Source organism: Equus asinus, chromosome 11 (genome assembly GCF_041296235.1).
Source record: "Equus asinus isolate D_3611 breed Donkey chromosome 11, EquAss-T2T_v2, whole genome shotgun sequence".
In the NCBI taxonomy this organism is placed as follows: Eukaryota; Metazoa; Chordata; class Mammalia; order Perissodactyla; family Equidae; genus Equus; species Equus asinus.
Window position 1 is genome coordinate 4,732,883 of NC_091800.1, and position 72,089 is coordinate 4,804,971.

The following is a 72,089-nucleotide window of genomic DNA, read 5'->3' on the forward strand; positions in this document are numbered from 1 at the left end:
TTTAAAACATTTAAAAATATTGTACGGCTAGTTACTTCCTTATTTTTCTTGTCAATTTCAAACATTTTTTGTCAATTTAATTTTCTATATTAACTTTAGCATCAGTGTTTCTAATAAAAAGACGTTGGTATTTTTGTCGTGATCAAGTTAAGTTTTTAGATTAATTTAGGAGCGACTGCATATTTATGAAATTGAGTTTTTCTAAGAACATTGTATGCCTTTCCATTTGTTCAAGTATTTTTTGCATCTCTAGAGAGCTTTAAACATATTTCATCATAAAGATCTTGCACATTTTTGTTAATTTTTTTTTTGAGGAAGATTAGCCCTGAGCTAACATCCGAGCCCATCTTCCTCTACTTTATATGTGGGATGCCTGTCACAGAGTGGCTTGACAAGCGGTGCATAGGTCTGCACCTGGGATCCGAACAGGCGAAACTCTGGGCCGTCAAAGCAGAATGTGCAAACTTAACCACTGTGCCACCTGGCCGGCCCTACGTTTTTGTTAATTTTATTCCTAGGAATCTTATCTTTCTTTTCTCTTTTTCTGTATTATAACTGGGGTCTTCATTCCTTCATTACGTCTTTTAACTGGTTGTTCATATATGTATATAAGCTATTTATTTCTATATATTTATTTTATGGAAACATGCTATTTATAAAAATTTAGAAGTATATGTCTATTTTAAGAGAGAGCAGTGTTGCACAATGGGGGTCTGAGGTCTGTGAACTTGGCTCCACCATTTATTAACACTGTGGCAATAGGCACGTCACTTAATCTTTATAAGCCAGTTTCCTCAATGTATAAAAGGGAATAATAATAGTATCTATCTTATAAGGTAATTTTGAGGATTAAACAGATAAAGCATAAAAGCACTTAGTAGAGTGTCTGGAACACAGTAAGCAGTTAATTGATGTTGGCTACCTCTGTCTGTCCTCTGACCATTGAAGCTTAAATCTGGTCCATGGAGGTCAGAGTGGGAACAGACTTCAGGCTTCCCAACCACTGCCCTTCACCCCGCACACCTCACAGTTCCCAAACAAAAGCCCTGGACTGAAGGGTTGTAGAGTGGGGTCGGGGGAATGCAAGAAATGGAGATGGAAGGTTAGAGGCCCAGTTACACCTTATTGTTGTAGGAGAGGAATGAAAAAATTCTGTGGTGATGTTCGCTTGGGGGTTCCAAGGACGTGGAAGGAGGAGACACATGTTAACGAGCAAAGTAGTGGAGGCGAACAGAGCACATTTTTCAAACGGTCACCTTAAGTTTGTAGGGACTTGGGACCTTGCAGGCCATTTTTACAGGCACGTAGCACATGCCCATCTTCAGCACAGCTCCCTGGGGTCCGTGAGGGACGGATGGAAATCACAGGGAGCAGGTGGGGTTGGGAGAGCTGGGTGCAGATGTGCGGACCCCTCTCCTAGTGCTCATTGCTCTTCATCTCTCTCTTTACTTCCCTTGTCATTTATTCCTCCCCGGGTCTAAGTACTAAATTGTCAGCAGAAAAGAGAGCTGATAAACTGGAAGAGGGGAAAACAAGGGGGATTAAAATATTTTAAGAGCTATCCTAAGAGAGCACTGGGGTTGAGATCAATAATAATATTTGCTGAATACCCTCTGGGCAGAAATCCACGGGGAACCGTCAGAGGAAGAGCATAATAACAGCTACCAAGTCTTAAGTGTCTGTTGCTTGCTGCCTGCTTTATGTGCATTTTTCTCTTTATTCCTAACAACAGTCTTCCAAGGCAGGTGTTATTATGCCAATTAGACCAAGTGTCTCTAGAAAGCAAGGCCTCAGTCCTCTTGGAGCTCCACGTCTAGGTACTAATTGAAGATGACTTGTAAAACATAAGTACAGGCCTGCACACAGAGCTCACGACCATGGTAGACCTGAGAGGGCATCGTGAAGAAGTCAGCCATGGCCAGTGGGGTGGGCTCCAAAGAAATGTAATGTGACCAGTGAAAGGAAGGACATTGTTTTCTTTACTGTAACAGGAAAACACGACCAAACAGAAGCAGGGGGAGAAAGCTGCTGGGCAAGTTAAAGAGACAAGGAAGCAGCAAAGCTTCCTGCAGCTAGAGCTAGGGATGCAGATGAAATGTGAACTAAGCCAAAGGCAGTGGGAAAGAGAAGCCACAGGAGGATGCTTCTGACTGGGAAAGTCTTTAATCAGCTACTCAGCCCTCCCTCCCATTGCTGCATCGCTTTTTAAAGTGACGGTCGTGAGGCTGCAGGATTCAAAAGAGGAAATGGTCTTTTCTCATTGGCTGACAGTCTAAATTCAGACCGAAAGAATGTGGTTGGAGACAGCTGGTGGAAATTGTCCCAGTCCTGTCTTCAGGGGAAATGTCCACGTGCTTCTCGTCTCTCTCCTTGTCGTCTCCCTTTCTCCATCTCTCTCTGTGCCTGTCTCTTGTTTCGTCTTCCCGTCTCTCTTTCTTCATCAGGTTTTATGAAAAAAGTAACCAAGCCGGCGCATTGTACCCAAGTGGTCCAGGAACGCCCCTGCTGAACCCAGCGCTGCTGACACCCTCAGTGATGAATGCGAGCTTCTCGGGTGGTTTACGAGAAGTGACACTTCCTCCCCAGCTTCTTGAATCTACCAGTGAGCAGTTAACATTAAAGCCCACCGTCGAGGTGACGGCTGTAAATACCGCGGGGCAGGGCTCCGGGGCTTCACAAGCACGTAAGCAAGACGCACGGAGTCAGCCCCCGACACCCAATGACCTGGGACTGCGGCAAATGGGTGTGGGAATGGAAAGCAGGGAAGCTCACCTCGCCCCTCTCCTTCCTCCTTGCCGGGCTCGGAGCTCGCCTTCCACCCCGGGGGGCAGGGTGAGGTCGCTCCAGGTCGCCGGCACCTCCGGCGCCCAAGAAATCTGCAAATTCATTGCTCCCTCTCATCTTCCGGCGAAACCCTCCCTTCCTGAGTAGGGCCAGCCCAGCCCTTCACCTCCAGCCTTCAGCCGACTACTAAGGTGGATCCGACTTCTCCCCCATAGAAAGGCTCTGATCTCCTTTCCCACCGCAGGGGTCCAGTCTTTGCTTTCGACTTGGCTTCTCCCTCGCATGTCCCGCAGTCTGGAGCTCTGCTCAAGTCTCGGCAACTTTCACCATCTTGACCCAAGAGTCGGGCCATTTCTAAGACAATGTGAACAAAGACGAGCGGAGGGGAGCGGGGCCCGCGGGCGGGCTGCAGAGCGAGTGTGTGTGTGTGTGTGTGTGTGTATGTGTGTGGGGGACGCTGAGCTCAGCGCCCGCCCCCGCGGGGGACCGGGGCACAGGCCGGCAGCCCCTCGCGCTGAGCGCGCCGCCGCCGGGCTCTCGGGCGGGCCTGGCCCGGCAGGGCCCCTCGCGGCCCCGGGCGGCGGATTTCTTTGTCCCGGCCTCCGGCTGGGCGCGAAGGCCGCCGGCTGCGAGCAGAAACCCGAGCCTGAGCTCTGGAGGTCAGGCTTCCACGTGCGGCCCGTGGGCAGAGCGGGAAGCAGCGGCCGCGGTCCCCTGGCGCCCCCCACGCGCCTCGCGCCCGGCTCTCCCGGCTCAGCCGCGGGCTTCGGCCTGGACGGGGGCACTGGAACTCGCCTTTCGCTCCTCCGAACAGAAACTGGGCCGGGGCTGGCACTGTTCGCCCTAAATCGCATAGTTTGGGGGAAAGAGGGCGCCCACTGGAGCGCTCTCCTCCACCCGACTCTCCGGAGACGCGCGCGCGCGTCGAACTCGGGGACCCAGGCGCTTCTCTGGCGCCCCTGCCGACTACACCGCGGCCGCCCCGACCCCGGCGCCGGGCGGGCCCTGAACACAGCGCCGACCCCAAGATGCCCAGCAGAAAGCCCCGAGCAAAACCGAAACGGTGGCCACATCTGCCTCTCTCGCTCTCTCTGTGTGTGTGTATGTGTGTGTGAGAGAGAGAGCGAGCGAGAGGGGGAGAGAGAGACAGGGAGGCTGGCTTCACATCCACCCGTCTTACCTGCAATACAGCTTGCACTTGTGTTTCGCAGAAGAATGAACGAGAAACTGCCATGTCCGTTCAAGCTCAGTAAATCAAACCCCCTTCCCTCCAGCTCTCTCAACTAAGTTTTATTTCCTAGCGCAATGCAACATGACAGAGTCCATGTGAAAACTAGTTTCCCAGTTTCAGTCTGAACCTCCATCAGTGTATCGAGCAAGGTTTTAGGTTACCAGCTTCAATTCCTCAGGGGAACCTGGCGTGTCAGGAGACTCAGGCTTTCCGCCTCCTGCTTCTCCCGGTACATCTTTCTTTGTAAAGCAGGGCTCCTGCGTCGTCCCCAGGAGGTCCCGCGCTCTGGCACGCCGCGCGGGGCCTGCCGCAGAGCGGCGCGGCCGGTAGGGCGGGCGCTAGGACCGCGGGGCGGCCGGGCGGCCGCGGCGCTACCTTAAACCCAGCCCAATGCCGCTGCCTGCGCCACTCTGCGCGCCGGCGGGGGCTGCGCAGGAGGAGCGCTCGCGGCCACGGCGCTCGGCGGCCGCGCGGCGACACCTGTTCGCGGCAGCCAGGGCGGCACGCGAGCTCCGGACGCCGCTCTCCTCGCTCGCCGCCCGATCTAAGCCAATGGACATCTGCCGGGCCTCTGGAGAATTCTGGATACTAGCTTTGGACGCCTAAAGTTTTTTTCTTCTTTTTGTTTTTAAATTAATATTATTATTATTTTTGGAGGGGGGACCGGGAGGGGAGATTGGTCGCCGCCGCCAACGTGAGATTTTTTTTTTTTTCCCCTTGAAGGATTCATGCTGATGTCTGCAGAGTCGGTTAGAGTAAAAACAGCGCATGCCTTCCTGGAGTCAGGATCCGTAAATTCTGACGTAGCCCGTGCATCTTAAAAATCCCTATAATAACGCCTAGGCATTTAAGTTGCTATGGTCATTCTGATCTCAAACCAAATGGAGGAGCTACGATTTTTTTTTCCTTACTACGGTCGGATGGGATGAAGACCTTCCTGCCTGTTAAGAGCTGGGGATCTATCTATTGAGATACATAGATATGTTTATCAATATGTCAGTGTGTGAGTATAAAGTGGTGGTTTCTTAGACTATCGGTGGTTTGACCTTGAACCTGTGCCAGTGAAACAGCAGATTACTTTTATTTATGCATTTAATGGATTGAAGAAAAGAACCTTTTTTTCTCTCTCTGCCTCTGCAGTAAGGGAGGGGAGTTGGATATACCTCGCCTAATATCTCCTGGGTTGACACCATCATTATTGTTTATTCCTGTGCTCCGAAAGCCGAGTCTTCTGATGGCTCCCTTAGGTGAAGTTGGGAACTATTTCGGTGTACAGGATGCGGTACCGTTTGGGAATGTGCCCGTGTTGCCGGTGGACAGCCCGGTTTTGTTAAGTGACCACCTGGGTCAGTCCGAAGCAGGGGGGCTTCCCAGGGGACCCGCGGTCACGGACTTGGATCATTTAAAGGGGATTCTCAGGCGGCGGCAGCTATACTGCAGGACTGGATTTCACTTAGAAATCTTCCCCAACGGTACTATCCAGGGAACCAGGAAAGACCACAGCCGATTCGGTAGGTATACCATTAACCCTTTAGTGTCCGTGCGATGACATGTTCGGATTCTAACTACCAAGAAGGCGGTGGCCGGGCGGGGGTGCGGGAGGCGATCTCTCCCTCTATCTCTCTCTGTCTTGCCAGCTCAAAAAAAAAAAAGGAAAAAAAGAAAAAAAAAAAGCCTCCGGAATTGCAGATCTGCCGTTGGCACTGATGCAAGTCTACACTGAAAGGCCTTTTTTTTTTTTTAAAGGAGGGCATAATTTATAAATATAACGCAAGTTCCTAGTTCTTATGCATCAGATACTCGGGAAGATCTGGTTTAGGAAGTTTCTTTTGAATGGACTGTTTCCACGAGTTTAAAGCTTTAATCGTTAACTACTGAGCACTTAAAAATGCATTTTCCTGATGGCAGTGATTATCGTCTTGTGCCTAACTGAAGTTTTTGCCCCTTCCCTCTTTCCTCTAGTAAGTTTACTGCTTGAATTGTAAATTCAGCGTATCGTTTTTTCCTGCCGTGAGGGTCTAAAAGCCCGGTGGGCGAAGGTCGCTGGTTTGTTCGGTTGGGAGGAGGACTGAAAAAAGTCAGGTTTGAGTCTCTGTCAGCAGCAGGGGCAGAGACGCTGGGGGGAAAATGACTTGGGAAGGGGCAGAAGGCTTCCCAGGAGTTTGTCCTTGCAGCTATGAAGTTATCACCTATGCTCTGTAATCTCCATAGTGTACAGCCCTGTGTGGGTTTCCTGGGTGGCTCTCTTGGGTGAGTGTGTGCACGCGTGCAAAAGCTGCGAGCTAATTTTAAAGGGCATTCCGAGGATTTCATTTCCCGAGGAGGGTATTTGTGACTCAGCATTGAGCGTTGCAGACCCGAGGGCTGGCGACTGTCCATTTTAATGCCCGCTACCCTGAGCCCAACGGCACTAAGTCCGCGAGCACCGTCCCGATGGGGAGACTCGGGTTTCTTCCTTACTTGCAAAAAAAAAAAAAAAAAAAAAAAAATTGCCAGTTTGGGCGACCAGACTGTTGGAAGGAGTTAACTTCTGAGTGAACCCACCTGACAACACTTAAACTGGGTCGTAAAAAACAAAGTCCTGTGGTGATTTTTCTTCCTCATGCTTTAATGCCAGATGTTGACCACAATCTAAACTATCTGTTTAGATTCGTGGGGCCGTAGATGATGCCAGAAGGTGAGGGAGATTCAGGCCTGAGATGGGGATGGTCCCCGATACACGAGGCCTTGCACCTACCAGTGTAAATATTTCTGGCTGTCTCCCTTCTCTGCTAAAAAAAAAAAAAGGAAATAGCTGCTGCTCTTTGCTTTGCAATTATTCAGTTGAAACATAACTCCCCCTCGAGGAGTCATCGCAGCTCTGGTTGTGCAAAGCGAAGAAGAAACTTTGCTGGAAGTGCTGCCTCTCTGGCTGCTTTCAGGCTGCTACGGTGCCTGGCGTTCAGGTCCAGAACCGCCGGCGGCGGGGCCGAGCCGTCCTCCCGCGCTCGCCGCCGGCAGGTGCCCGCTCGGCTGCCCGGGCCCCGAGGCGCGCTCGGCGGCCGCCCGGCCGGCTCCGCGCGGTCCTAAACGCGCTCGGTTTCCGGCTCCCTTTCCACCCGGCACGGATGCGCCCTTGGTGCTGCGGAGACTACTTGTGTCCCGAGGCGACGGGCAGGGGCTGACACTTTCTGGCCGTGTTTAGGGAATCAGATTTTTCTTGCCTAGTTTAGTCCCTTCTCTTTCTCTTTGTGTGCGAATGTGGGTCCAGCGGGGCTGAGAGCCGCCGCCCGGGGCAGTGCGGTCGTTTGCGGTGTGGGAACCGCTGGAGGCGCGCGCCGCTGCGGGAGAGTTCGTGGCAGGGATTGAGGACGGCTGGAGGTCGGACCGCTGACTTCCCCCGTCCCACCTCGGGCCCTTCTTCCCCTTTCTGAAGCAAGAGTCGGGTCTTGGAGAGTCGCTGGGCTCAGCGGTGCCCGGGAGGTGGGTCGGGGGCCCCCGGCCGGGCAAGGCCTGAGCCGCAGGGGAAGGGGTGGGGGACAAAGGGCCGCGGCGGTGGGCGGAGGGGGCGGCGTGTGCTATTGTTAACCGCTTTCCCGGAGCGAAGCTCGCGGCCCGCGGGCCCGCTTTCCTGCGCCCCGGCTTCGGCCCGGCCTCTCGGCCCGGGGGAGCCCGGCAGGGGCGCAGCGCCGCAGGGCCAGGGCCAGGGCCAGCTTCATTGTGTGAATTAGCCGAGCCCTGTCTTCGAGAGAGCACCTCAGAATCCCCGGTGTATCACTAGTGGACCCCGGCGTAGAGAGATATGGGATGTTCCAGTTGGGGCTCCTCCACGCCCGCCCCCATGGGCTTTTTTTTTTCTTTTTTGATGCAGTCACCTTTAGGATAGGACGTTTGCTACATGCAGTCGAGTCATTAGAAATCCCGTAACTCTGCCACCAAGTAGAGCGAGGATGCAAGGATGGGATGGTGGGGACCATCAGGATTGGGAGAACCCGAGAGGCGCGTTCTGGGATCAGCGGACAAGGACTGCTGGTACAGCGGCTGAATAGAGACCATAAGACAAAAAAACCCTATAGACTTCGTCACCCCCCCTCCCCCCAATCCTGGAGCTTGGAGAAAGGTGTCGCCAAGGAAGTGACATCTCTACTCCTTAGACTCGCCTGGCACTGTTGGCTGGGTTGGTGGGCAATGTTGGGTGGGAGGAGAGGGGAGCGGAAGCCCGGGTCCAGGTTGGGAGTAGGGGGCGCCGAGCCTCGAGCTCCAGGGTCTGCCAGGAGCCGGCCGCGGGGGAAGGGCGCGCCTGCGGCTCCGCTGTGTCACTCACCCTCGTTTGGATGGAGCTGAGTGGGTGGCTGTGCGCAGTGGGGGTGGGGAAGGAGGGTGAGGCAGGAGGGTTATTTAAGTCTTTCATCCGGTTGCAGTGAGAAGCGGCCCCCGGGGTGACAGCAGTGCCGCGGTCTCCCGCTGCTACCGCTGCGGCAGGTCCCAATATTAGCAACCCCTGCAGCGCGATGCGTGTGCCGGGAGCCTCCTACCCTCGCTTTCCCTGCCCCGCCCGGCAGGAGGCCTGAGCGGTGGCGCTAGGACCCGGCGGCGCGCGGGGAGGGCCGAGGGCGGGGCGGGCGCGGGGCCGGGTCTGCGGCGGCGCGTCCCACCTGGGGCCCCGCCCCGCGCCCGCCCGCTGCCGGCGGCCGCCCCTCCTGCCCCGGCCGCCCCTCCTGCCCCGGCCCACCTCCCGGGGCTTCGCCTTCACCCGCTGTTTCCCTTCCGATTCTTTAGAAAACAGTAGCTTCGGGGGGGAGGGGTGCGTTTCCACCTTGATTAAAACTGAAGGTACCTTTTCTACCTGAAATGAAACGGCGGAAGGAAACGTGCTGGAAAAATGATGTTTGCTAGCCCCATGTAACCGCAGGTGACTGCGGCTGCTGGCGAGCTTGGCGGTGACCCAGCAGCGGCAGTGCAGGGGACATGGGGGCAGGGGAATCTTACTGTTGTCCCAGCAGGAGATGCGGCGGTGACAACTTAGGTGGGACCTTGAGGGAGCCCTTTGTTTTCCTTTGAGGGTGGTGGTGTGGAGATGGGGTTGAGCATGGAGAAAAGGAGCTAGGGGTTGTGTTACTTGGTAATGGGCCGGAGGAACGAGATGCTTCGTTTTCGTATATGTATTTTTCTCTTTAAAGCACTTGCTAGACAGGGCAAAGTGAGCAGAACCTCAACTGAGGAAATGGCAATGTAGAATAATAAAGAAGTGAGCATTGAGCCCTGTCTGCTCTTTCACTTGGCACAGGGAAGCCTGAGCGGGTTGACCCCTGGACTTCTTGGAAAGAGGGTCCCTTCTCCTGCTGTGCCCTTTAGCTTGGAGTGGTGGCTCTGAAAGGCGGGGGTCCTCAGGACCCCAGATGACCACCCAAACTGGGGCTGCTGGTTCAAAGGGGTCAGGGGTCAGGTGGAAGTTGTACTAGAGGGGAGAAACATGATAGTATTTCTTTTTAAAGGTTAAAAAAATCTTATATCTAGGGTTTTGCAATTTAAAAAATTCTGTTCTGTGTATCTGGCTGTTCACTATCTCACTACGGCAAAGACTACCTATTTAAGGAGCTGTTTTCAGGATTGGTTCAGGTTCTTGAAAAATTGGTGGCGTTATAAAATTCCCATTCAGTCAGTCGTTTCCTAAGTGAACTCTGAGATTTGCTGGAGTTGCTACAGACTGGGCCTGACTTGGCCGCAGGCTCTGTGATGATTGATTTGGCAGCCCTGGTGTGGGATTTTCGGGGTGACCAGGGGTGTTAGTCTATTTTCGAAAGCCTCCTGTCGTGCCTCTCTCCACCGTCTGCACACATTCTTGTCCTCTGAAGAATGCAGCTCTGTTGAGTGTTGGGGGCTTTTAGGCTAGAGGGTAGTTTAACGTGGGCCAGAGTGGAGCAGCTTCTGCCCAGCCTCCCATTTCCCATGACTGGCCTTGTGGCCTTGGAGGTGAGGCCCAATTCAGAGGGGTTCTTGGGAGCTGGGCCAGCTTTGGGTTTGGCTCATTTGACAGAGTTTTGGGGCTGACCACTAATACCTGGTAAGTCTGGAACAGGGAGGAAGGTCTGGTGTGGTCATTTTCTTGAAGTAGTCCTGGGAACTGACCTTGCCTCTTGCGGACCAGGGACAACATCGGAGCCCATTGGACCCCATCGGACCGCCTTGCAGCTCAGTGAGCACACCCTCATTTGGAACTGCTGGCTCCATGAGAGGGAACAGCCAAATGCCACTCATCAGTGACCTGTGTTTCCCATGTCACTTCATCACTCGTTACTGTGGCCCTCTGAGTTGAAGATGTCTAAGTTGTGTCTGCATAAGAGGAAAAACAGGCCACTATGATACACATGTGAAGGCGACAGTTTTAATTTTAGGCGCAGTCTCACCATTCCTTCCCACCCTCCCTTCTTTACTCCCTCCCTCCTTCCTTTCTTCTTGCTTCTCTTCCTTGCTCTTTCTTTCCCGTCCTCTCCTATTGACCATTAAACATTTAAATATGTCTGCACAGAAGTATTCTTCTGGGCTAGTATTGGTCCAGCGCCCCTCTGTGCTGCCCTACTCATGTAAACAGACATGTGGGGAGTGGGCCGCACTCAAATGAGTACAGTGGGAAGCACTTGCTTGGTGGCAGCTCAGGCCCAGAGAGAGGTTAGTTGACCTGTTGGGGTTATAGAGTTTGTTGTGGACACGGTGGTACCAGGAATGATAAGGATTCCAATGTGGACGGGGTGGGATCTTGTTGCCAGGTTGCCAGGTCTTTCTGACCTTACAGCACTGGCGCTCTGTATCTGGGGGAAAGGCTGTGACTCAGACGTTCTGGTGTTCTGCTTGCCCTCAGATCACTGAGGTGGCCCCGGAAAAAGCTGGGCTGTTTTTTTGAGGTCTCTACTTTGCAAGGACCTGCAGAGAGATGGATGGTGGTCTGAGGTGATGAAATCTTTTCCACTGGGCTCACTATAGAGGTAGTTCCTTCGCATGTGGAGAGTCCCCTCGGAGACTTGTCTCAGGTATTCTTTCTTTCAAGAAACTTCCCCTGACTCCCGTCCCCAAGCCTGAGTGAGCAGCCCATCGGTGGGCTGACCATACTCTCAACATTTCCCTCTCACCGCATTCACCACATTGTTATTACATTTATCTGTTTATATGTCCTTCCTCCCGCTAAATGGTAAGCTCTTTGAGGGTATAGGGTCTAGGCTATATCTTATTCATCTTTATATACTCAACAAATGGCATGGTGCTTGGCTTTATAATAGTCATTTAATAAGTTTGTTGATTGAATAAGTCAATGCCTATGAATTACTTCTATCTTGTTGATGCCAGAAAAAGAAACAAGATGGATACCTTAATACTTTCATTTCCAGAATATATAATAATAATGTCAGAACTTAAGTCCTTTAATAGAAAAAGCTATGTGTTCTGTGTACACGAACTATTTGGGTAAACAGTCTGCATACCCACCGTCCTGTGTTCTGCGTGACAAGAAAGGCCAATCCCAGTAGCTGACGTGTTCACTTCTTCTGCTTCTTCCAGTCCTGCCCACTGGGTCTGTGTGATTCCAATTGAGTAGCACCTTCTAGGCGCTGGTGAGGGAATAACTATATGAAAATGGTACAGAAATCACGGGTACATGAAAAAAAGGTCAACCCAGCAATAAGATGTACCTAATTGATAAGGGTGTCGGCTCTGGAGTCTGATTACTTGGGGCAAATTCTTTAACATCCTTACACTTTGATTTCCCCTTTTGTAGACTGGAGATTAAAATGCTTAGGGTTGTTCTGAGGATTGAATGAGAGAAGGCCTCTCATTTGGCACAGATGAAATGCTCACGTATTCTAGCTATTATGATTGTTGTTGTTGTTATTATTTTTGATGTTCTGCAGACCAGGCATTCAGAGATCACATATTCCCTGTTTTCTGTTGGGCTTGATGGGCAACGTTGGCTAATATTCATTATTAGTTCTCAGAGCTATCTCATGTTTTGAGAGAACAGAAGGGTCATCAAACAGCCTCCAAGAAGATGCAAGTATCTTTTAGTTTTATGATTAAAGCTTTCCCCACTGTCTTGGTATATTAAATTAGTCAGACCTCAAAGGGGCAGAATATTTCCGTTCATTTTACAATGAAAATTGGACATTATGAATTCCTTACACTAATTTCAGGATAACTATGACCTATATTGTGGTATGTTTTCAGGTAGCTAAGAAGAGATTCACGTGTATGTGACTCCTAATAGTAGTGAAATGCCACAATTTTAATCATAAGAGTTAGAAATAGCACAATGAGGGGGTAGCCCGGTGGCACAGTGGTTAAGTTCACATGTTTTGCTTTGTAACTGGCCTGGGGTTCGCTGGTTCGGATCCTGGGTCCAGACATGGCACTGCTTGGCAAGCCATGCTGTGGTAGGTGTCCCACATATAAAGTAGAGGAAGATGGGCACGGATGTGAGCTCAGGGTCAGTCTTCCTCAGCAAAAAGAGGAGGATTGGCAGCAGATGTTAGCTCAGGGCTAATCTTCCTCAAAAAAAAAAAAAAAAGAAATAGCACAATGAAATAAAATGATTGCATCAATAAGGCAGTGCATCTCATGTGAAATGAATGTCATGCAAGTGTTGCCTTATTTATCTTTCCATTTGCTTTGTGAGTAGGGAAGGCTAGTAATAAACTAGCTTATTTTAAATGTATCTTCCATTATTGAGTCACGGATTAGCAGATCCAAAACGTAATTTGTAATTTCTCTTTATATTTTTTTCATACACTATTTCACATTCTGTTAAAATAAGTAGTTTTGCAGGTCCAGATAGATATTCTGTAAACTGTAAGTATGAGATATTTGTTGTGTTTTGTGCTTATAGGAGAATTAGGAATACTCCTTTGTAAGGAATCTCTCTTTTTCACGTCGCCTTGGAACCGTTTGCTTTCTTCGATTTATGTAGTTCATGTCTTCTTTTGATTGCAGCACAGTCTATTTTGTGAGAGTTGCAAAATTAATTGTTTAAAAATCCACGTAAGTGCTTTTTCATTAGTCACATGGGACTGCCTATAGCACAGTGTTATCCGTAGTTTTTTCTAAACTCTTAAGGGTAAGTACATTTTTCAATATTTGAAGATATTTTTAAAACAAGAACTCAATATTTGGTATGCGTTAATGCAAGGTCTACACAAAGTGTAGCATTTTATAACAAAATTGAGAAAATGGCTAAGCACAGTAATATTAGCATTGTCCCGAATACACTGTGGGATAATCATGTTAAAACAACAACATAGTGAGAGAAATTGAAGCTGCTGTTGTGGGGCCATAAAATTCGGGATTTATGCCCAGCTTAGGTGTTGTTATTCTTGGTGAGTAAGAAAGGGGAAAGAAGGAAATAAAAGAAGATCATTACATTGATTTGATTTCGAACTATAGTATTCCTGGCCTATTTTAAATCAAGAGCATTTTTGGAACCAGCATTTTTTCCCCCAGAATATTATGTCATCTTAATTGCTTAGCTATCTCTTTGAGGCTTAGATAAGTACAGCAAAAATCAATACTTTGTTTCAGCAGAAATATCTGGGATATGTAGGCTGGTTTAGTTTTCCAGATGAGGCTCAATAAAGTGATGCAATAGAGAGCGGGATAATTTTCTGTATAAACCAATAAAGTCTTTGGTTAGCACCTTATACTCTCGTTTTGAGGGAATTAAGGCCATTCTCTGAATAGCATTTTTTTCCCTATTTATGCCCATGCACAAATACTTAATTTCACATTTATAAAGTGGAAATAAGTGTTTTTTTCCATAAACTATACTCTTTTAGGTTAATTAGGATATGTACATTGGTTTATCTATCATATCACTTCTTAGCATATCTATGTAAATACTAGCAATTTTATTTTTAAAATGTACTTGTTATGTGTCATGTTGATAAGTATTTTTGCATAATTATTATAAGATAGAATTTAGTTGAAAAATCGGTTGTTTTAGGCCGTGGTTTTAAGAGAAGACACTTGCTTAGTGAGTGTGAGATTGTGCAAGTTGGGAGCTGGGCTCAGTGTCCTCTCAAAATGCCTGGGGATGCTGAGACTCTAAAGAGGTGCTCTGTGCTCTGACTTGTCTCCCGCCTTCTGCCGTTTGTCTCATAGGCATTCTGGAATTTATCAGTATAGCAGTGGGCCTGGTCAGCATTCGAGGCGTGGACAGCGGACTCTACCTCGGGATGAATGAGAAGGGGGAGCTATATGGATCAGTAAGTACCGTGAGAGACGTTGCCCATCTTTATGTCTCACATTGGATTCGAACTGCATTTTCTCTAGATTATGAATAGCTAGAAGTGAAACTGAGTCTGTTTGCAAGGAGAGTGTAAGTTTTTCCTTTTTGAGGAAAACCATTTTGTTTTTATTAATAGATATCAGCCCTGGATCTTCACCAGACCAAAGTTTCTAAGACAATGCTTTATTTGTATACCAAACCATTTTCATTATCAAGTAAATAAAAAATTCACAAGTGTGAAAAATCCCATCTTCTTGTATTGAATGGGAGTGATTTTCGAAATGAATTGAAATTATCTTCTCCCAAGTTTTGCCAAGCATTGTAATTAAAACTAGAAATAGACCATGCAGTGAGTGTGAACCCTTTTTCTGAGCTGCATACAATTTTCATTATGTGGAGAGAGAAGAGAGATGGAAATTGTCAGATATTCTTGTATGTGAATAAGAATATAAAAATATTATAATTATTTGCAAGTATCATGGGTTTCTTTTTTCCTGTCTCACTTCCCGTCTCCACTGGGTTGTGTGTCCCTTGGGGGAGGCAGTGAAGAAAAATTTGCTGTAGCTTCCCAGCTGCCAGGCACTGCTGTTGGTGCTCGGGACGGCAGTGAATGAGGCGAAGGCCCTGCTCTGGCTTGAGAAGAGGGGACTGACTTTACATCTTTGTATCTCTTTACGTCTGCTAGCGTGGTTTCTAAACCATGGTGTGTGGTACACAGTAGGAACACTTTTGCTAAACGTATGAGTATGAAAAATAGATTATTAGTTACTCTACACTAAGTTGAATTTTTAGTAAAAAACTTGTAGTGAAATCAGTCTTAGTTTTTCATTGCCATTGTTGGTAGTCAAATGAGAATTTAATCCACGTTATCTGGAATATGAGAACTTTGATTAGACTCTACAAAAAGTTGGACGTTAAAGGAAGCTCAGAATGGAAAAAGTTCTGGAGTCCTGTCGACAGAAATGAAAGGTATTTTCATATAGAATCAGGAGAAATTGTTTCTAGTTATACTCCTTTCCTATCCATATACTAGTAAATACATATGTGTGTGCACACCCACACATGTGCAATGGTTGGAAGTAGTATCACACTTTTACTCAAAAACTCCAAATGACAATAAATTATGGCCTGTGTAATTTGAATATAGCACATACCACTTTTAATGACACACGGATGATTTTTCTGCCTTGGTTAAATTTGAATCTGGATGGGTTGATTTTGTTAGCTATTTAATTCTTTTTTTAAAAAGTGCTTCCTTGAGAGAAATTATTTTAAAATATGTTTTTAAACATAAGACTGAGTTTAGCCTTTTAAACATACTTCTTGGTTTAGGTAAAGTTATTTACTTTCTAAATTATCTTTGTCAACACTTTTAAGTGCAAAGATACAAGATGTAAGGAAGCTTTAAAATTTTTAAAGTATAAAGTGATGTTCTTTTGTCACTCCAATTTTTTTTTCACTTTCAGGTGTATAATGTGGATTTAATTAAGTCGGTCACAGTTGAACTCAATAAAATGCTTTTTGTGTGTAGGACACAATCTGACCTTTAGTGGGAGAGACTATAGTTTATCACAATGGTCTCTAAACTGTTTTTTATCACGTACCATCACACCAAAAATTTTTGTTTTGAGTGTGGATCTCAGTAATGCCTATTAAATTATTTTAAAATTGTATATATAGAATATAGTTCATACATGTTATTTTATTTTATAGAACATGTATTAAGGTACAAATTTTTAAAGGATGTGATGAATGAGTAAATACAAGCAGAGGCCATGGTGCTTGTGCCCCTCAGTGGACCACCGTGCACGACCCTCCGGAGCGCCTTCCTGGTACAGAGAGGACCGGTCTTTCAGATGAAATCGCGGCCTGACAGCCCCCTGTGGTTTATTGGTTGACAGGAGAGCAGATGGAATTGGTGTTCAGCAAAGTGGCCTCTGCGTTTGTTGTCCCGGCTGAGCCTGGTCTCTCCGTCTGGGTTCTTTCAGGGGCTTCCTTCCTCATCTCTGCTCGCATCTTGCTGCCCTCCTTCTGTGTACCCCCACGTACAGCACAGGCTGGGAGCAGGGTGAGGGCTTGAGGAGGTCCCTGAATGTACACCCAGTGAAGACCAGCAACAGGACTGCCTGAAATGGCAGCCGGGGGCAGAAAGTTGGAGAACCCTGTCCTGTTACATTTTCTGTGAATCCCAACTGCCTGTGTAGGGCTTTCGAGCACGCAGAGTGTAGCTAGGAGTGTGCTTGCCGCCTCCACTGCCAGGGCCACGCACTGGCGCAGCTGGCTGGCAGTCCCCGTCCCGGAGTCCCAGCGAGGCAAGGGGGAAAAGGCGAGAAAAGGCAAAAATGACTCTTCCTTCTATGCTTGAGAGCTGCACGCCTTCTCGTGTGTATCCTCAGGCTTGGAAACCACTTGGAGGAAAGTCTGGCCAGGATCACTTCTCTATATTGCGATTTCCTTTGTGGAAGAGTATCTTAAGCGGCTTCTTTGCATCCAACTTCTCCCATCCCCAACCCATTCTCCACACTAACGGGAGAATTACCTTTCAAACCCGGACGCGAGCGTCGCTGCTCCGCTCCGACCCTTTCCGACCCGTGGCTCTGAAGGCTGCTGCCTGCATTCCTTGTGCTGCGTAGCAGGCCGGGATTTCACCGACCGCTTGGCCGAGTCTGCTTTGCCAGGGCATCTCTTGACTTCAGTCAGGCTGCTCACTGTTCTCCACACAAGCCGGGCCGTCTGATTTGTGCAAGTGGTCAAGTTAGTCCCTCTCCCAGGCATGCCTTTCTCTTCCCTTCTCTACCTGATGAAGCAGTGTTCTTTCTTGAAGATTCAATGAAATCATTGCCTCTTCTGCAAAACCTGTACCGTACCCCTAACTCGAACCCTAGTTACTCTGGTTATCATTTCTTCTGGTTTACTCTGGGCCCCGGTAATACTTAGTTTATATTTCTATTATCAGGCAAGTAAGAGTACAATTTATCATGTAGTTAATTGTATTTCTGTGTTCTCCAATGTATCAAAAGGACATGGGCCACATATTTCTTTTTTTTTTTGAGGGAGGTTATCCCTGAGCTAACATGCCCCATCAATCCTCCTCTTTTTGCTGAGGAAGATTGGCCCTGAGCTGACATCTCTGCCCGTCTTCCTCTACTTTGTATATGGGACACCTGCCACAGCATGGCTTGATGAGCGGTGCTAAGTCCGCAGTCGGGATCCAACCTACGAACCCCTGGGCCACCAAAGCAGAGTGCGTGAACTTAACTGCTACGCCATGGGCGGCTCCAACACATATTTCCTTTTAGTGTTGCCTAACACATAGCAATGGCTCTTACATATAGCAGGTGCTCAATAAACGCTTGTTGGATTGAAATGAATTAAACATTGTGATTTATTTTTATGCTCCATTAAACATATAGATGTGGACCTCACTGTATGTCCACTTGTATGGTCAGTGTGTACTTAGGACTCTGCTGGAAGGAAGAATCCCTCTCTTCCATTCCCATGCTGAAATGGACTGTGATGTGTCATCCCTGCTGTGTCCAGCCCAAGGGGGATATGGCCGAGGCTGGAGAAAAAGATAGTGTTGTGCGAGAACATGACAACAGGAGTCAGGAGACTTGAACTGTCATTCTGTCTCTGCCTCTGGCGAGGTGCCGGGCCCTCATTCTCCTCATCTGCAACATGGAGAGCTTGGCTTGGGTGTCTGGACTGTCTCCTCCTACTCTGGATCTCAAGCATTTATGGTTTGGATTTTTCAGGCTTCACTCTTGAGTCTCGTCTGCCTAACCCGTGATGTTCTCTGTGCACACAGGATGTTTATGCAGCCAGGTCTTTCTGGTCTTACGCGTAGAGCTGGGAAGGAAGCTCCCTGGGCAGCCAGCCTCCTTTCCCTTTGGCCTGTGCCTAATGCAGGTGACGGGAGAATGAGGGTGAAGCCTGGGCTCCTCAGGGCCAGGAATCACATCTTCCATTGGGTTTGTGGGTATAACACCTGGTGTGGCACTTGGAATGAGGAGTGACCAAAATGCTGCACTCTCTTTGTGATTAGACTGAGAGAAGGAAAGAAAAGAAACAGGCAATGATTCTGTTATCAAATGCACTAGAAATTGTAACTTAAAGAATTTTGATCTGTATGAAGTTGTGTAAAGCTCAGTAAAATAAACTGGAGATGTTTTCTTTCTAAGCATTGGGGAAACCTTGAAAAGACTGATCTCATTAGGAAAGAAGGTAAATAGGAGATTTGGGGAAGTAGCAGTCACTTTTATAAAGTAAATGAGTGTATAAATATAGCAAAAATTACTTTAAATGTGTTTTCATATTTTGGGATTATTTTTCTCTTTTCATCTATGTAGTGCTTATGTTTCCAAGATTACCTTGGAATAGATCTAAAAGGTCAGAGGTCAGTGCAGTAATATTTCTTCAGAAAAATAGGTAGGATTTTGATATTCTATTAGAATGTAGAAATAGGAAAAACTATATTGCTAATGTGCATCATGTTGTGATTTAAGGAAAACCTGAATAATTCCAGCTATGGGGTGGAGTTGGATTTTTGTATTCATGTGTTCATCCATCCATGCATTCATTCATTGCTTTGCTCATTCACTCACAAACATTTATACCTACTATGTGCGTAACACTGTGCTAAGTGCATAACAGTGCAACAAATATCTCAAAATCTCGTAGGAGAAATATGCTTATAAATAATTCAGTGCAACATGAAATGTGCTATTTTAGGGGAATGCAGACCTGTCTTGGGGGCTTAGGAGAGTGTTTCAGTAATTGCTTGGGGAAATTGGGTTGTGACATTTAAAATGAGTCTTGAAGGATGAATAGGCGTCTCAGAAAAGGAAGGACAGACAAGGTAGGGCATATAAGCCTTCACATGTAAAGATTAGAATGTCCTGGGTGAAATTTAGAGAGGATGTTAGGTCACACTCACACACAAGTGCATACTTGGCAAGAGGATTGAAGTATTAGAATATTAGTTTACTTTTGTCACTTTTGTCCTTACCAAAGAGACAGGAAGTAAGGCTCCTATGGTTACTTTTAGGCTCTTAATCTAAATTATCTGAGTGCTATCAAGATACTTTAAAACATCAAGAATAATTGACTATAATAAACATCTCACTAAAAAAGAGTGCTATGAAAAAATTAATTTCCTTCAAGAAGCTTGCATTTAATGAAAGATATTTGACCTTTTCATTAAAAAAAGGTAGCACAATCACTAAAATTGTAATGATGTGGGAGTGTGGAGCGTGGAATCTGCAAAAGTGATGCAAAAGGATAGCACGGATTTCTGGTTTGTATCACGTCTATAGCACTTACCTTGTTCTGTCCAGGATTTTAATTCCTGTTGGTCTTTCCCACTAGATTCAGTTTTTAGGAGTCAGAGTCTCTGTCTTTAGAATCTTTCTGTTTCTTAAAGGCCCAGCAGTGCGTGGTATGTGCAGTAGGCATACAGTAAGTGTTTGGTGACCCAGCTATTCAGCCTGTCCCAAAGCACATACACGCAGAGCCTGGCTGTATTTGAGCGTCATGCATTGATAGCTCTGCCCAGCAAGTAGTTGCCAGCTTATAGTATCCTGTGTTCCCACTGGAGTTATCTCATTTAACTGTTAACACTGAGAGTGAGAGAGGCTCTGTGATTTGATCAAAGGCCCAGAACTCTTAGACTGCAGAGTAGGGACTCAAGCCTAGTTCTTGCAACTGTCGGACCAGCGCTTCGGAATCCCCCGTCATCCTGACAGAGATGCTTGTAAAACAGGTGTTTACTAGTGGATTTGGTGGTTAAGTTTCCAGAGATACGACTGGGTCTTGGTTTATGTGAATCCCTATAATCAATGACTGAGGTGTGATGGGTTTTGACTGTGTTTGCAATGCACATAAACTTTTCTTTTTAAAGAATGGCATCTGAGCTACCAACTGTGGCCAGTCTTTCTTTCTTTCTTTTTTTTTCTGCTTTTTCTCCCCAAATCCCCCCAGTACATAGTTGTATATTTTAGTTGTGGGTCCTTCTAGTTGTGGCATGTGGGACGCTGCCTCAGCATGGCCTGATGAGCGGTGCCGCGTCTGAGCCCAGGATCCGAACCGGCGAAACCCTGGGCCGCCGAAGCGGAGCACACGAACTTAACCGTTTGGCCATGGGGCCGGCCCCGCACATAAACTTTTTAAAAAATCAAAAGGGGCAGTTGTCTCCAATGGGTGGAGACACGTGAGCCAAAGAAGTTTCTTGTGTGGTGTTTCCAGTGTGGAGAGTGGAGGTGGGAGGGACCCTCTAGATCAGCCTGTCCCAGAATGAAGGAATGTATTAACCACTTTACATTGTTTTTGTTTTTGAGGAAAATTAGCTCTGAGCTAACATCTGCCACCAATCCTCATCTTTTTACTGAGGAAGACTGGCCCTGAGTGAACATCCATGCCCATCTTCCTCTACTTTCTATGTGGGACGCCTATCACAGCATGGCGTGCCAAGCAGTGCCATGTTCATACCTGGGATCTGAACCAGCTAACCCAGGCCACCGAAGCGGAATGTGTGAACTTAACCGCTGCGCCACCGGGCCAGCCCATGTATCAACCTCTTTAAGAGGAAAAAATAAAGTATCTTGGATCCTTAGAACCCCATATTGACTTAAATTGTTTTATTATGTTATTTGAATATGTACAAACATAAACTCCTTATACCTCTTTGGCAACTGCAATTCAAAACATATGAATATTAAAATTCACACTAAATTATAAACCAATAAAATCCAAATTGGCATGATGGATTTAATGGACTGGATGATGTCTGAGGCTCACTTCAGACACGGCTTCAGTGTCATTGTGGCCCGGCAGCTGTGGCCCAGCTTTGAGCTCAGCACACCCATTCCTCAGAGCACCTGGAGGCCTCGGGAGGGCAGTTCCCCCACCATCGTCCTAGTTGAGTTACTGGGAAACCGGATGATATCCTCTGGTCATCACTGATGTTCTGTCTTTTTCTTTTCCGATTAGCCCTACGGTGAAAGTAGCACTACTTAGTGTGGAGAGTAATTTTAAACACAAATACATTTGTAGGTGGCAGCATGTGGTTATAGGTCATCTGGAGAGTCCAGAATAGCCTTCAAACAATTCATTTACTTTTTCATGAAATGAAAAGACAAAGTGAGAACGTTCTTGTAGAAAACTTGTAGCCACCCAGATTAGGTGCTTTGTCTTCCAGGGATCTGCAGATGCCACTTTTGAAAGCATCCTGGTACGTGTGAGGTCCTAGCAAGGAGGGTCAGTGGTGTGCTGGGAGGCAGCTGGACCTTGGCAGTTTATTGGAGACCTTCTTGTCTCCGTTAGGCGCTCTGCAGTGCTGACTGAGCAACTGTTGACCACGCAGAGTAAATTTGTGTGTTTACGGAACAGGGTACCATCCCAAATGGCAAGGAACCACTAGACTTTGCAATTTGTCATTATGGTGTGTCAGTTCAGATTGCTTTATGGTAGATGTTCAGGCATGTCCTGTGCATGGCGTCTCCAATGAATGTAATTCATGTAAGGAAATGAAAAGGGTCGTTTGCTTGGTAATCTACTTGCTAGCAGGCTTGCTCTGGAAATGGGTGGTTTTAAACCTTATGCATTTAAACCAGATGCATTGCCTTATGTTGCATACGTACATTGGCAATTTTCAAAGGGCCAAATAATAATTCTTTGATGATAACGAGGGCAGCTCCTCAGAGGAGCATCTTCTGCTGTACTCTTTGATTTACTTCATACAATGTCCTTGTTTGAGAGATGAGGAGAGGAGAGTTTAGTGGCTTAGTGACTTACTCAAGGTCACATAGATAGTAAGCGACAAATTACGGTTTGAATGTAGATGAATTAGTAAACCTTGTCCGATAAATAATGCATAAGAGTGACCATCCATTTTTGTGAATAAAAAATATTTTTTTACCAGAGTAAAACACATATTAGAGCAGGATTTTAGTTTTTCCTTCATAGATAGGATTTTTGGAAAAAGTTTTTCTTTCTGGTAGCCTAGTTTTTATTTAGTGGTTCATTTCTTTCCTTAGCATCTGTACTGCTGGCCATTAGTTAGTGGAAAATCATCTTTAAAAAAAGTGTCTATTTACTGAATTTCAGTTAAGTTTATGTTGTTTAGCAGGGTAGCTGCATTTGCTGGTTGTCTGAGGCATGTTGAAGACCTCCCAGGCACAGCGGCCAACGCCGTGGAGCACAGGGCTGGAATTTTACAGGGTTTGGAAATGATTTCGCTTTAATTATTAATAGCTCAGTCTTATTAATAGCTCCTCTGCGATAAGAGGTGGGAGGAGGATGGTTCTGGGTACCAGGTCACGTGCTCAGGAATGGGCTTTCTTCACGCTCGGAATCTTGGAGCAGAATCTTCTCATGACAGACGCTGCTTTGTACACGATCCTGGCTCTTCTCTCTTCCGACCTTCGGTTTGCGTGTGTTCCCTGCTCCGCAGGGCTGCCTTGTCTGAAGTCCCCTGCCTCAGTCCCTGCCAGGGAAGTCTGATGAGGAAAGCTTGAGAGCCTGGTTTTGGGAAGCCCTGGGTCAGGCACTTATGAAAGCTGTTTCTTGGGGTGGAACCTGGACAGGCACCTAGTTCTTCACTGTCCCTCATGGAATTCCAGTTCATGACAGGGACGCTCTGTGAAGGTGGCACTTGGTTACTTTGGTTTCCCATGGAACTGCCATACTTGAAACAGGGTCTTGCATGCAGTTGGCACTGAATAAATGGAATGTGTGAATGTGTTGGCAGTAGGATCCCAAATCACCTATTTCTTTTATCTGTATTCCAGGCAGACCCTGGTTTATAAGCACCTAATTTATGAATAGCTATTTGAGGTGTAGACCAGAGTGGGTTCCTGATCATTTTGAGTTTAAACCTTATGGCTCCCTTTTTATAAAAATTGTTATGGAACCCTGCATGGTACTAACTGTACTTGTGTCTTTTGATTGAAAAAATACATTATGACAAAAACTTCTGTGAATTCATTAACACTTTAAAATGAATTTGTTACAGAGCAGTTCATATATTTGTTTGCGAAGAGCCGCATGTCTGTGCGATGGATATTTTATTTAGATCATTTACTGACACTGCTGACCCCTGGTTCCTAGCCCTTCGTCTCACTGCGCACATGAAATCCAGTCAACTTGTCAATTGGGGGCTGTGAAGACAACCAGTAGAAGTGGCCTTAGGACAGGAGGGGCACAGGCTTGCTGCGTCCTCCGCCCCTCACCCACCCTCTGGGCCATTTCCTCACCCCGTCCTTCATCTGCCCTCTCCAGCGCCTTCCCTTCTTTCAGAGGAGATTGTCAGTCACACAGAGCCCTGAACGGTTATTTCTCAGACCATTTTTGGTGGCAGAGCTTCCTGCCTCTCCTGTCAGCCTCTCCGAGCTCCTTGCACTCCTGCTGGTGGACAGCCTGGTTCAGAAGGAGGAAGCGCTCCAGCCTGTTCCTCACTCACTCTCCCACTCCGCTGCTCTAATGCTCACTCAGTCACCCCCTCTTCCATTCACACCCACTCTTGCTTGCTTGCTTTCACAAAGTCCACAAACATTATTTATCTTGCCTGCTACTAATACGTGCCAGGTACTTTAGTAGGTGCTGGAAATACAGTCGATCCTCATTATTTGCAGACTGTTTATTTGCAAACTTGTTTACCTCCTAAAATTTGCTCGTAACTCTAAAATCATTACTCACTGCACTTTGTGGTCATTTGCAGACGTGCGCAGAGAGGCAAAGCACGAGTCCCCTGACGGGCGTCTTCTCAACTGAGGTGCCACAATGTGATGCTCTGCCTTTTTATTTCAGCTCATGCTGTGAACAGCTGTCCTTTTAGAGATATATTTAGTGCCACGTTTTTCACATTTTTGTGTTGTTGGCGATTTTGCCATTTAAAATGCCCCCAAAGCGTTGTGCTGAAGTGCTGTCTGGTGTTCCTAAGTACGAGAAGGCTGTGCTGTGTCTTTTGGAGAAAATACATGTGTTGGATAAGCTTTGCTCAAGCGTGAGTTGTAGTGCTGTTGGCTGTGAGTTCATTGTTAATGAATCAACGATATTAACTTACACAGAAACTCACGTAAAACAAGGTTGTGTCTTGGTTATTATGACCAGGGCTCCCAGGAACCGAACCCCGTGCTTCCCTGAGGAGCAGTGGTTCAGTGTTCGCTAATTCAGTGTTCACGGTGACTTTACAGAGCATAACTCCTGTGAATAAGGAGAACTGATGGTACGTGCAAATGCAAATGGCACTTCCTCTTGTGGGTGATCTTAGAACTGATTCAAGAAGAACTCGAGACTTTGTTGGGGGAGTCATATATGCAAACCAAGAATTACAATCTGGTATGATAAATATTATAATAGAATTATGTGCAAAAAGGGCTTGGAGAGCTTGGAGTGGGGAGCTTAATTCTAGGGGTAGGAGAGGATGTCAGGATTATTCACAGAGGAGATGGAGAAAAACAGGCAGGTGTTCTCAGGAGAGAAAAAAACTTGGGTGAAGGCAACTTTGCTGCAGGGTTTGGAAACATGGTGGCTGCTAGGTGTTTCCTGATTCTGCCATCTTTTCTTCCACCTCCCCTGTTAGGGTTCTGTCTCTGCTTCTGTTTTTCCCAGCTGCTGCCAGAGGCTGCATTGCTGACCTTTGGAGGGTGCTCCCCTGCATTCACAGCCATTCCCGGGACGGTGCTGCTCTCTTGCTGTGTCCTGGCCTGGCAGGTGCCCTTGAGCCTCATGGAGAAAGCTGGCCTCGCTGGAGCAAAGTGGGAGGCACTGCTCAGGGAGCAGCTCCAGCAGCTGCCTGACCACCGCGTCCCTCCTGCCTCCCCCATGCCAGGGACTGACTGGGACTTGTGCAAAGATATCCTTTGGCAGTCTGTTGACTTGGTGCACCTCAGCAGCATCCTGACAGGCAGCTGAGAAAAATGCCTGCATTCCTGACACCCCTGCTGCAGAGGGCTCCTCTTGAGGATTAAAAGGTTATGGCATTAAGTGGGAGAGACATGCGCAGAGCTGTCTTCCTTCATCCTCTCTGTAAATGCCTAAAGTCCTGACATAAGTTGATCCCCTCCTTTCTTAATCTTTGTTGTGTTGTAATTCTTCATTGAAATCTCCATCGACGTTTGCTTTTCCTTTGTCATGAAGTGCCCAGAGCTCAATGCAGTATTCCGAGAACAGACTTGCCAAGGTCATGCCAAAGACATCCCTCTCGCTAAGGCGCATAATGTGATTGCTTTGCCCTAGTGGGGACTGATTTTTGCCTATTTAGCTGCCACTTTGTACTGTACGTTCTCGCATACCTGCTGTCCACTCTCAGCTCTAGATTTCTTTCTGTTCTCCTGGGCCCTTCCTTCCTTCCACCCATCCATCCATCTGTTTTCCATATGAATTGCTGTGTTTCTGATAGTTTTCTCTTGGTTGGGTTAACTTGCCTTGTATTTTTTTTCTTTCTCTCTCTCTCTTTCAAGTTGATTTTCAGTTTTCCATGTTTTGATGAAATATTCAAGCCTGCACTTGCATTCTGAACAGTTTGAACTAGGAGATAAAGCATGGAGTAGTGGAAACACGGGGCCCAGAACCTACCCAGCTCTGTCGTTCACTAGCTGTGTGACCTTGGGCAACCTCCTCAAACAGGCTGAGCTGTAACTATGAAACAGGCTAATGGTGGCCACTTCATAGCAGTGCTGTGAGGATTAGAGAAGGTGATGCCTGTGAAGCGCCAGCATGGTGCTGGGCTCAAGTGGCTGCTCAGTCCAGGCTTGTTGCCTTAGCATCTTCATGGGTGAGCGTGGCAGTGATGGAAGTCCTGTCCTGGTCAGCCTCGATCCTCCTGACTGGATGGAGATGCACGGAAATTGTGTTTCTTCCAAGTTTGAATTCTGAGATAAAGATTTATGACACTCTATAAAAATAAGTAAACATTTTCCTTCAAATCAAAATATGGCGTCCCTCGAATTATACTTTAAAGAGTTAACCATAAAGCCTTACTTATTAATTTTATATACTTGATTCTCATTTGTAGCTCATTATTATTTTATCTACTTAATTAAATAATTTTTCTATTTTGGGATTTAATTTACTTTATGATTATTATTATTTTAATGTTCACATATTAGTGAATTCACTAGGCTGTCACAGCACCCAAAATGTCTATCATCACAATGGGGTTTTCAAGGTTAAAGCACTGTTTTAAAAGGCCTGTGTCAGCATATGAGTTTGATGCTTTGGAGGAACAGATGACTAGTCAGTGGTGCCAGCGTTGATCAGGGCTGGCAGAGGGCTGTCGCGCCTGAGCAGAGGGGCCCAAGTGTTGCAGAGAGGAAGGGACGGCGACACCAGTCACTTTCTAAGAGAGAAGAGTCAATTATGAATCACAAGGTGGGGGTTGGGAGGAAGAGTTGGGTTCCAGGGAAATCTGGGCTGACGCGAGTACAGTTGGAGCTCGGAGTTGGGGACCCAAGGAGTCAGGAGGATGCCAGAGACAAGCTTCATCCACCTTGAGTTTTTACTTGGGATTTCTCTGTGGGCGTTGGAGGGGGTGGAGGTGCAGAGGAAACATGAGCATCGGCTGGGGGTATTTGAGAAATTCAAGAATCCTGGTATTATTTCTCTTTAGTGTTGCATTTTATCTGCCTTGTTGCACACATCCAGCTTTCCACTCAGGTTTGAGCGCTCTGTGACATCGCTCATTTTTTGTTTTCTTACAAGATTTGGTTTTTCTTCCAAGTAAGTTCTCTTAGGGCAGCTTCTGATGCAGGGTTTGTTGGTCAGGCAAACATTCATTAATGAGCTATGTTTACTGAGGCCAACATTGGGAGGAGGATGGTGGCAGGCCCCAAGATGCAAGGAAGTAGTAGGCAAGATGCCCTGCAGGAGGGGATCATCCTAATGGTTTCCCTGGGAGGAGGGGGGAGGGCCCCTCTTGCCAAAGTGATGTCTCTTCCCTGTCCTCCTTTCCTCCTTGAAATAGCTACCTCATTCCCTTGGCTTTCAGTCTGTGTTTCTGATCTGTGCTCCCGCCCCCTCTGCAGTGGGCAACTGATGCAGCACATTTTATTTGGTTTCTTTCCCTATTTTCCAACTCCACAGCAGTTTCTTTTCCTTTCCTGTTCACTTCTTCCTTACAGAGTTATTGTGGATAGCTCTGCTTTCCACATTTTGATGTTCCAAGACTGAATTGCTAGAATCTTAGACACAAAGAGACCTTAGGAATCTCTTAGTCCAATTCTCTCATTTTACAGATGGGGAAGTTGAGGCCCAGGATTGTTAGTCAACCCCTCTCCAGTTACCAGATTTGGTATGTTGTTTGTGGAAGGTTGGCATTTCTTTATCTAAGGAAATTCTGTGAATCTTTTAGTTCTTCAAAAATTGTCTTTGGGCTTATGCTGTCATTATATTTGTTAACCTTTCAGTTTCTCTAGTTTTATTTCTACAAACCAAGTCCTGAATTTGGTCTGCTTAGTCTACCATAGAAAATCTTTGGTACGTTTTCCTCGTTCAGTCCCTCCCTACAGTACACCCAAGGATCCTCATGAGACGGAGTAGCTGGGTTCAGTAGTCTCTGGGCGGTATCCTTTTTGGATCCCTTATTTCCTTAATTTCCCTCTCAGCCTTTTAGCTCTCCAATTTTCCTCCATCGTCAGTCAATCTGATTCTTCAAGGGCATACTACTCTCAGTTTTTACATAGAGTAATATTTAATTTGAAGTTTTTTCAGCTTTTGCATATCTTTGATGTGCATTTTGAGTGGTCATTGAATGGCATGCTACTCTTATCATGTGATAAGAAATGTTGTGTGTGATTTCTTTTTAACTCAGTGTTCTAAGATCTTAAAAGAAATTTCATGAATTTTCCCTGTAGGGTTCTTTGTGGAAGAATTAAGTGCGTGTTGCTTACACATTGACACAAGCACAGATATTTTTTAAAGTGAATATTGAACTTCTCAAATTTGTATTCTGTCCTACCTTGAGTAAGATTTTCTTTCCCCTGTGGGACTATGTCTCTGGAAATGTATTGCAAATTTGTGAGCTAATATATTTTGCTGAGCAAATGTCCATTTCTACAGGCAGCTTCTAAGGAAGGCCTCTAAATTGTCTAGCCAGTCCCGTGGTACACTTGGCAGGCTCTGTCCTTGGCAGCATCCTTGGTGCCATATGGCTGGTGAGAGCACAGCCTAGAAGATGTCTGTGGGTGCCCCTAGGTTCAGACTGGGCCCCCGGCCTTTGAGTCCCTGAATACCTAAGAAGCAGCTTCTGGGAAGAAGGTGTTTCTGCTTTTTTTTTTTTTTTTTTGGTCGAGGGGAATGGAGAGAATGTAGGAATTCTTAATTTTCTATATATTTTGATGAGACAAAATGAAAAATTGCCTGCCTGTTTGCTTCCTTTTTATGCATTGACCAGACACAGCTGATTCAGTTATTCCAGCAGCAATTGTGATGGCCAGGATCATGGACTTAAAAGCAAGCCCATCTGGAATAGTGGGTATTTTAAAGAGGTTTTGAAAAACGGGGCTTAAGGTGAGGCACATTGAGGACATAAGAGGGTTGGATCTGAATTGGAGCTTCTAATGAAATAAATAGTGCCCTCCTGCCAGTTCTGTCTATGTTGGTTGCTTCCTGTCTGTTTGGGGACTTCTCCCAGGAGAGAAGAGTTAAAGGACCTGCTTCTTGTTAAAGGTCCTTTAGTCATTATATTTAATCACCCTGATCCTTGCAACAACTCCCATTAAGACTTTACTGCTATGTTATTAATGAGGGAGAGGACATCTGTACAAGTCATTGTGGTTGAGGCAGGCTTAAATACCGTGACTGTAGGAAACGGTAGGCAGGAGGACGAGTGGCTCCCTCCCATCCTCACCTTATGAAACGCTTGGGGACACTACAGTCAGGTCAGTTTCTCTAGAGTCTAAGTTTAATAATGGTTTAAGCAACCCAGTGAGTTGAAAAAAGGCAATCATTTCGACAGTGTGGTTAAAGCTACTATGTATATATATAAATAAAAATATGGAAATCATATTTGAAAATAGCAGCATGATATGTCTATAGTTTTCAATGAGTAAGTTTTATTGAGTAAGAAATTTTGAAAAATTCTGATTTCACTTTTCAAATAGGTATAGATACGAATTGGGCATAATAATGCCCATGTGGATTATACATTTTCTAATTGTCTAATATTTTAAATTCGTGTCTATTGTAGTGCCCGCTTATCCTCAGTTTCGCTTTCTGCGGTTTCAGTTACCCATGGCCAACCGTGGTACAAAAATACTAAATGGATGAGAGAGAGAGAGAGCGCACATTCACATAACTTTTGTTACAGTATATTGTTAGAATTCTATTTTCTTGTTCGTTATTGTTGTTAACCTCTTACTCTGCCTAATTTATAAATTAAACTTTATCATAGGTATGTGTGTAAGGAGAAACACAGTCTATTTGGGGTTCAGCACTGTCCACGGTTTCAGTTGTCTACATCTTGGAACTTATCCTCTGTGGATGACGGGTGTATGAGTTGATGTCTTACAACATTCCTAAACATTCTCTGGGGTCTACTATAATTTTCACATTATTATCTCATACTTTGGTTTTAATAGGTTTGCTAAAAGTTTTGATTTCAGTTTTTCCCACTGCTCAGAATTTGATGATATAAAATAAAAAGAGGTTTCCATAGTTGCTAACATTCAACAGATTTTGTTCCAAAGCATAGGCTTTAGTAGACTTTTGAATTAAATCCACATTCTCCACCCAAACCTAGTGATATAATCCAACAGTTCAAAGATAGGTATGCTATAAACAGCTGCAGTTAAATAATCTAAAAAAAAATTAAAACATGGAAATACAATAAAACAAGAATTGATCACTTTATAGTGGAATACTCTATAAACTATCCGCATTGGAAACATGTGGTGAGTTTTAAAACATCTGACTTCTATAATTCTAACGTGTATAGTTTATTTGAAGGCAGAAACTTTTTTTCTCCTCTACATATATATAAGAATACAGATTAATATATTTTTTTCTGTCTCAATTTGTATTCATTTACTTATTTGTAATTTAGAAAAATCACTTTGGAGTACAAATACTTAACATAAATATATTCACCTCAACTAAATATTTTGCCACTAAATACTGAAGTGTTATCATAAGGAGATTAATTCTGTAAATCTTGCTACTTTATCTATCTTAGCCTAAAACAAAAATCACACATTAACATAATCCCAAATAATAAGAAGAAATTATTTAAAAGCATGTACATGATATAGAAAAGTAATAGTCTTTACCTTTTAATTGTCATTTTAATTTTTAAGATGTGCAAGCTTCCCTGAGTGGTGTTACATCAATTGTGTAATAATTACGGGAGTTGAAATGTGCTAGTGGTTTTGCAATGTAATGTCTGCATAATCTCATTTAACTTGTTAACTGAAGTTGTACGATACGCCCAAGTATGAGACCATTGAACTCTTAACCATCACAAAAAATGCCCATGCAGATTATACTGTTTTCAATGGAATAATTTGTTTTCTGGGTTGCCTAGAATGTTCTATTATGTGTGTATAAATGATGCTCTACAAAATAGCCTGCTGGGGGAAATAGAGCTGTGTTTCCTGAGCAGTGAAAAGGCTAGGACAATTTCTTAGCTTATTCAACTGTTTCTTTAAAGGTTTTTTTTTCGTGTACTAAACCCTCCAACACGTGTAAAATGAAAATCTTTCATAAATACTGAAAATAAATGTTAGATTGTGATATCCCTACCCCTGTAGAATTTTGTTCATCCCCTGTTTTCGTTTCATCTCCACCCTTTCCTCCTGCAAAATGAACAGTGTTTTTTAAGAATTACATTTTGAGGTAAAGAAGAAAGGAAGCACATGTGACTCTTGGAATAAGAGTTGCTGCCCTTAATTCCTGACATAGTCTGAGGACCCTCGCCCTTCCCTGCGTGGCCCTCCCAATGCCTGGCCCCTTGGAAACAGCGTCAGGAGTTCCCCTCCATGACAGGGTCTGGAGGAGCCACACTGCTTAGGCAAAAGTAAAAAAATGGAAGAGGCGCATCTTGAGAGTATGGCATCTCCAGTGGACCTCCTGGAAACTTCTTGCTCTAGTGGCTTCATTACTGTGATAGCAGGATCCTGTGACATAGACGAGGGGCAAATCAGTTCACGTCTGGGCCTCACTGTCCACATATTTAATCAGGAAGGGTGCACTAGCTGTTTTCTAAGGTTTGTTCCAGTTCTAAGAGGTCCTGATGTTGACATAATGTCAGCAACCACATTGTTTATTGAGGGCTTCCTCAGTGCCGAGCACTGTCCTCTGATGGCGCATTTGTAGTAGCCCTGTCTCAAGATGCTTGTTGCCACCCTGCTTTAGAGACGAGGCTGCTGAGATGTGGAGAGGCTAGGCAAGTGATTGTAAACGTCCCAGGGCTAGTGAGGGCCGAAGCTGGGTTTGCAGAGGCCTTTGACTCCAAAGCCAGGCTCTTCACCATTGTGCGAACCAGCTGCCTTCTGCCAAGGTGACCCTTGTGTATTTCTAATCCCAGAAGGGCTCTTGTGCTATAGGCATGATGTGTCTACAAGCAAATATCAACTAGTCATCACTCATGGTTCCGAAAGGAGGAGGAAGTGTTCTGTTTTTTAGGTAAAGTGTCTGTCAGGGGCTGAGACTGCCCACTGAGAAAAAGAAAGCTTAATTTGAATAGTTTTTCATGTCCTTTGTAGAGTTAAAGGCTCAGTATACAATTCCATAATTTGGTTCATTTTATGAAGTAAAAAAACAAACGGAGCAGCTGGCCCAATGGTTAAGTGGTTAAGTTCATGTACTCTGCTTCGGTGGCCCGGGGTTCGTGGGTTTGGATCCTGGGGGTTGACCTAGCACTGCTCATCAAGCCATGCTGAGGCGGCGTCCCACATAGCAGAACTAGAAGCACTTAGAACTGGGATATACAACTATGTACTGGGGCTTTGGGGAGAAAAAAAAAGAAGTTTGGCAACAGATGTTAGGACCAATCTCCCTCACCAAAGAAAGAAAAAAAAAGAGGAAGCGATACCAGAGCGCTCTTAAAAAAAAAATGAACAGAATTTGTTTAGAAAATTTTCTTAATCGCAGCAAACCCAAACCAGACAGTTGTAGCCAGGACTAATCTTGTCTGTGAGGAGGATATTTATTATGCAGATGGAAGTAAAGACTAAAATAGCTGTTAATGCCTTTAGCACTCTGTTTTTATTTCGTCAGTTTTAATTGAGCTGAACGAGAAATTGCATTCAGCCTCATCTCCTGGCGCAGCGTAGGGCTGTGTTTCCTGAGAAGCACGAGACTCTGGGCTCGTTGGTTTGGGGGTGCCTCTCCACTGCGCCCCTCCTCCTGCAGGCCGGGTCTGCCGCACCTGGAGGGGAGTGGGCCAGGTGAGCAGAGCTACGGAGAACTGGTTGCTCCCTGCAGTTCCTTTGTCCCTGTGAGCCCAGCGCCGCCGTCCCTCCTCTTCCCATCATTGCTGTCCTTGCCAGATGCATTGCTTTTTCTTTCTGCTTCCCCCTTTTTCGATCCTCTCAGCAAAGCCTTGTCCAAGGAGATAATACTTTGTTACAGACTGCCCAGTGCTGTCTGAGCCCCTGGAAGAGCTCCCAGCAGGAAGTGCAGGCCCTGTGCGCTTTCAGGCGCGTTTTAAGCCTTTGGTTCCTTAAATCAGGGACATAGAGAAGCTGCCTTGCCGTGGACTGTTGGGGTTGTCGGTGTTTCCCTTGCCCTCCTGACTTGTTCCACAGAACCGGGGATGATGGGCACTAAGCTGTGATCTTAAGCGTGTGCGTGTAAAAGGGTGTCTATGTTTGGGGGACGTGTAGTTTGCTGTCTGTCCTCTGGGTCTGAATGACAGAAACGGAAGAACTCCAATGCCCTTGTCTGTTTTGCTGTTTTGACCCTGTGTGCGGACATGTGTTTGTTTGTTTTCTTATTTATGTAGCATGCCAGGTGTGCAAGAACAAATGGAATATTTCTAAAAGTCATTTTAGTGTTTCTTTTTTAAAAGTACCCTCTAGGAAGACGGTGTTTTTAGAAGCTTGAGTTTAGTCGTGCGAGGAGGCCCTCCAGTGCTGCTTGTTTCTGCAGGGCGCAGCTCAGAAGCGCACCTTCGTGCTTGGAGTGCGCTCATGGTTGTGGCATGTGACCTGCTCCTTCCTGCCCAGGAGACGCGCAGCCGCAGGAGCCCTAGGCTGTGGGGCTAAATGGGACCCAGGCTTTCCTAAAGCTGAGGTGGAAAGAGAAATGTAATATGTTTATGAAAATGTGGAATCTTTTTGCTTTAGGAATGCGGAAAAAGTGCACCTTTTTCTTGGCGGCCATGTGCCTGAGAATGCAGCTTTTTAAGTTGGGAGGGGGGATCTGCTTCTATCTAAGTTCAAGGAAACAGGCGAGCTTGAATACTGCTTTTTACTTCTTTGTACTCAGGAAGACTCACTCAGTCACGATAGAAAGGATTATATCTCAAAATGTGGGCCGAGGATTATCTGCATCAGAATTCCCCCAAGGGCCTGTTAAAAATGCATATTTCCAGACTTTCTGGATCAGAACTTTAAAGGGTTGGGGGTTGGAAATCTGCATTCTGAAGAGGCCTCTCCAGCGATTCTGCACACTGAAGTTGAAAACCACTCTTGCAGAGTCGTGCGGAAGTCCGCTGCTCCCAAGGGCAGGAAATATCTGACATCGCTGGTGCTGTTGCTCATGTTGGTCCACATAGCAAGTACTTTATACAAAGTCTGTTCAAGATGAATCAGTTATTTGAGCCGTGGGCCTGAGCAAAGGCTCCCCCTCTCAAGATGGCCACCACCCAAATCGCTGTAGTAAAAACGAGAACAACCCACCACGGGAGTTGTCCTTTGCCTGTTTGACTCATTCAGAGAACTGGCATGTGGAAAAGTTCAACTAGAAAACATTTAGAATCTCTTGTGTTTTAGTCATTATGAATAAAAAATTAGAATGTAGTTAAGTTTATAAACAGCTATTGCAAAATGTGTTAAAATGGGTTAAAATCAGTATTTTCTCTTCAGAGTTATATTGTGTAGCCATTGAATATTGCTTTAAATACAGAGACCTAATTTTGCAAAATATTTCTTTGCTTTTTTTTTTTTAACAGGAAAAACTAACCCAAGAGTGTGTATTCAGAGAACAGTTTGAAGAAAACTGGTATAACACGTACTCTTCGAATCTATATAAACATGTGGACACTGGAAGGCGATACTATGTTGCGTTAAATAAAGATGGGACCCCAAGAGAAGGAACGAGGACTAAACGGCACCAGAAATTCACACATTTTTTACCTAGACCAGTGGACCCCGACAAAGTACCCGAACTATATAAGGATATTCTAAGCCAAAGTTGACAAAGACAATTTCTTCACTTGAGCCCTTAAAAAAGTAACCACTATAAAGGTTTCACGCGGTGGGTTCTTATTGATTAGCTGTGTCATCACGTCAGCTCCACTGTTGCCAAACTTTGTCGCATGCATAATGTACAACGGAGGCTTGGATGGGAACATGCTGATTTGTTCTGTACTTAAAGGCTCGTCCTCCTGGAGGACTGCCTGTGCCCACTTGCTTGATTTATTGTGAGAGGAGGAGAGGGAGACTGAGAGTGGGGGTGCGTGTGGGAGTGGATGGGGAGCAGGGGAGATTGAAGAGAGAAGCAAAAGCAGAGAGGACGACGGCCTGATGCATGCTGGGAAATAGACACGCTTTTCCATTTTTGATCAGTTCTACTTCATCCTATATCAGCACAGCTGCCATACTTCGACTCATCAGGATTTTGGCTGGTGGCCTGCACAAGGGTACGCTGCATTTTCAAAGGCATGGAGGGTGCAGTCTTACTTAAAAGACTTTTTCAGTTAATTCTCACTGGTGTCATCCCAGTGAATTGAAAGCAAAGACCTCTTAGTAAAAAAAAAAAAAAGTTAAATTTATTTATAGAAATTTCAAAGGCAACATTTTATTTATTTTATATATTTATTTATTATATAGAGTTTATTTTTAATGAAATATGTACAGGCCAGATAGGCATTTTGGAAGCTTTAGGCTCTGTAAGCATTAAATGGCAAAGTCCGCTACAAACCTGTGGTAAATTCATGCAAGTAAATATAATGGTGCATGGATACGAGAAATTCTAATGACCCTAATGTACTAAAGGCGACAATCTCTTTTGTGCCCGTATTATTGTAAACTTATGCACATCATTCATGACACTGAGTATTCACTCTTCAGACTGCTTGTTTCATAGCTTCTCCCAGAGGATTAAAGATAAACTGGGTCTTAAACTTTTATTCTGTGTCTGTAATATTTCCTCTCTCATAAATGACTTCCTCCGTCATTGTTAACTTCACGGTTGGAAAAGATAAGGGTTGGTATATATCCTATTTGTTGAAATCTATTGCAGAATATACCAAAGCTAAACAATAAGTGTGCTTCTCTTTTGCTCGGTCTCCAGAACAACGGGACTAACAACAACCGTACTGATTTAGAATTCTCAAAAGGGAAAAAAATAACTTACATAGCACAGATTTTTTTTTTTAAGGGACAAGAATCAGATTAACAGGATCATTCTTGTAAACTTTTTATTTGTGTACTTGGCTATCAAATATGAAATTATACAAGTATGATAGGGGTCATTGTTACGTCTTTCACAGAAAATCTTTTTGGTGTGAACTGCCCTTCAAGAGGAACTTGCAAAATGAAATGAATAAATCTTCATCAGTAATGACAATGAGAGGGAAAGTATTATACTTGTTGACTGTGTTTTGTTTTTTTAAAGTGGTCTTCACAAGCATTCAAGTTTTTTAGAGAGGAAGTTCCTGTATAGCATATCTTTTACAAGGCTTTTATAACATTTTATGCTGAAAAGCATAAGAATACATATTTCTTCAGGAGCAATAATTTTGAAACTTGCCCTTGGGCAAGGGAGACTATTTCTTACTATATATTAAGGAGAAAAGAGCCAAATTCTTAAAGCAATATTTAAGGAAAAGGAATTTATAACAAATTCTCATACCACAGAGAACACTTTCTAGCCAGTTATGTTGGGAAATTGAAAGTGACAGTTAAAAAAATGTGTTGGGATTTATGCAACTAATGTTAAAATTTAATATTCCAACTATGTTTTGCTCTGATGCACATTCTCTATGAAAAATAAAGTCTGTCACTGGTGACTTCGAGGTGTTCTGAAGCAGAAGCACATGACTTCCTGCCGTGAGCACACGGGCCCGTCTGTGGTCCAGGTCGGAGTATGCAGCAGGGCCCTCCTGCTGAAGTGCGTAAGGAGAAACTAAGTCTAACCTTTGGAATTAAGAAGACATATTTTGAGGGGAGGGGACAGACGCAATGTAAAGTAGTGATTTATGATAAAGGTCAGAATGTCCTCTTCGTTTATTTTCTTGTTTTTTTTTTTTTTTTTTTAACTTTCACAACAGAAACTGCATTTAATTCCAAGGTGTAGTATTCTTATTTATTATTTAAGCCTTTGCTGCTGCTGAAATGTGCACATATTCAGGCTTTAGTTTTTCCAAAAGGCATTTAATATTTTTGGCTGAAAAACATTAAACATCTGACCACAGGGAAGAATCAAGTTTCTTGGATATCATAGGCACAATATTTAGCACTGAAGAAATTGACTCTAGGAGATAGCCAAAAGTAATCTTAAAGTAGCATGAGACGCTAGATAATCAGCCTAAAACAAAGAAAAGAATTTGTGAAAAAGACTAAAATATCCATGCATTCCTAGAAAATGCTACTTTAATGTCTACTTTTGGAGATATTTTGTTTTGGTAACTTTTTTTTTTTTCAAGAAAAATTGTTATATGCTTTTGGCAATGATACAATAAACTGTAATGGTCTGTAAATAAATATTGACTTATGCAATTTATGTAAATAAGTGTTCTGGGAGAGTAGATGGCTCAGGGTTTTGGCATGGGCGTTGTCCTTTTGGGCAGTAGAGCCAGTCATCCCCAGCTCATGGGTTTGCATCCGGTTCTTGTCATAAGAGACCCAAAACCCGTTGGATGGGGCGGCCCCGAGCCACTGTGGAATGGGTGGTTCCAGTTTTTGCAAACAGTTGCTCAGACAACCAAACCACTATTTATTGGTGCCAACACTTGCACCTTGGTCAAAGACTTATGGGCATGGACTGAACCACCCTCCCATCTGTCAGTGAATGTCCCCAGGCACTGTCGAAGGACATGCCAGGTCAGCGTTGGGGAACCTGTTCCTGCCAGGTCCTGTTTTGTAGATAAACAAATGGTTTCAGTTTATGGTGTTTTCATTCTATTTCATCTCATTAACACTACAACATTGTGTTATTTACTTGATAATCTGTAATTGTATGTAAATACATACAGGATTATGTAATTTGTGTAAATACATAATTACAGACTTTTGAAAACTGGTATTTTTTACTTGATGTCCGTTTTGGAGCTGCTTCAGATTATGTGCCTACATGAACCAATGGAATTTTACAAACATGCTCTCCTTGCTCTTACAGCTGTTGTATGTGTGTTGAGGGGATGGAGGGATGTGGGGGATGGACGGGGAGGAGCAAACACATCCAGATGGCTTTTCTTTTCTGAAAGCATTAGAAGAAGCAGCGAGTAATCTTCTGGGATAAAGATTTATTAACTTGCAGCAAGCAGAACGCACTGTGTGTGCACATTTACGTGGATGGTGAATGACAAAGGCATATTGTTTGAGGTCAAATTCTGTTTGCTGCATCATTTGACCTTGAAATGTGCCAAAGTTAGATCCACTATTTGTGGTCACTTGCACGAAAGAGCAATGAAATAGTGGGGGTAGAATAGGCCGGATGGATTCAAAAGCTGTCCTAGCCACTGAGTTCCTTTCAAGTGTGTGTGTGTGTGTGTGTGTTATACGCTAAAATTACCCACGTGTGTCCACAGACGTTTCACATTTTAAAATGGATATTTTATTGTTAAAAGTGGAACGGTGAGGAATTATAAGAATAAACTGTGCCTACTTCCTTCAGAGTATAGCCCCAGATTCCGGGATTCAGGTTTGTAGAATGAACCCCGGCCACAACAGGTTTGGTTACAAACGTGTGAGCAGTGGCTTCGAGTGTGATTTCTACCTTTTACTTGCCATGTGCCTCTGTGGCTGCATTCTCTTAGGTCTTTAGAAAAGTTTTTTTCCAGTTTTATTGAGATATAATTGACATACATCACATTATGTTTAAGGTGTACAGCATAATGATTTTACTTACATATGTGGTGAAATGATTACAACAATGACTTTAGTTAACTTCTGTCATCTAGAAGAATTTCTGATGTAGCTTTTTCTTCACCAGGAAGGAACATGTGGAAATAAGAAATAGCCACTTCTATGATTTTCTTTGGAAAGAAAGTGAAAACGAGTATTCTTGGTGTGTATTCTTCCTCTTGCAAGGATAGTCATCAGGTTGATAGACTTCTGGCTCTAAGGTTGGACGATTATTGTGATGGCCACCAGGGAGGCAAGCAAAACACCAAAGAGAGCCCTGTTTGCTACTGTGGTTAATGGTAAAAGAGAAAATTCTTACTTAGATTTCTCATTATTCTCCAACTATATTCCAGCTTATATCTTGAAAAACATTTTTAAAATTTAATTTTAATTTAAAAATTTGTAGGCACATTGACATCTCAGTAGTCCTTGGCAAGCCGTGCTTGAGCCTGGCTCTGGCTTTTTTCCCCTATGGCCTTCAGAAGATCCTTCTAATTGTGTTCGTGGCTTTAGGTATGATTCCCATTGTTATTAGTGGACTTAGCCAGGAATATTTGATACTGGGAACTTCTTAGAGTTTTAACTCCTTAGAGTTAAAAGAAAAATTGTAACGTGGATGTTCAGAGCTGAACAGCGGGCTCTGTCCTCCTCACACAGGAAGGGCAAGCATTCTTGACAGTGTTCATGGCTCAGCTTGGAGAAACTTATTTTTAAAAATACTCAAGCAGGCTTTTTCCTAACCATTTTGTGGGATGTTGCAAAACATTCTGTAAGCTCCACCTGGCTGTTGCCTCGAGCTTCTAGTGTCTGCATATGTCCTGGGTTGGGAAATGACAGCTTTGGGAGATTTCTGTTTCTGACTAATAAAAAGAGGGCTTTTCCTAGTTTGTGAAGATGTTAGAATTATAACTGCTTTTTCAGAAGGAAGTGATACTCTCAACATCTCTTTACCCTCTGGTTCACCAAATTCTTCCTTCTTCCCCAACCCGTCCCTCCCTCCATTTCTCTCTTCCTATTTTTCTTTCCCTCGCTCTCTCCCTCCTTCCTTTGTTTTATTGTGTGGAGCTGGCATCAGCAATAAAGAGACAGGCACAGTCACTGAGGGCATACACAGAATTGAAACAAACTGGCATACTGGTGTATTGTGCTGAACACTGTGATAAGGAGGGTACAGGGGCTGGGGGACGTAAGGTGTGCCCGAGGTCATGATGTCTAAGGTGAGAGGCAAAAGATGAGTAGGAGGTACAGAGGAGAGAGCTATAATCTCTGGCATTCTAAATGTGTCAAGAAAGTGCTTTGCATTTGGGGAATTTGGGCTCACTGTATCTTTTACCGATGCTTCCTGGATGACTGATTGAGCCTGATGGCCAGCATTAGTCTTGGAGGGGTTCCTACCCCTTGTGGAGTGGCATTGGTTCATGGAGATGATCAGAACCAGTCTTTGAGTCACAGCAGCTCTGTTGCCCTGTACTTACTGACGCCATGCTCAGAATGCTCTTTTGTTATTCTTGGTTTCTATCCAGAGGAAGGTAACTCTGTTAGTTTTTGTTAATATTACTCACTTTAATTTTTCCCTTCACATTTACTTTGTGTCATGGGCAGAATCCACAACATCATAGCAACTGAAGTACAGAATAATGAAAAAGGAGAAAATATAATCTATAAAATGTCCATTTCATTCTTTCAACAAATGTATAGTTCAACACTGACATGGAACAGTGCTGAGGATAAAGTAGGGAAAAAAACAATGTTCTGATCTTATTACCTAAATACCAGGCTGGGTTTTATGTCAATGAATGTATAAACACACGGTACCCATGTGAGATACTGTAGGACTGGGACGCCAACATTATAAGGCAAGTAGAACAATGTTGGCGATTTTCCATGAACTTCACCTGTCTTCAACTATGTATTCAATTTACATTAATATATAAGAACTCAGTTGGATGCAGCCCCATTCAAAATCCTATCGTTTTAAGTAGGACAGCGTTTTTAAAATGTCCTCAAATTTGCTGATATAGATTCTTTCAATAGATGAGCTCCTTCTTGGCAGTAAATGAGTTTCTTTTGAAATAAACAGAATAGAGGCTGCCCTATTTTTCCCTCCTTGGGAAAATCCAAAGGAAAAGGCAATGCGGGGCTGGCCCGGTGGCTGAGTGGTTAAGTTCGCGCGCTCCGCTGCAGGCGGCCCAGTGTTTCGTTGGTTCGAATCCTGGGCGCGGACATGGCACTACTCATCAAGCCACGCTGAGGCAGCGTCCCACATGCCACAACTAGAAGGACCGACAACGAAGAATATACAACTATGTACCGGGGGGCTTTGGGGAGAAAAAGGAAAAAAATAAAATCTTTAAAAAAAAAAAAAAAAAAAAAAGGCAATGCAATTCCAAAAACTTATCAATTGTAGATTTGTGATGTCTTTTAAAGGTACCAGAACTCAGTGAAGCCAAAAGAATTAATGAAGCTTTGGAAAATACCTCATCTCCCATAGAATCCACCTCGTTGAAATATAAATGGGCACATAACCATAGCTTTCATAGCAGAGAGATGAAGCTATACATCTTGATTAGAGGGATAAAACTTTTCATTTTGTTTTTCTCCACCAGAATTACAAATCTGTAGTCAATCAGCTTCTGGCCTCCTTGTGGCTTGCTTTGGTTTCCTCTTCCAGTTATAGGGGTACCATGACTTCCCACTCTCCTGGGTCTCCTCCCCCCACCCCACATTTAAAGAGTAGATTTGTTTAGGCACCTGTTACAGAATAAGTAGAACTGACAGAATGTGATGGATGGTCTTTCGAATTTACTCAGAAGAGTTCTTAAATTTGGCTTCGGAAATGAGGGCTAATTGAATTAGGGCAATATTTGAAGCAGGGCATATTGGCAAGAAAAGAAACTCTCCATCCTTCAGGAGATCCATCACGACTGTCCTTGTCTAGATACAATCTAAGGGTAGAACCACCCATGATGCTGCCACTCACCCAGCATCTGAAGTGACATCTAGAAATAGAGTCGGGTTCTGAATGGCTCTTTGGTGAATGAGGGCAAAATTAGAAATCAAGCTACTTCTTTTGATGATCTGCTTTAAAGAAGCAACTGTAAATTTTGTGGTAACTCTAATGTGCCTATATATTTGATTCTTCTTTCTTCCTCCTGGCGTATTTCCTGGCGTATGCAAGAAGTGTGAATTCTACTATTGTCGTCTCAGAGCTTTCACTTGGTTCCAGATGCAAAATACTTATTTCTTTTAAAATACAGATCATTAAGTAGAAGATATGTATTGTATTAACAATGCCTCTTGTTGAAGTACATGGATTAGCTTGCCTGAAAATATAGTCTAGTCACATCTATCCCATATCCATGAGACATGGCCCCATTCTGTGTTCCACGTGGTCCTAAACGTGTTCTCAGATACATCAGTACTTTGATATGGCCAAAATACTTCTCAAATGAGTTTTTCTATGCCCTAATTAGCTGGGTGCTACAGAGACTTGGGTCACATGCTTTTTCAAATAGCAGAAGTAAAGATTATAGCAAACGTAAAAATAAAAACAATAAATATTATTGTAGTTTGGATAAATAAAAGTTATTTTTTGTAGTCATGGGTCATATTTGACACTTTAAAAAAACAAACAAATAAACCTTTAAAAATCGGTCAACTATTGAGTTTTATTCTTAGATAAACCCATGATTTTTCAACATGTCTATATAATACCCAGTAGGTGATTTAGAACCTGACCAAAATTCAAGTGAAGGGAGCTTTTCATTGAAACTCACTGATTTATTCAGCAAGCAATTATTGATATGTACCAGATTATGAAAGTAGAAATAAAATTGTTAGATTTTTAAAATATACAATATAAATATATATTGATCCACTTGACTTATGCCTACCTCTTGTAGAAGTGTCATGAACTAATTGTTATCAGCTTTTCTTCTTGTCTCCCTTACATAAAATATCATTTCTTCCTGGAGAAGAGGACTGGGATGTGGTTTAATCATAGCACCATCTCTTTAAAGCAGGTACTTTAAATAATGGACTTATGTCATTTGGAAATTTTCTTTTGGTTACCATTCAACTGAGTGCTTAAAATTGTTCCTAAAGGAATTTCTTCCTGGTTTGACTTTGAATTGAAAAATGTCTCTGAAAAATAAAACATGCATAAAGTCAATATGATATAATTTAGCATATCTTTGGGGCATGTTTTATAACGATTAGTCTATATTTTTAGTTCAGAACAGCAGTTAAATTTCAAAATTCCTCTGTGACTGTTTTTATCTCAGAAACATGTGATGGCTTGTCATGAGGCTATCTTATTTGGGAACTACACCCAATGGTTCTGAGCACACTCAAGGAACTATATTAAGGAGCATGTGACAAATGTATGAACAATTTATAAATACATTTGATTAGTTACTGCTCCTTAGAAAGGGGCTGTGTACTGATTAGTGCGTGAGTATAAGGAAACAACTTGAGGATAAGGAAAGAATCACCCTGAAGGGTGAGCTGTAGCAGTACTTGGAGCTTGCAAAGGGCCGGTAATAGTGCTTCTTCCTACCACCCAAACTGGAAAACTGCAAGATTCGTAGAGCATTGGGTAGAGTACCCAGAAGGGTTTGCCTCAGTTGTGGAGAATAATTAGCCTTAGACTAAACACTGTTCCAATCCTACCTAACATATTTTAAAAGAAACACTAAAAAGGATCAAATTATTCAAGTAAATGTAACTTCATTTGCAGAACAAAGCTCAACAATATTTATGGGAGTAAAAAATATCTAGCATCCAGTGAGATAAAATACACCATGTTTGGCATCTAATGAAAAATTGCCAGACGTGCCAAGACGCAGGAAAATACAACCCATACTGAGGAGAAAAATCATTCAATTCAACTGGACCCAGAACTGACAAAGATGTTAGCATGAGCAGAAAAATACATTGAAACAGGTACTATAACTATATTCCATATTTTTTAAAAGTTTGAGAAACAGAAGATATAAGAAAATATTCAAATTTGACTTATAGAGATGAAAAGTACAATGTGTGAGGTGAAAAATACATTGGATGGGATTAATGGCAGTTTAGATACTGAAAAAGAAAAAATGCACACAATCTAAAATGAAAGACAGAAAAGGAATAAAAAAAATTAAACAGAGCACAAGTGAACTGTGGGAAAACATCAAGCAATTTAATATATGTGTAACTGGAGTCCTCAAAAGAGAGGAGAGAGAAGGAGACAAAAATATTTGAATAGATAATCACCAGAAAGTTTCTAAATTTGATAAAAACTATAAATACACAGATCCAAGATGCTCAAGGAACCTAAAGCATACGAAACATGAAGCAAACAAACAAACCCAAACTACACCAAAGCACATCATAACTAAATTGCTGACTGCCAGTGATAAGAGAAAGTCTTAAAAGCAGCCAGTTAAAAAACACATATTATGTGCAGGCATACCTCGCTTTATTGCACTTTGCAGATATTGCATTTTTCACAAGACCCTCCTCCAGCCAAAGATTATGACTTGCTGAAGGCTCACATGATGGTTAGCATTTTTTAGCAATGAAGTATTTTTTAAGTAAGGCATGCAGATTGTTTTCTTAGACATAATGCTATTGCACACTTAATAGACTACAGTATAATGTAAACATAACTTTTACACGCATTGGGAAACTAAAAAATTCGTGTGACTCACTTTATTGCCATATTTGTTTTATTGAGGTATCTGGAACTGAACCTGTAATATATGCCTGGATAGAGGAACAAAGTTAAGAATGATAGCAGATTTCTTGTCAGAAACAATGTAAGCAAGAAGACAGTGGAGTAACATCCTTAAAGTGCTGAAAGAACAAATCCATCAAACTAGAATTATATACCCAACAACATCTTTCAAAAACAAAGGTGAAATGAAGAATTTTTCTGAATTCATCAGCTGACCCATACTATATGAAATTTTAAAAGTGCAAATATTAATTTTTTTTGAGGAAGATTAGCTCTGAGCTAACATCTGCTGCCAATCCTCCTCTTTTTGCTGAGGAAGACAGGTCCTGAGCTAACATCTGTGCCCATCTTCCTCTACTTTATATGTGGGATGCCGCCACAGCATGGCTTGACAAGTGGTGCATAGGTCCGTGCCTGGGATCTGAACTGGAGAACCCCAGGCCGCCAAAGTGGAATGCCTGAATCTTACCACTTTGCCACCCAGCTGGCACCAAAATATTAATTTTTAATGTTAAAAATTTTTAAATCTTAAAATCCTTCAGGCAGAAGAAAAAAGATAACACAGGGAAATATAGTTCTATCAAAAGGAATGAAGAGCACCAGAAGTGATAACTACATGAATAAATATATAATTTCTTATTTAAATTCTTTAAAAGATGATTGACTAAACAAAAATGATAACACCGTACTGTGGGATTTATCACATATGTACAAGTAAAATGTATGACAACAATAGAGCAAACCTGGAAGGGGAGAAATGGAAGTATATTATTGTAAAGTTCTTATACTATACATGGAGTGGTATAATATCACAATAAATTAAAGATGTGTGGTATAAACTTTAAATCAATCACTAAAATAAAGTGTTATAACAAGATGATAGATTTAAACCTATCTATATTAATAATCACGTTAAAAGTAAATGGTCTAAACACCCCAAAGCAGAGATACTTGGCCTGGATTAAAGAAAAGCAAGATCCAGCTGTATCCGACCTACCAGAAAGACGTTTAAAATAAAGACACAGGTTAAAAGTAAAAGGATGGAAAAATATATACCATGCTAACATTCTACAAAAGAAAGCAAGAATGGCTATATTAATATCAGACAAACTTGATTTCACAGCAAAGGGTCTTACCAGGGCGACAGAAGTTAATTTCATAATGATAAAGGGGTAAATTCATCAAAAGGACATAAAAATCCAAAATGTTTGTTTACCTAATAAATAGAGAATCAATATGTACGAAATAAAATGTGATAAAACTGCAAGGAGAAATAGCCAAATTCACAATAAACATTTAAGATTTCAATAACCTTCTTTCAATAAATGATAGAACAAGTAGACAGGAAATCATTACATATATATCATATTTAAACAACACTACCAACCAATTTGACCTAATTGACATTTGTAGAGCACTCCACTCAACAATAGCAGAATACATACTCTTTTCAAGTGCACGAGGAACATTTACCAAGATGTTCTAAGTCATAAGACTAATCTCAATAAATTTAAAAGGGTTCAAGTCACACAAATCCTATTCTCTGACCACAACAGAATCCAACCAGCAGAAGCTGCTGTGGGTAATCCCCAAATACTGAAAACTAAGTAACAACTTCTAAGTAACCCATGATTCAAAGAAGAAATCATAAGTTAAATTATAAAGTAATTTGAACTCAAAAGTTGAAATACAACATATCAAAAACTGTGGAACACTGCTAAATTAATACTTGGGGAAATTTATAGCACTAAATTTCCTGTATTAGAAAAGAAGAAAGCTCTCAAATCTTAAGAAACTAGAAAAAGAGGAGAAAATTAAACCTAAAGTAAGCAGAAGAAAGGAAGTACAAAGATCAGAGCAGAAATTAATGAAATAGAAAACATAAAAACAGTAAAAAAAATCAATAAGACCAAAAACTGTTTCTTTGACAAGATCAATAAAATCAATAGACCTTTAGCCAAATGGATCAGGAAAAAAAGAAAGAAGACACAAATTGTAGATATCAAAAGGAAGAGGTGAGATCACTACAAATTCCACAGACGTTAAACTAAAATAAGGGAATATTAGAAACAATTGGTGATAATATTTAATGTTGGATGAATTAATTTAGATTAAATGGACAAATTCCTGGAAAAACATAAAGTACCAGATACCAAAGCTGACTCATGAAGGAATAGCTAACATGAGCAGCTCTATGTTTATAAATATTAGTTCTATTAGTATTTTTGTATTTAACATTTAATATTAATATAACTATAACTATAGATATTAATGTTAATTACAAAATTAATAATTGAATTTGTAATTAAAAGCCATCCCACAAATAAAACTCCAGGCTCAGAGGCATCACTAGTAAATTCTAAACATTTAAGGAAAAAGAAATACCACTTTAAGATAAACTCGGAAAATCGAAGAGAAGGAAATATTTTTAAGTTCATTTTATGAATTAAGCCAGAGAAAGACACTACAAGAAGAGAAAATGACAGACCAATATCCCTCATAAACATAGATATAAAAATTCTAAATATAACTTTAGCAAATTGAATTCAACAATATATAAAAATGGTAGTATATCATATCCAAGTGACATTTATCCCGGGAATGCAATGTTGATTTACCAATTGAACATCAATCAATGTGATTCATCTTATCACCAAGCTAAACAAGAAAAACATAATATTATCTCAATAAACAGAAAAAGCATTAAAAAAAATTCAAATCATTCCTGATAATACCTTTAGTAAATTAAAAATAGAAAGAAATTTCCCCAACCTGATAAAAGATGTTTGTGGTAAAACTGTGTGAACATCATACTTATAAGTCTGAGTGCTTTACTCTCAAATTCAGAAACAAGACAAGGATGTGCACTCTTACGGCTTCTATCCAACATTGTACTATAGATTCCAGTCAGTGCAATGAGGCAAGAGAAAGAAAGAAAAGGCATCCAGATTGGTAAGTAAGAAGAAACACTGTCTTTTTTTGCAGATGACATGATAATCTATGTGGAAAATTTGATGGTATCTACAGAAAAGCTACTAAAATTAAAAAATAAGTTAGCAGGATGCAAGAGCAACAGGCAAAAATCAACTGTATTTCTACATATTCTTAACAAACAATTGGATATTGAAATAAAAACATTTAAGATGAAGAAATATTGGGATAGACGTGACAAACGATGTTCAAGATCAGCACACTGCAAACTACAAAACACAGCTGCGATAAATTAAAGAAAGCCAAAATAAATGGAGAGATACACCATGTTGTGTATTGTTAAGATGTAAATTTCCTGCATATTGATCTGTTGATCCAAGGCAATCCCAATCAAAATCTTGCAGTCATTTTTTTTTTTAGACATTAACAAACTGTAAAATTTACGTGGAAATGCAGAGAATCTAGAATAGCCAAAACAACACTGAAAAGAAACAAAGTTGGAGGACTGACACTACTTGAATTCAAGACTTACAAAGCTACGCAATTAAGACTGTGGAATTGGTATAAAGATATGCAAATTGATCAGTGGAACAGAATACAGAGTCCGTAAATAGACCTATACATAAGTTGACATCTAATGAAAAATTATATTTGTTACCTTCTATTTTATTTTGATAAGCAAATACCCAAAAAGAAAATGTAATTTAGCAATGAAATCACTGAAAAAGAGATATGACATGCTAAATTCATCATTTTATCTCCATACTTTTTAAAATTAAGACTATTTTTTTAGAGCAGTTTTACGTTCACAGCAAAATGGAGGGGAATGTTCAGAGATTTTCCATATATCCCCTATTCACACACATTCATTGCCTCCCCAATATCAACATCCCCCATCAGAGTTGTACATCTTTTACAATTGATGCACCTACATTGATGCATTATGGTCACTTAAAGTCCATAGTTTACATTATGGTTCACTCTTGGTGTTGTACATTTTATGAGTTTGGACAAATGTATAATGATATGTACCCATCCTTATGGTTTCATAGAGTATTATCACTGCCCCCCAAATCCTCTGCACTCTGCTTATTCATCCTCCCTGTCCCCAACCCCGAGCAACCACTGATCTTTTTACTGTCTCTATAATTTTGCTTTTTCCGAGGTTCATATAGTAGAAATCATACAGTATGTAGCTCATTCAGATTGGCTGCTTTCATTGAAAAGCATGCATTGAAGTGTACTCAATGTGTTTTCGTGGCTTAATAGCTCATTTCTTTTTAGCACTGAATAATATTCCCTTGTCTGGACATACCACAGTTTATTTAACCATTTACCTACTGAAGGACATCTTGGTTCCTTCCAAGTTTTGGCAGTTCTGAGTAAAGCTGCTGTAAACATCCGTGTGCAAGTTGTCGTGTGGACATAAGTTTTCAACTCCTTTGGATAAATATCAAGGAGTATGATTGCTGGATCTTATAGTGAGAGTATGTTTAGTTTTGTAAGAAATCATCAAACTGTCTTTCAAAGTGGTTGTACTTTTTGCATTCCCGCCAGCAATGAATGAGAGTTCCTATTGCTCCACACCCTCGCCAGCAGGGACAGCTAACTTTTGACAAAGATGCGAAGGGAATTCAGTGGAGAAAGAACAGCCTTTCAACAAATGTATGGAACAATTGGATATCCATATACAAAAAATTAAATCACACCTTGTACCATATACAGAAATTAACTCAAAATGGATTATAGACCTAAATATTGAACCAAAAACTATAAAACTTTTAGAATTAAACATAGGAGAAGATATCTGTGACCTTGGGTAACGATTTCTCACATACAACACAGAAAGAGCACAGTCTCTTTCAAAGACATTGTTAAGACAATGAAAAGAAAGGCCATGGGCTGGCAGAAGATATTTGCAAATTATGTCCAGATTTATACGTCAAGGGACTTATATTGAATATATATAAAGAACTCTCAAAACTCAAGAAAATGGGCAAAATATCTGAACAGACACTTCAAAGAATATACGAATGGCAAATAAGTACATAAAAAGATACTCAACATCATTGCTCATTAAGGAATGCGAAATAAAACCACAATGAGATACCACTACACACCTATTAAAATGACTAAAATTAAAAAAAATTGACCATTCTAAGTGTTGGTGAGAATTTGGAGGCACTGGAACTCTCACACGCAGCTGGCAGGAATGTAAAGTTGTACAACGTCTTTGGAAAACATTGTGGCAGTTCCTTAAAATGTCAGACATACGTTTGCTATGTGATCCAGCCATTTCACTCTTACATAGGGACCCAATAGAAATAGAAGTACGTGCTCACGCAAAGACACACAGATTTTTTTTATAACAGCCAAAGACTGGGAAAACCCCAAATGTCTACTACAGGTGAATGAATAAACTATGGTACATCCATACAATGGAATACTCTAACAATAAAAATGAATGAATTACTGAAACATGCTGCAGCGTGGATGAATCACATAATAATTGTGCTGAATGAAAGAAGCTAGACAAAAAGGAGTACATACTGTATGTTTCTATTGAAACAAAATTCTAGAAAATTAAATCGAATGCAGAGTTATAGAACATAGATCATTGGTTGCCTGAGATGAGTAGCACGGGGGTGGGAGGAAGGATTACCAAGGGGCATGAGGAGACTTTTGGGGGTGATGGATATGTTAATAATCTTGATTTACTGGGTGTATAAATATGTCAAACTTATCAAATTATACACTTTTGTGTAGCTTATTGTATGCCAATTATACCACAATAAAAAATTTAAAAATATTATATAATATGATTACAAACAGCATTGACCTTCCAGAGCTGTCACATGGATACAATGAGATAATGGATGCTGACGTGACCCTGGCACAGCAGAGAATCCAAATGCAAGTCAGCTCCCTTTGCTCACAATTACGGCTGATGTTTTCCTCTCAAGGAAGAGCTCCTCAAACTTGCTGAACAACAGGCACAAGGAGACTTCAGAGAAAGGGACACAGGATTAGGGTATTCGTCCTGGATTGCCATTTGTAAAAACTCAGCTCTTTGGGCTGGGGGCATCTGCCAGAGAGAGGCAATGAATCTGGGGACGAGGGGAGCATTTCCTGATGGGTGATGGAGGAAAGAGTCTTCCACCCGATTCTGAACTAAAGCTTTGTGTGGGACAGCACACTGTCCATAGGAGAGAATGGCTTGACTCAGAACATACAATAAAGGAGACGTAGAAGCAAAACACCAAGAAAATCAAGACTTAGATGTAATGGCATATAGAATACCTTTCTCGGCTTGCTTTGTAATGATTAGTTCCATATTCCTAGTTCAGAACAGGAGTTAAGTTTCAAAATTCCTGTCTAGCTGTTTTTATCTCAGAAACACGTGATAGCGTGTCACGAGGCTAAATTGGGTACCACACCCGATGGTTCTGAGCACACTCAAGGCACTATATTAAGGCCTTTGCGACAAATGTATGAACAAACTATAAACACATTCGATTAGTTACTGCTCTCTGGAAAGGGCTGAGCATTTGAAGGAAACGCCAGAATTTAGACTATGCTATGAAGTTCATGAGAGATTAGAAGAAAGAATTAATACAACCTGTAACCCAGTGACTAAATTATCCGTTCCTGGCACGGTGGGACTTTATATTTAAGATATGACACGAAGGTCACAACTGTAGGATTATGGATTAATGGTCTGAAAACAGTTATAAATAAAGGAGAGCAGGTCCAGTCAAAGCCTCATTTTTGTCTTCTACAACTAGAATGAGAACTTTTCATTTGAGGGGCAGTAAATAAACCAGCTACGGCTTGTCTCAAAAGAAATTAGTCCATTTTGTGCCTTTCCTACACAAAACGGGAAATACTGGACTTAAAAATTACATGTTCCAATTGTACTGCTTAACTATTTAAAAAGGAGGTTGAACCGTTGAAATATGAATCATTTAGATTGGTGTTAGTTCACATTTGGGTAATACCAGTTTATAGAGAATATTTATTTGCATTTTCTCATGGGATGGAAGATCAATGAAATTGATCAATATTTTAAGAATAGTGGAAGTTACCACTAGTGTCATTCTTCAGCATTGATTAAATACCCATTCTCTACAAGCCATTTGGCATAGTGTTTAAAAGCATAGATTCTGTAATCAGGTTGCCTGGATTAGAATCCCCTCTCCACCATTTTCTCTATCTTTGTAGCCTGGGACAAAACTCTGTACCTCTTTGTGTCTTCTCTTGGTCCTCTGTCCGTCCCTCTTTAGGAGTTGTTGTCAGGATCAGGTAAGCGAAGACTTAGAAAGCGTTTCAAATAGTGCCTGGCACACAGTAAGCCCTCATCAGATTTTGGCTATCCTTACATACCTTACATTTGAATCCTTAAAATAACTTAAGAAGAAACTGATTATCTCTGTTTAATAGGTAACAAACTAGCTAGTTCATGGTATACCTGTGCTTGCACCCAGGCTTTCTGACGTGGGCCTTAGCTTTCCTTCCCTATAGTGTATTACAACACAAGAGGGATGCTGTCCACCAAGATTTCTACTTTTTGGAAACTCTCACCTATGATTTTTCTTAGATTGTAGTGGATTCCTTTGTACTCCTCCTGACTCTGTTCTGTCAGTCCAGCTTCACAGGCTACAGTGTCCTTAGCAAGCTGTAGTGCCTCTTGGAATGCAAAGCAGAGGGTAGGCACAATCTCACTTATCTTCACCACATTTTAATTTTTTTATTTTAATATCTTTTTTTTAAGATTGGCATCTGAGCTAACAACTGTTGCCAATCTTTTTTTTTTTCTGCTTTTTCTCCCCAAATCTCCCCAGTACATAGTTGTATATTTTAGTTGTGGGTCCCTCTAGTTGTGGCATGTGGGATGCTGCCTACACATTGCCTGATGAGTGGTGCCATGTCTGTGCCCAGGATCTGAACCAGCGAAACCCTGGGCCGCCGAAGCAGAGCACGTGAACTTAACCACTCGGCCACGGGGCTGGCCCCCCTTCACCACATTTGAGAGAAGTGAAGTGATGACCCAGCATTAGCTTCTTTCTTTTTCTTTTTTTTGAATTGGCAACAAACGGAAGCTAGAGAAGTGAAGTGACTTGATTAGGTTCAGTTTCCACTGGGGGTGAGAAATAGTCCACCTTACAAGACTATCTAATTTTTACACTTTATGCATCCCAATAACGTGCCCTCTCCCCTCTGTTCAACCTTCCAAGTTTGTTTACTTCATCTTCGTGCAAAAGAGATCTGATCAAATAGGCAGTCCAGGAATCCTGAGACATTGCCTGCCTGAGCCTCGCTTGTCATTGGACTCGATGGGAGAAGACCACAATTTACCACCAAGCATTGCCAATTGTCAATTGAGGTCCATTCTTCCCTTCTCCAACTAGTGGGTAGCCAGGCCCGTTGCTACCCAACTAAAGACTCAATTTCCCAACCTCTGTTTCAGTTGGGTTTGACCACCTGATTAATTTCTAGCCATGGAATACAAGCAGAAGAGATTTATGGCATTTTTAGACCTGGGCTTCAAACAGCACACGCTCACTCCCCCATCTTTCTCTTTCCCATGAGTTGGAAAACACGTGACTTGAGACTCAACTTTGACCATGTGGACAAGCCCAATGTCCTAGGGGATGGAGGGATGGTGGAGATGTGAGAGGGAAGAAACCTTAGTTCCTTAAATGTCTTCGCAGAGTAGAGCATCCAGCCCTCTTTGGGCAGTTAAGAGAGAAATAAACAAGGACACTATCTTATTAGATCTCTTTATTTCACCTTTGCCTTTTTCCCTCTCTTAGACAGGGTTCTTAGGTTCTTCATCTCTAACAGCTTTCTGCTGGGTCTTTCACAACAGAGTTTGGTTCTCTTTAAATGAGTAATGAATTCTAAAGACAAACACAGAAAATAGCCCATAAGCAGTGCCGCCATCTATGTTCATTGAGCGAGAATAATTTGTTTCAATTCTTTGCAACCTTTGGCAATTCCATTGTTTATTTTCCCCTCCAGAACTACACTTTGGTATAAAGACACCTTGTTAGTGACTCATTGCTAGGTACATTGTTGTGCATTCTCTCTGGTTTGGATTTTGGTGGTTTATTGCTAGGATCGCACTACATTTTATAAATGACTTTTGAAACCATTTCAGAGATTATCTAGAGAAGACTAAAAATGTGTACACAAGGAATCTAGCACTAGGAAAAGTGCGGTGGTGGAAAGATACATGATCGTCTTATCTACCTATACTTAATAAAAAGTCAGCTTAGAGGATTCTGTAACTCTCTATTGCACCAATTTCAGAAGATGCACAAACTCACCTTCTTTCATCTCTATAACTCAATAAAAAAGAAAGCCAACAATGTGTTTTTATTTTATTGCCACATAATGGTACTTGAATTGCTACCATATTGTTTACCTAATAACTCGTCTCTCTGGAACTAACACCAGAGGGCATGGATGGTGACAATCACTGGGAAGTAGGGGAGGCCATATAAGGAGAGGTGTTTTGGTGTTCATTGGGCCAAATGGGAGCCAGCAGCTTTGTATATGACCAAGCTAGCACAAGGAGACCCAGAGAGACAGACGATCAGGGCAGCTCAAGAGCCTTTTCTCTGCTCTCCCGCACCTGCCTCAAACTGTACACGACAGACCTTCTTTAGGGAGTGTCTGGAGCACCTGCCTGGATGTTCTCTGCCTGTCTCTCTTTGCTAGGGGAAAAGAATTCTGAATTGCCTCTCCTCGAGATCACTCTATGAAATTTCAATTTACCACCAAGCATTGCCAAATGTCGCGCCTGAGCTCACGACTTGTGTATCGAACTCCCTGTTGGATGGCTCTATCTGGATGTCTTGTTGGTACTTCAACTCAGTACGTTCAAACAGAATCTATTATTTTACTCCTTAACCCTGCTCTGCTCCCTGTGAGCACCATCTCAAAGGTGACAGCACTATCCATATAGGTACCCAGAAAGAAACTCGGGAGTCCTTGTCCCTGCCGCATCCCGACTCTACATATCACAGTCACCAAATCCTGCTGATCTATCTCCACATCATTTAAAAAATCATTTCCTTCTCTCTATCCCTTTCATCACACTACAGTTCAGGCCCTCCCTCAACATTTCAACATACTGCAACAGCTGACCTGGACACCCCACCTCAGAGCGTGGCCCTCCCGTCCATCCTTCGCAGAGCTGCCAGAATGGCGCAGATCCCTATCCCCATGCCCCTGGCGCCTGCCGTGTTCTGAAACGTTCTAGATTTTAGAAAGGTGTTGTGGGATATACACCATATCTTATTCAATACCTCCAGCAGGGTCTGAGGTAGCACCTCAAGTTCCATAACATTAATATTTCTGCTAAGAAAAATCTATTATGTTAAGTGGATAAATAAAATCTATACAGAGCCCAGTGCAGGTTAGGTTTTGTGGGCTTAAGGTCAGACTGGTCCGATTTTGTCACCTGAAGTGTTAAGCTCCGTGTTCTGAACCTTTTGGGTTCCACATTGTGTGCTCAGTTACATTTCACCGAGTCACTCTCCCCACTTCAGGAACTTTGCCGGCCCCTCTGCCTGCAGGACGGATTCTAATGTGAGTCGCAGCCCGCACCCCCTGGGCTCAAGGTGCCTCCTCATGGCCAACACTTGCTCCTCCTTCTCTCTCTCCTCTGTGCCGCTGAAATGCTCCTGCTTCCCCAACGGTGCTGTTTCTTGACTCCAGCCTTTGTTCCTGCTGTCCCTCTGCCTGGAGTGCCCCCTGCCCCTCGCTGGGCTCGCTCTTAGACTTACTTTCCACCTCATCTCCTTGGGGTCTTTACCCACGAGACAGCACCTTTCCCCTCGCTGGCCACAAAGCACTTTGTATTGAAATGGTTTGTTTTTGTGTCCCAGCTCCCGGGCAAGCCTGAGGGCGGTTCGCCTATGTGTGCCCAGTGCCCACAAAGTGCCTGCGGCCTGGGAGGCAGTCAGCGAGTTTATTGAGCCAACTGAAAAAGCACTCCTCCTTGCTTTCTCCCTGGAGTGGATTTGCCGCTTTCTCGTGGGTGCTAACGGGGGAACTGGGATTCTGTAGATGGACTTTAGGCTTTGGAGTTGACTCCTTCAGAAACAAACTTATTTGTCACGGGCTGTCTGGACTTGGCCTCCAAGTTTCATAACTACAGCTCATCAGCATTGGCTAAATTGACAAGGAGAATCCCAGATTCGCCACAAAATCCTGACGCAGCGGTGCTCCGTTGCTCTGTTCAACGAGCTGGTGAGAGAAAGCTGCCGTGTGGGTAGGGATCCCCAGGAGGTAGCAGAGAGAGGCCATTAGGGAGGTGGGCTCTGCGGGCAGCCCCGGTGGTCTCAGTCTTAGCTCCACCTCTTGCTTGAGACAGTCATTTAACGTCTTCACGCCTCAGTTTCCTCATTTGTAAACAGCATAGCAGACTGAGAATGGCATCTGGGAGCGTGGTGAGTCTAGAGAACTATTCCCACAGTTTTGGCTGTGCCTTGAACTGGGTCACCTGGGGCGAGTCACTCCACCTAATGTGCAAGTGGCTGTGCTGAGCCGGAACAGCAGTCTCGTCTATTGTATCTCACTGTACAAGTTACGAGGTGTGGGTAGCAGAGCAAGTAATTTTGTCGTTCAAAATTCAAAAACTCAAAAAATGTTCTTGTGCGCCTAGGACTGTGCCGGGCCCTGTGTGAGGGCTGGGGTTGCCCTGCCCACGTGGAGGCCGATGTGCCGTAGAGAAGGCAGCTGTGAACGAGTGATGCACAGGGTGGGCAGGGAGGGCTGCTAAAAACAGTCGGAGACTAACTTATTTTTTTTGTTTTTAGTAGATGAGAGTGTCTTCAAGGTTATCCACGTGTTAATGTCACTCACTTAGTTGCATTATGATAAGCATTTTTTATGGTGGAAAGACAGGGCTGGAAATTTGTTAGTGTGCCGGAAATTGTGCATAAACCTAGGTGCCCACATGAACTGGTTTGGAAAAAAATAAGGTAAGGATCATTGAAATGTAAGATTTTCAATGGCCCTTCTAACCCTAAAGTTCTATATCCTGCGATCCAGAGCAATGATCCTGCCAAAATTGTGCTTTCACTTTGCCACTGCTACATATCATTTTTGGTAGTAAATGCTTTATGTCATTCTATTTCTTTGCAAACTCGTCATTCATTCAGCTTTCATTTGGCCAATATTTATGGGACAATGACTCTGAGACAGGTACCGGCATTGGGTGCTGGGGAATCAACAGTGATCAAAAGGGATGCATTTGCACCCTCTCTGAGTTTCCCGTCTGGTGGGGAGGGATAGAGCGCAATATAAAGTGCTCCATAAGTTGGGTAGTAGACGTTGAGGGTAACTGGAAAACAATATGATTTAGAAAACAGGATTTCTTCCTGCTGAATTGCAGCATTACTCCTTAAGTATCTTTAATTTCTTTCTCTTTCTGTATCTTTAAAAAGAACTCAACACAACTTTCCCCGTGTTCTTCGTAAATTGTGCTTCCTTCCTCTCCCCTGGCTCCTGGCTGTGCCTCCTTGTACCAGCTGAATAACCCTTCCCGCCGTGTTTACGTGCTGCCGGTGTTTATAGGCTGCTGAGCATTCCCCTTGGCTGCTCACCAGTCACCACCCAGACGTGCTGGCCATAGTTAGTTATTTTAATCTTTCCCAGTAAATCAATTCTCCCAACCTCCCCATCTTTTTTATTACTCTTCTCTGCACTCCCTTCAGCTTTTCCACGTCTTTATGGTATTGAAGTGCCTGGAATTGAACGTAATTTTCCAGGTGGGGTTTGAGAAAGGCTATTAGAGAGGGACCCTCACCTCTCTTCTCTGCTGTTGAAGCCGTTGGGAGCAAAGCCCAAAACTACACTAGGCTTTTTGCTGCTGTGTCAGCTTTACTAACTCATATCTAATTTTCTTTGCACCCTCACCTGCCAGCTCTTTCACACAGCCTCGGTGGTTGCTCGATGGAGAGAGTGGGCATTGGTATTTCTACAGCGGTTTGACCAGCTCCTAGCTTTTAGTTGGGAATCAGCGCCAAGAATCAGACGGAGAAAAATCGAGAACAGCGCCCCATAGAACAAAGCTAGCAGGATACTGAATGATAGGGACAGTGACTGCCGTGCGTGAGGTACTGACTCTGCGCCAGGCTGTGTGCTAGCGGACTCATCGATATATTCTCCAATTCAGGCCTCATAATAATTCTGTCAAGTAGACTGAGGAAATCGAGTACCAGGAAGTCACCCAGCTAGAGGTGGCACAGCTGGGCTTGGACACAAAGCCTTGGTCTTGGGAACCAACACTTCTAATGGGGGCAAGGAGAGGTAGGCGGCCTCACAGAGTGATGCATGGAGCACCCTGGCGGCAGAGAGCGCTGGAATGAAGTACGGTTTCAGCATTTACTCGCCCAGGCATCACGCCCAGCACTGCTGGGCCTCATTTCCTCACCTGATAAGAGGTGGATCCTCAGAGGACCACTGAAATGTTTCAATAAGTGAGTGAAAGTTCGGTTCCTGGAGGCAGTAGACACTCCATAAATGTTATCACTCTCATCCTCCCTCGCCAGCAAGCAGCTTCCTGAGTTACCCCAACTAGAACTGGAATGCAGAGCTCGGGAAGACAGACCCCGACAGAGCAGGTCATTCAAAGTTTTAATTCTGAGGGACAGAAGGAGCTAATATCTGAGGACATTTCTAAAAGGAGCTTTACTTGAATGTATCTTCATGGCCAACTGCCAACTCTCAGCAGGAGCACCATCTCTTGACACCTCACTTTTATTTTTCCTCCTTCCTTTTAGATCCCAGTTGAAAATGAGTAATTTAACTTTATTTCTCTTAATCTTTACATAAACCTTGATCAGATGTATATAGAAAATGGAGTTTGATGGGGGAAATTAGGGTGCAAATGGTACAGTGTGTGCATCAGCATGGCCTTTTTGGGAAAAAATAGTCTATTTTGAAGCCATTATTGCATTAGAAAAACATGCTGGGCTTCCTCTCTCTCCATCTATCAATTCCTTGAGGCTTATTGTGGAACAGCATGGTGCAGTGGACAGCGTACGGTTATGGGAGTCATGCAGATCTTGAACCCAGGCAGTGTCTTTAAATTAGGATTTCTGCCAGTGAGTTGTTGGGAGGTATAGATAAGAAAACATATTCTTCACAGTACTTGATATCTGAGCAGGTGCTTCACAAATGTTGGTTTTTACTTCTCTTATCTCTTATTCTACCTCTCATTCTCCTTTATAACTCATGATGTGTGCAGTTTGCCAGATGACCCACAAATCAGTGAATATGCCTAAATTATCTACAGTATGTTCAGAACTGATGTATGCTATGCACCACCACCACCACCACTAATAGCATCACCACCATCATCACTGCCACCACCATCAGCAGCATCACCACCACCACCACCACCACTACCAGCAGCATCACCACCATCATCACTGCCACCACCATCAGCAGCATCACCACCACCACCACCATCACCACCACCAGCATCACCACCACCACCACCAGCATCACCACCAGCATCACCACCACCACCATTACCAGTCTTACTACCACTACCATCACTACCTCCACAAGTACTTACTGAGCACTCGTGTGCCAGACATTATGCTAAGCACTTTAGAGACATGTTCTCATTTATTTCTCATAATTAACCTTTAACATAGGTACTATTATTATTCTAGTTTTGAAAATGAGACTACTGATGCTTGGAGAGGTTAAATAACACATTCAAGGTCATACAGGACATGTGAGAAAAAAAGAAACAGGAGCCATGAGCCCTGCCCTGAGGAAGTGTATGATCTCTTGGGAAGCAAAATTAAAGCATATGCAAAATTGGTGACCTTGGAACACCTTCCCACAGTAAGTGCCAAATTGCATGGTTCAGGCTGGAAATGCTGCAGATGCTCAGGGAGCAGGGACTGGTGAAGGTCAAGGTGCCTGTCAGGTTCTTTTGTTTTATGGAATTAACATTTATTCAGGTCCCCCTAAGCACTGCATAGATACACGTGAGAAACAGGAATCTCAGGCAGTCATTCAGACTTCACAAGAATCCAGAAAAAGGTCAACAGGCAGGGCTCTTAGGGAAAACAGAAATTGAGGTAGACCCGGCCCCAGAGAAGTCGGACTCGGGACGTTGTACTGGATCCAAGGCTGCTCTAGTAACAGGGCAATCTTGTGGCCTGGCAGCAGCAGGAATTCTGGCTCCTTCTCTAAGGCTCTACTGTTAACGTAACTTGACCACTCACTGATGTTTTCACTCCTGCTCCTGTGAGTACCCTCTCCCTCTTTATCTTCTGTTCAGGTTTCTAAGAGAGGGGATCTCATTGGTCTGCCTACCTTATCATCCTTATTTAAGCAGAACTTTTGTAAAATTTTGTAAATTCACTGGCCACTGTCCAGCCTGTTGACTGTCCAGCCAAGATTAGAAGCCCAAACTAATCCCATTGGCTTTGGCCAAAGGATCTTAGCCGTACAAAATATGGTCCTCTATGCAGAAGGAGCCCCTTGGGATAGCTGTGACACCAGGATTGGGGTCACAGAGGCTTCTGTCACAGGAGAGCTCCAGGTGTGGCAGGCACCTTGATTGGCCTGTTAATTGCAGCTGGGGAAGGAGCTCTATGAAGGAGCTTGACGGGCAGGAGTTTTAAGAGAGGTATTCCAGTTTGGGAGAAAAATATTTCAGAAAAATCCACAGAAGGAGGAGTGAAATTAGCTTTTGGTAGCAGAGGACACAAGGAAAGGAACAGTGGGGAGTAGAGTCGGCTATGTCGACCTGATCTGGGGCCTTCCAAGTCAGGCAGAAATGTTTGGACCATAGCCGTGAAGCCCTAGGGAGCCGGTAGGGGTTTTGAAGTACAACAGCGATGTGAAAATGGGATTTAAGAAGAACCAGTGTGGTAAAGATATGAAGCACAGGTCGGAGCCGACAAGCCCTGACTCAGAGATCCCTGTCAGGATGTAGTTACCTTCATGGAGAAGTGTGGCCAGGACACAGGAAAAGAATTCCTTTTCAGAGAGATTTTAGTTTCTTATGCTTAGGCACCTTCTAGCATTTCTAACCCTCTTGCAGACTCAGGCAGTTAACATGTTCCCGTGACACTCTGTTTATTAGATAACTCACACAGTCCGGTTTGAACAACAAAAAACCTATTTGAGTGAACTCAAATCGTAGAGTAGGTTGGTAATGAGTCACAAGTAGTTTTAAAAATAGTTATTTTGTTTACTGAATTCACCTCCTTGCTAAACTCCTGAACTAAACTTCCATACTCTTGCTGTCATATTTCCTCTCCTATATTTTCTGTTTTATTTCTTACCTTTTCTTTTTAAGAAGTCCATTCGCAGTTTTTGTGGACGCCACCTCAATTTTTATTCTTTAATTTTTGTGTGTTCCTACATGCTGCTGCCTGCACACCACCAAGTTTGCTACTCAAGCCTCTGTGGTCCCTCTGGGAAACACAGTGCACTGAACCCATAAGTGAGTTTGATTAGCTTTTATTCAACAAAGTACCTCATAGTTTCTAAAAGCTTCCTTAAGATACAAGATTTGAGAGTATGATTAACAAACAACACACACCAATGGTGGTTTTGCTTTCACGGAATGAACACAAATCGGTTGATTTTCTCTTGTGTCTTGAACAAGTTCACCATATTACATAAAATGGAAGACGTCACTGATTGGAAGATCTACCATTATTTAATGGACTGCTATTGCTATGAACTAAATATTTGCCGATTAAACTAAGATGCACAGGAACATTGGAAGATACGTCTTAAGTTTAGAGATATGAAAATAAATGTGTAAAAAATAGATGTGTAAAACATGAAAAATAATTTGTCTTAGAATTGGTGAGTTATGATGGGTTACAAGAATCTTTTGAATTGTGTTTTCAAATTGAGAAGTAAACCAACGAAAGCAAGTCAGTGATAACCTTAATCCTAGGCCAAACCCTCCTCTTAATCCTAATCTGAATACTGCATAACCCTGTAGCTGACATTTTTAACCCTAAACAACTCGCCCTCTCTCCCACTGTCCCTATTCAGCTGATCACTCAATTCTTTTAATATTATAGTAGAAATTCTTCATATTTGATGACTTCCCCACTGTCTTAGTTTGGGCTGCTATACCGAAATAACGATAGACTGGGCGCCTTAAACAACAAACATTTATTTCTCACAGTTTTGAAGGCTGGAAAATCCAAAATCAAGGTGCCGGCAGATTGGCGTCTGGTAAGAGTCCTCTCCCTGGTTTGTAGATGGCCGACCTCTCGACTTCTTATTGTGTCCTCACATGGCTGAAGGAGCAGAGAGGAGGCCAGCTCTCTAGTGTCTGTTCTTATAAGGGCACTAATCCCATCAGGGGAGCTCTATTCTCTTGATGTTATTATCTCCCAAAGACCCTGCCTCCTAATACCATCATATTGGAGGTTAAGATTTCAACACAGGAATTTTGGGAGGACACAAACACACAGTCCACAAAACCACCCCTGCCTTGATTGGGATCTTCATCCTAATTTTCCTGGGCTCTTGGAAAGGCCCATTATTTCGTCTCCTCACCTCTGGTTCCACCCTCTTCTGTCCTTCCTTATTGAAGCCATTTATTTTCCTAAAATTAAAATCATCACGCCAGTTTTCTATTTAGTAATTTCTTTCCTCTACCTGGAGTGTACTTTTTTCCCCCTTCTTTGCCTGGCAAAGACGAAGCTCATATGTCACCTTTGTGACACCATGGGTACATTTTTGTTGCTGTGGCCTTTTTATGCTCCCATTAGCACTTTGTCCAGAAATAAGACCCAGGATCTGGCGTTGGGTGAGGATGAAAACTAGGCCGTGTGCACGGTCAGTGCTGGTAACAGATGAGAATGAGAAAGGTTCAGCCCATGGTCTGACTAGCAGGGTTCTGGGTGATTATTGATGACTGAAAAATAAGGTTACTAAGAGACTGAGATATGAGCAAAGAGGATCCGCAATTCTTAGACGATCAGGAATAGGACGTGTGACTGGTTGAAAGACTGATGAGATTAGTTCCCTCACTGGCTCTTTTCTCGGCTTCTCCATGTCTGGGTCAGCTTTGGCTCTATGGCAGGAGTTGGCACCCTACAGCCCACAGGTCAAATCTGCTTGCTGACTGTTTCTGTAAATAAATTCTTATTGGAAAATAGACACGCTCACCTGTTTATGTATTGTCTGTGGCTGTTTGTACACTGCCATGACTACTGCAAGCTGTTGTCACAGAGGCCACATGGCCTGCAAAGTCTAAACACATTTATTATACGGCCCTTTGCAGAAAAAGTTCACTGACTCCTGCTCTAAGACACCGTAAAGGCATCATCCTACGGTGCCTGACACTTTAAGCAGTCGCTTCTTGTCCCCACTAAAAGAAAAAAAAATGATTAAAATATGAAATGATAAGTTAATAAAAATAAAGAATAAGTTAAAAGTAGCACATAAAAAGAAAAATAGAAAAAATAGTAAAAGCAAAGGACTGGTTCAAAAACAACAAACCCAAGGTCCAAGCAAAGGTCTTTGTCTGATCGAACCCCTTTGAAAGTGCTGGGAAATGCTCTCTGTGTCTGCAGGACAGCAGGGCCAAGGGACAGGGTCAGAGGCTTTGAGAAGTGAGGGAGCCGTGGGCGGCAGACCCTTAGTGCCTCAGGGGGAAGCTTGTTTTTTAATTTAGGGAGACCAACTCCTCACCATTCCCCCCTTCCTGTCCCCTGTGCCTTCCTCCCCTGTCCTCACTGTGCAGGGATCTCTCGCGTCCAGCCTGTGACATGGACGCTGTCTTTTTGCTCCCTGTCTGTGGTCACTCTTAGCACTAAACTGTGCTTAGGAAATCTAAGACATGCACCTGGGAGGAGAGAGGCCAGGGCAAGAAGCCTCTCTTCTCAGAGATGGTGCGAACCTCCTGCCCAACCTGCTGAGAAGTGGTGCGGTTCCTGAGAGAACATATGCTGCTCGGGAGAGAAGCGAATGTGGGCTTGTTTGGAAGTGAGCATTTGACTCCCAGGCAGGCTCAGTCTCAGAGTAGCCCGACCTGGAGAGAGGATATTTCTGTCTTCTTCCCCAACTCCTTTCTTCGCTATTTATATTCAAATGTCATCTTTTGTCAAAGGTCTCTGGTGAGGCGGTAATAGGGGTTCTCAGGTAAGCAGCTCACAGGCACAAAGATCCACCCCTGGATAATCTGACAGTGTGGCTTGCATCCAACAGGGCCATATGTCATGTAATCCTAACCTGGACCCTCTGCCAAGCCAAGCTATTCTTACTGCCATTCAGAGACAGGTTCCAAAAGAAAAATCTAGAAGTGTTTGTGGGACTTAGGTGCCGGAGAGGCTGTGCCTAAGTCAGAAATTTTAAAATATGCTTCTGATCAGTTATAAATTCAAATGGCCCACTGGTCAAATGGTTAATGCCAGGCTGTCCTTGACCAGGGTTTGGCTGGGAAGGAGCAAGGCAGAGGGAGAGCCATGGACGAAGTGTGGTGATTTGACGTGGTTGCTTGGTCCCTAGATTTGGGGGTGACATAGCTCTAAGAAGTGAGGTAGAAATGGCTCTGCCAGCTGGTGCATCAAACAACAACTCTAGCTCATATGTGTGCAGAGCCCACCCACAAAACCCTCCCTTGGCCCCACCCATCTGAAGCCCTGTGAGGGACTTCCTGTGCACAGACTCCTCAGCCATTTGTTGTTCTCTTGTGGATGAACTTTTCTCCTCACTTTGATTAAGCAAACTGTATCACGGACACACTCGGTTCAATATGGATAGGGCCAGCAACGTCTGGGCATAATGCTGGCTGTGTGTGTACGTGTGCATGTGTTACAATAAATATAACACGAGAAGAATAAACAAAATTCTGATGAAATTTAGAGAGAGAAATCATATGCTATTGGGGGGGGAAGAAGAAAGATTCATTTTATGGAAGTGAAATATGAGATTTGAGATGGGTCTTGAGAGATGGATAGAATTTCAACAAGAGAAAAACAATCCAGATATAGCACGAGAAAAGGCAGAGAGGTAGGAAGGTAGATGCATATTGGGGAACAACGTGTAGCTTAATTTGAGGAATGGATAGGATATGGCTAGGGGAGTGGAGGAGGTATGTTAGGTGGGATCTATATCCGTGAGGATTAGGTTTGGCTGAGAGCGGCAGAAAACCAAAAGTAACAATGGCTTAAATAAGATAAAAAAATATGTAAAGTCCAGTGGTCCCCAGGGCTGGTATGGTACTCCGTTGTGTCAGGGACACAAGTTTCTCCTCTCTTGTTACTTCACACTGTGGGCCTTTAGTTGATGGTCCAAGATTATAGGGACAAAGAAGAAGGGGGTAAAGACCATGTGTCCTACCTCTTAGAGAGGGCTCCCAGAAACTACACAGAAATTTACCTTCATTCAATTGGCTAGAACTTAGTTACATGGCCACACCTAGCTGCAAGGGGTTCTGGGATGCTCTTCATTTTAGATGTCTACGTTCCTAGCAAATCACTGGGGGTTCTATTACCACAGGGGGAGGAGATAACTGATATTAAAGGACAACTGGTAGTATCTGCCCTGGATTATGGGGGACCTTGAATGCCAGATTGAGAAGGATATACTAAACTTCAGAGGTTAGAGGAAGCTTTTGAGTAGGGGAGTTATGTGAAAAGGAGCATTTGAGGAAGATTAATCTGTCAGTAGTATGCAGATGAGTTAACATGGGGAGAAAGAGAAGATGGGGAGACCAGTAGGTTTGTTAAAAATTGCTGTGGGGAATAAATGGTGAGCATGGGGATATAAAGGGGCAGAAGGTTCAAGACTCATTGCAAAGCCAGTCAGTTGAGAGAAGAGTGACGAGAAAGTCAATGATGATGTGAAGATTTCAAACCTGAGTGCTTGGGGGAATGGGATTGGCAATATTTGAATTGTAGACCCATAAGAGGAGCTGGTTTAGGACAGATTACGGTAGGTTTTGAATATGTTAAATTTGAGGTTCCAGCAAGATTTTCAAATGAGGCTTAAAATGAGTAGTTGACCTTGTGGGTCTAGAATAATATGGAAAGTTAGTTGCTAATGGGCCATATTTGGCTTTCAGGTGCAGTTTGTTTGCCCTGTGTGGTGTTAATTTGCACAATTTAATAAAATTGAATTAGTTGTTAATTACTGGCTTATAAAAATCTGCATTTCTGACTTCTTTTGAAAAATCTTAAGATATGGAATTGCCGGGCCCTCATTTTTGCAAGACAACGATTGGCTAGAGTTGAGAGTGAACTATGTGCGTCCACCTTGCTACAGTCTCCACCATTCCCTATTATACTCTAGTCCAGCCTGTTGTAGTTATTTACATTACCTGCCTGGCCTCTGTAGGTATGTGGGTGTTCAACCCTCGTTCTAGGGTTTGGAAAAGATGTCAGGGCCACAGATACAGATTTGGAGGCCATGCTTGTAGAAAGAGAGAGTTGAAGCCATTGAAATGAATGAGACTGATGAAAGAGAGAGAAGAGAAAGAGAAGTGAGGAGGTCTAGAACATTGGGGCATCCCATATTTATGAGTCAGAAGGACAAGTGGACCCTGCAATGTAGACTTGGAGGGAAAGTATCAGAGAGGTAGGAGCATGCCCAGAGCGGTATCACATCAAAACCAAAAGAGAAAAGGATTTCAAGATGGAAATCAGCCAGTGTCAAATGCTGCAAAAGAGGGAGGAAAATGAATCCCAGTCAAAGGCCATTTGCTTTGGAGAGTAGAAGGTCTTGCAGAGTTTCAGTAGAGTGGTGAGGGCAGAAGTCAAGTTGAAATACTGCTTTGATGTTCATAATAACCTGAGTTCATCTGTAGGAAGATATCAGGGCGTAGAGGAGGCCAAGGCACACCTCCCAATTTCTCTCTCACCTGGTGAGAGCACCCGGTGAAAAGGTAGGAGGGGGAGCAAAGAGCATACTCTCTGCCAGGAAGGAGGGTACTTTCTCTTTTCCACATCTATTAAGGTCAGGTACTTTAAATATGCTCCTTCATTAATCCTCACAAAAACCTTGGAGTTAGGTCTCATTATTTACATTTTTGTAGATGAAGAAACTAAAGCCTACAGAGGTCATGCGATTTGCTCAAAGTGACTTACAGAGTAACAAAACTGAGGAGTTAGGACTTGACGTAGCCTATGTCCTCTCTGTCTTCTCATACAGCAGCCAGTGACACTGTCCCGGGGGAGAGCAGAGGCCCCCTTGTTCTCTGTGATTTAGATCTCAGAGAACTTGCCATGTGCCAGGTTCCACGGTAAGTGCCTCGATCTGCATTTCCTCAGTTTATTTTCATAACAACTCCTCCTGGTAGGTGTTCTTATTACCTACATCTTGCAGATGAGGAAACAGAGAGGCTGAACTGGAGGGTTTTGCCCAAGGCCACGCAGTAAGGGCTGAGCTGGTGCATACTAGATTTACTCTTGTGCTCTCACTGTTTGCCTCCCACATGCTGTCCCCTCAGGAGCCAGAGTCAACTAGGGTAATTACCAATCCGTCCTCCTTGTCAGGCAACACAGGGCCCTGGTGACATTGCTGGATTCGAGACCCAAGAATTGCTTCTCCTGTGGACTGGCTTGCTCTCCTTCAGGGAGATGTCCCTTCACTTTCATTTTCAAAATGGGTCATTCAGACCAACTGATGGATCCTAATTTCCCCAAAGCAGGATGCATAGTCCAACAAAGGATTGTTCTCTGACTTGTGCTATTACTTATATAGAAAATTTTGCCAAAGAGTAAACGTGAAAACCTGTTTGCTTCTGTATTTAATGATTTTGCTATTAAAAAGAACAAAATGACAAAAAAATTTGAGATCATCCTGGAAAATCTGGGAAGCCTCTTGCTTAGAGGGCTCTTCCGTCTCTGTAATTTAAAGGACGGTTTGTCCGGTTGGGTTGGGCCCAGATTGCTGTCCGACTCCTCAATGCAGATGGCTTCTCCTTTGGGAAGTAGTGACACTCAGGAATGGACCCCTCGTGTTAACAAGAAACATAAGGTGGGGAGGGGCAGGGGGTTTTAACAAGGTATTTATCACAGTGATTGTGCCCAGGGGTTCTCACAGTGATTGCTTCATAAATTTTAGTGATCTTTCCTCCTCTGATTTATGTGGCTTTTCTAAAGGGCATTGTTCAGCAGTACATTAATGTGGATGCTAAATATAGCCAGGCAGAGCCCAGTCCACGCGCTCCAGTACCCACTGGAAGGCAGGCATCTGCCAGTCAATAACCTACTTTTGTTGCGGTGGTTCTTGCTAGAATGTATCATGCCGTAGAGGCTATTTATATCTGCAAGGCATTCTGAAAGTTGTTAGAAATCCTTCCTGCTGCAGCGTGCTGGCCTCGCGGGAGCTGCTGGAGTGTGAGTGTGCAGCGGGGCGTTCTTCCCAGCAGCTTGGGACTGAGTGACCTTGATGGGCTCCATCCTTCCTCTGAAAACAAAAACACCAACTTGGAACTTTAATTAAAAGGCAGCGAGTAGGCTATCAAGCTTGCAGCGTTGGCTGAACTGTTGTTAATCGCAATGTGGATTTGAGGTCACCATTGTGAAGCCTGCAACAGTGACCTACCAGGGTGAACATATCAGCTGAAGTGACCTCCAGCTCACCAGGAGGGAGAGGCTCAGGAGAAGAACATTTTTTGGTGCATGAAACAGACACGGTTGAGAACACAGGGAATTCTATTGGGACATTGCCGGCCACTGTCCCAAAGCGAGGGAGTGAAGAGAGCTTCACAGATAATGTTCTTCTGGTTGGCTCCATGTGGAACCTATGGGTTTAACCTCTCAGTTCTAGTCACTTGTGTGGTGACAGATGAAGTGGGCCCGGTTCATGGTTCAGCGTGGCTCTCGGGCTGCTGCTGGTTCAGCTGGCCCATAAAATGAATTAAGTCTGCTTGGGTGGGTTGTGTTTTGCATTGAAAACATTATTTAAAGGCTTTTAAAAATAGCATTATTGGTTTACATTACTTTGTGAGGAGGCACACACATTGTTTATTGCAAAGATCTCCTGCTTCCCAGGTTTAAAAAAAATCTCTAAATAAAGGGCTCATCCCACTCTAGGCTTTTCAGACCCTGACCACCTTGAGTGGTGGCGTGACTTGCACCTGGAGCCCCGACGTGTGGGGCGGGGGCTCCCCAGCCTAGGTCAGCACAGGATCCTCAGCGAGCTTTGAAAACAGGCATGTGCCTGGGCTTGGGAGATATTCTTCAGTGAGTCTGAATCTGTGTTTTAAGGAGTTTCCTGGAAGATTTTGATGACTGAGATGGTTTGGGAGCTCCTGGTTAAGGAACTTTTGGAAGTCCAAGCTAGTCATGGGATAAAAATAACTGGGATTCTCAGAGAAGAGGAAGAAAAGGGAAGACTCCAGTGTGTCCACTGCTACTTTCTTCTGCTTCTCTTGTGAGGATACTGGGGACATCCAACAAGACCAGCAACAACTGCGGCCGGGACTCAGTCCGTGCCTGGCTGTTCCCTGCTCCTTGCAGGACCCCCTTTGTCCTAACAATCCTTGAGCAGACGTTAGTAGCCTCATTCTGTCATATCCGTGCCTGATGGCTCAGCTGTGCACTAAAAGGTGGTAGAGACCCTGCCATGGCCCCTCCTTCCCACCTTGCCTCGGTTTCCCCCTGGGCTGGGAAGGAGCAGCCTAACCCCCGAAAGCCGGGTCTTACTCATCATCTTTAGCCACAGAGCTGAATCCCACCCCCCACTTCTATGGCTGAGAGGAGGGGGGCAGGAAGGTAGGACCCCACATCCCTGTCCTCTGCTCTTCGCAGCATTGAGCTCCAAATCTAACCCAAGGTTTAGCACAAAATTCGCCAGATTCCGTTGTGATGAGGGCTGGTATCCTACACTCTCTCTGATGGCTCCCAGAGCTAGAGGAGGGAAGTAGGCAGGGACTGTAGAGCTCCCACTGAAGTTGTCAAGGAGATGGGTAAGGCGATAAGAGGGGGAGGCCCAATTTGTAGGATTTGCTGATTTCCACAGTATAAATACTCTCATCACGGCTGATTTCGAACTACCCATGGCTCAACAACTAGCTTTGAAATTTCCTGAATGTTTGACCACTGAAGATTGCTTATCAGCAACTAAAAGTGCACCTGGTGGCTGTGGGCCGGTGTCTGTGCCATGCTGGTCTTCCCTTGCCCAGCTGGTGCCTCTCTCAGCTTCATTCCAACACCCCTTTGTTGTGGCCCTAGTCTCCACTCCTGCAGAGGGTCTGATGCACCTCCAGGTGTCCTGTGCACGCTGTACCAGTGTGATGACTTGCACACAGTGGGTGTTCAGTAGATGTTGCCCCTGTGGACTTTACCTGTAGGCCCCACTCCACCTGTACTCACGACTAAAGCTCCTCACTTCAGCAAAGCACAGGGACCCGGGAGCCTGTCAGCAGTGGGAGTCACTGACGTCACAGTCGTAGCGGGTCCTGTGTGTGGGACTGGTGGCAGCAGTCATTCCAGTGCAGGATAGGGAGGGGACTGCAATGAGGGGCTAAAGGCGAGGCAGGTGGAGGACAAGCCCTCAGACCTGAAGCTCGGGTCCTGTGTGTGGCCAGGAGGAACGCTGCTGAGCTCTGGGTCAGCCAGAGCGAGCGGTGACTCCTGGGACTGAGGCTCCTCATGGAGCGAGTCTGGGGCAGGGTGACAAGCAGAGCCAGGTGCTGGCGGAGCAGCTGCAGCTGCCCCAGAGAGCAGTATTTATATGTGCACCATGTGGAAAGCATCGAGAGTCCTACACTGGAATTTTTAAGCCACTTCTCTCTCTCTCTCACACACCATGTCCAGAAGCTTCTTAGAACAGGAAAATAGTGACGTGGATGTGGTCACCTCCGGCTTAAATATTATCTAGTAAACCGTAAACGTCCAGTGCTGAGCACAGCGATCACTCCACATGCGCCGGTCCCCCAGAGCTCAGCCGGTCTTTCTGCCCTGCAGCCTCAGCCCAGGGCTGCCCCGGCCGCTCAGGGTTAGGCTGACAGCGCTCTGTTGGGTCTCCTGCCTCTGTTCTGAGCTCCTCGGATTGGCCCTTTGCCTCCTAGGGAATTTTCTGTAATGAAAATCTGATCATCACCTTGAATAAAATCTCCGCTGTCTTCGGGGTCAGGTCTGCACTCCCTGGTGAGGCCTCGGAGGCCCCTCGGATCTGGCCCTGGCGTGCTTTTCTACTTTGGTCTCTCACGCCACACACGCTCATCCTGAGCTCCAGTCCTGCAGGCCGCCCTGGGGCTGCGTACGTGCTCTGCCTCACTCCATGGGGACCGCTCTGGCCTACTTGTTCACTGGCTCCGGCCTGCTCTCCTGTCTCAGTTCCAGCTTCATCTCCTTTCCTAAACCCCTTCCCCTCGGCCTCCTCCTTTTCGGAGTTCCTCTGTGCTCTGAAGCTCCCTCACACATGCCCACTTTAGCACACTGTGGAGTGACAGTGACAGCTCCTTGTATCTCCTGTGTCTCGTTCACTCTGATGCCAGTGACTTGATAAAATGCCCATCATGTAGCAGGCACAAAAAAGATGCGTTTTCAGTGGATTTACTCTAATGGATTATGCACCTTTTGCATGTTGGCCTTATTATGGCAAATCAGAAGCCAGCCTCGGCACCTCTCCTTAGGGATCGCTGGGCCGAAGGCAGGGTCGGGGGCAGAGACGTGCACAGGGAGTAGCGGGTGGTGTGGGTGTGATGGAATCACAAAGAATGCTCATAGCGCCTCTGCCCCCCTCTTTCTATCCCTGGCTCCAAATAATTGATAATTGACTGCATATATGGGTATATACAGCATTTTATTATAAACCCCAAGGGCAGAGCGCACATGGACCTCATTTGCTTTACCCACAGCCTAGCCCAGTGCCACGGACAGAAAAGAGCTTGATCAACACCTGACCACTCCAGAAGCTACTGTGTGTCTGGTTGAACCCTGGCGTGGAGCTTATCTCTCTGGTGGGGGAGCCTCGGCATCTGTGGGCAGCCTCATTTCAATAAGGGGGCATTATTTTGAGCAAACATCAACCCAGGAAATAAACATCTGTGGTGTTGTGTAACTGGCTTTCATATTGCCCCCAACAGAAAGTGGGTCATTGAAATGTGGGTAGAAAACAGCCTAGGTGATACCTCTGCTTGGGGAATGACATGATTTAAGCCCTTTTGTGTGGGTCTGATACCAGAGGCCATGGCACCGTGACGTGGATGGCAACGTTAAAAGGACGAGACACATGCCTTGTGGAGACCTTGGCCCTCTGTTTGACATGTCAGTTCTGAGTTTTATGACTGATGATGCAGTGAGTCAACACAGACAGCACAGCCCTGCAGCCTCTGTGGTTCAGGGGCTGCCACCGTGCTGAGGGCTGCTGGCTTTCATTCTAGACAAATTTTACAAATGTCCCAGCCCTGTGACTTTAGATAAGCAAACAAACCCAAAGCCTTTGCAACTCGATGTTTTTTGATCACAATTGGCAATTTTCTGCTTCAACCCAGCTTCTTCTACTGAAGCGGGCCACGTGCGGGTGGATTCGACTGAGTTTGGGGAGAAGTGCGAATCCCTGAGGAGTCTCTGTTTTTAAAAGCAACATTGCTATTTTATTTTAATATGCATGAGTAAGTCATATTACATTTCATGGGGCATTTAATAAGAGTGTTCAGTAAATAGCAACTTTAAGTAGGCTATTGAGAGTAAAAGGAACATATACTCTGAGACCCAGCCCTTCCTTGATGGTCCCCAATGAGACATACTAGTGCTTTGCTTTATCAAGGAGTCTTCTCGAAAACACACTTCCTAGACTCAAGATTGTTTTGACTTGATTCACTGGAAAGTCTTCCTCATCAGAGGAAGGTTTGGCTCATAAATTTATTAGGTTTCAAGTTATGTGGTCACGTGGAGGAATGGTGCTAAGTGCTGGAGCTCCAAAGTCAAATTCCACCAGGTGGAAGTTGTCAACGACAACCGCACGTGACGGCTATAGGAA

The 72,089-nt window shown here is 43.7% G+C and overlaps 1 protein-coding gene across 1 annotated transcript; it reads left to right on the forward strand.

Moving 5' to 3' along the window:
- Window positions 1-4,419: 4,419 nt before the first annotated feature.
- FGF9 (fibroblast growth factor 9) lies at window positions 4,420-35,547 on the forward strand. Its single transcript, XM_014837137.3, has 3 exons — window positions 4,420-5,526; window positions 14,135-14,238; window positions 34,369-35,547. Exons 1-3 carry the CDS (start codon window positions 5,250-5,252, stop codon window positions 34,612-34,614), a joined length of 627 nt encoding a protein of 208 aa, XP_014692623.1. The 5' UTR covers window positions 4,420-5,249; the 3' UTR covers window positions 34,615-35,547.
- Window positions 35,548-72,089: the final 36,542 nt, after the last annotated feature.

What these genes read in the sequence shown, in the direction of transcription:
- FGF9 (XM_014837137.3), top strand. Translation starts at nt 5,250, where the DNA reads ATGGCTCCCTTAGGTGAAGTTGGGAACTATTTCGGTGTACAGGATGCG. An exon ending in GAAAGACCACAGCCGATTCG is followed by an intron (nt 5,527 to 14,134) that starts GTAGGTATACCA and finishes TTTGTCTCATAG; the next exon opens with GCATTCTGGAATTTATCAGT. An exon ending in AGGGGGAGCTATATGGATCA is followed by an intron (nt 14,239 to 34,368) that starts GTAAGTACCGTG and finishes TTTTTTTAACAG; the next exon opens with GAAAAACTAACCCAAGAGTG.